General features: G+C 40.6%; 1 protein-coding gene across 1 annotated transcript; it reads left to right on the forward strand.

The window, feature by feature from the left end:
- The first annotated feature begins 30240 nt into the window (after nt 1-30240).
- On the forward strand, nt 30241-32311 carry kcnf1 (potassium channel, voltage gated modifier subfamily F, member 1). Its single transcript, NM_001102926.1, is given in 1 exon segment — nt 30241-32311. A coding segment is annotated over 1 exon segment (1455 nt). The 5' UTR covers nt 30241-30617; the 3' UTR covers nt 32073-32311.
- The last annotated feature ends 39778 nt before the right edge of the window (nt 32312-72089 follow it).

Genomic DNA, 72089 nt, shown 5'->3' on the forward strand with positions numbered 1-72089 from the left:
AGGTTCCATTTAAACATTCGGAAAGGATTTTTTACAGTGAGAGCTGTGAAGTTCTGGAATTCCCTCCCCGAATCAGTCGTGCTGGCTGATACATTATATAGCTTTAAGAAGGGGCTGGATGGATTCTTAGCAAGTGAGGGAATACAGGGGTAGGGGAGATAGCTCTTAGTACTAGTTGCCCCAGGGACTGGTCCGATTGCCATCTTGGAGTCAGGAAGGAATTTTTTCCCCTCTGTGGCAAATTAGAGAGGCTTCAGATGGGGTTTTTTGCCTTCCTCTGGATCAACTAGTAGTTAGGCAGGTTATATATAGGCATTATGGTTGAACTTGATGGACGTATGTCTTTTTTCAACCCAACTTACTATGTTACTATGTTACTAAAACATAGAACTTACTTATCTCCAATATTATGTTATATATGTATGGGGTTACGTAATAAGAGGCACTAAGTTTGCCCTGGAGCAGGGACCCATAGCAACCAATCAGCAGGTAGCATTTACTTTTCACCTGTTATTGGGTCACTGCTCCTGGGCAAACTTAGTGCCTTTTATTACATGTGGGGGTAGCGTAGAGATCTTTTTTCTTACGGGGACTGTATTAATCATGGAAGTCATCTTCTAAATCAAAAATTGATTTGACAATGCCCATTAATTACTACTGTCTATTGTAGGAAACAATATGCACCAATGTAATAAAATGAACAAGCACCATAAACAGAGTGGGGTACAATATGTAGGTCTTAACCCTTATGTTAGGTTTCCCTGTTCCAGACCCTCCTACCCTTACACTAGACAGATGAAAGTATGGTCACATACACCTCATAAGAAAAGAATATTGCTGAAGTCTGTACTTTACTGATATTGTACTTTAACTTTGTATTAGAGGCCATATGATATGATTTTTGAGTGTCTTTATCAGTGCTTAGAAGCAGGTTTTTCTTGAATTTATTCGCACAGTTTTGAGATATTTGCAAAGTAAGAGAACCAAAAATAATCCCTTCCAACCTGCCATTCTGTAGCAACATATGCTTTGTTGGTCTACAAGTTCTGTTTCTGTGTGGGCAGAGAAGTGAAATTCAATTTAGTAAAAAAAAAAAAAAAAAAAATGCCGTTCTATATAGGGCACAGGATGAGACACATTTACTTTTACCCAATGTAATGTTTTCTGCAGCTTTTCTTCTCAGTCCAGCCATTGTACATACACGGGTGGAACGACCATTACATATTCAGGAGTAGAGTGACCATTGATACAGTAGTTACAAGGGCAATGAAGTCCAGACAGTGGCAACACACATACAGTTCTGCAGAATATGTTGGTACTATAAATAAAGAATAATAATTAGTTGAACTAACCAGGTTGCCTGCTTGATGTGGACAACCAAGTTGCCAGTGTAGAGCTCCTCAGTGTCTTTTGAAACATTATCCAATATGTTCTGGGGTGCCAAGCTCCTTGAATTTCTCATTTTCCAATTTTTCATTTCCCACTGTAACCAAAGGCTACAGATTCATAAACAGGCTGGAGTATTATTCACATTTCTACCTATCCCAATCAGTGCTTTAAACCCAGCTCATAGATTTGCAGAGATGTGGAGTTCTGGAAAATGGACACTAAGGGGCTGATTTACTAACCCACGAATCCGACCCGAATTGGAAAAGTTCCGACTTGAAAACGAACATTTTGCGACTTTTTCGTATGTTTTGCGATTTTTTCGGATTCTGTACGAATTTTTCGTTACCAATCCGATTTTTGCGTAAAAACGCGAGTTTTTCGTATCCATTACGAAAGTTGCGTAAAAAGTTGCGCATTTTGCGTAGCGTTAAAACTTACGCGAAAAGTTGCGCATTTTTCGCGTAAGTTTTAACGATACGCAAAATGCGCAACTTTTTACGCAACTTTCGTAATGGATAGGAAAACTCGCGTTTTTACGCAAAAATCGTATTGGATCCGAAAAATTCGTAAAGAATCCGAAAAAATCGCAAAACATACGAAAAAATCGCAAAGTACCGATCACTTGATGGACGTATGTTACCATATAATGTTATCAAAAATATATACCCTTGAGTCTAAATATGAAACAGCCTACCAAATGGGGAGAGGAAAGAGTTTCACCACTGCATTTTTTAAAAGTTAAAGCTTATTCAAGGTTGTCAGGTATTTATAGACTGGCAATGCTGTTTACATGCAGACAGTGCTCGGTTCTCTGAGAATTTCCGTGCCGGTGCTGTTCCCTCAAGCTTATCTCACTCTTTTATCGGTTACGAATTAAGGATCTTTCTCACGTTCCTTTGTGTAAGACAAACTATTTCATTGTGACCTTCACTATATTGCTCTGCTTCTGCCTCAAGGTAGAAGATCATCTTTGCTGCGTTAACTTGGCCTTTTGTTTAAAAATATCAATTATTAATATCATTCATAGCCTTATTCTTAGGCCCAATAGTTGGGAGCCAGTTGATAATATTTCTTGTTAATCTTTCCTTATGGAAGTGAGCTCTGTTGTGTTACATGGATTACAATTATTACTGCATAACATGTTGATCTGGATAATAAACAAGGATAGGGCTAAATATGAGGGTTGCTCCATTATTTCCCAGAATGCAGTTCTTTTAAGTACATTCTGTGATGATTCAATTCAAAGGAAAACTATACCCCCAAACAATGTAGGTCCCTATAAAAATATATTGCATAAACAGTTCATATGTAAAACCCTGCTTCATCTAAATAAACCATTTTCATTAAAATATATATTTTTAGTAGTATGTGCCATTGGGTAATCCTAAATAGAAAACTGCCATTTTAAGAATTAAGGGCCGCCCCCTGGGATCATAGGATTCACAGTGCACACAAACAAGCCAAGGCACACATACATGCTAGGCCCCATCAGCCAATGAATGGACAGAGTTCTGCCTTTTACTCCCACGCTACTTCCTGTTACAGTTAGAGCTGCATTATTTCCTGTCAGCTGATCTCTGAAGGAACACACAGCCCATCACTAAATGGCGGCTCAAGGGAAAGGAAGTAAAAGGGCAATATTTACTGATATATATTTTCCAGTTTGGTGATATTCTGTTTTGGTCACATATTAGGACCTCTCTCTATCTTGAGAAAGTCATTTTTGGTTTTCTATACTTTATAAGGCATTTTTCTGTTTTTCGGAGTGTGCCCTCCCTCTATTATGGTATATTTATAGATAGATAGATAGATAGATAGATTTAGAGATAGACAGATAAATGCACAAGAGCCATGAATATTCTCTAAATTGTATCCGTATAAAGAGCCCTTAGCGATGTCAACAGGTATATTGGGTACTTTGCGGTATGAAAAGTCTAGAAATTCCATGACCTGTATAAATGTACTTGGCCTTTCAGTGCTTCTATATGGACATAGTGGGGCTCATTTATCAACACTGGGCAAATTTGCCCATGGGCAGTAACCCATAGCAACCAATCAATGATTGCCTTTTTTTAGCCAGCTGCATGTAGAACAATGAATGCAACAATTTGATTGGTTGTCATAGGTTATTGCCCATGGGCAAATTTGCCCAGTGTTGATAAATGACCCCCCGTATGTCTTGGTGACTTATAATATTTTATATTTTAAAATAGGGGGTTACATTATTTGTTATATAATTTACAGTTTGGGCTACAGTTGGTAAAAATGTCCCCATACCACTACTTCTTCCTCTCGTGCCCCTGCTGCCACAATCTGCCTCTACTGTGAGATCAACCCCACGGACCAAACCACTTTCCCCCATCAGACCAAACCTCCACCTTCCCCGTCTGGTCACTGCCCCCCACTTGTCATCTGAACCCCAACTGTCTTCAGCCCACCTGCAAAGCATCACAGAGGTTCCATGTTCTCACCAAGCCCCCTCCAAGCTGCTGATTGTAATGAATAATGTACCCTTACTAATATATATATAATAAATCAGAATTCACCTCACTTGGCCACCAGCCTAATGGTCATTCAGCTTCTCTGTGACATAAAAATTACAGTAGTAGGTACATTATGCACAATAGTATTTACTGTAGCTTAGAACACACTTATAATGTTCCCCTTTCTGATTTGAGACATTTAAACTCATAAAAAGATCTTTATTAAGACTCCAAGACACAATGACATTTTATGCTTTGTACTTGGCAGCAGTCTTGTCATCTACAGAAGTCGTATGTAAAGCTGTTAAATACAGTTGTTATTGCCATGGCAAGAGCGCATTTGTGACAAATGTTCTGTGCCAATAGGAATTATAAAGGCCTGTCTTACTCCCATCTCTTCGGGGTCATTATGGTACATGGATTTATTTTGTTCTTTAGCGAGAGCATTGTTCTTTTGTAGCTCATATCCTTTAATCTTATGCAGGTTAATAATAACTGTGTTTCAGGCTTTCAGAATTAATTACAGGTCTCAAGATGCAATTTGCATTTGTACAACAGAAATACATGACTCCAATTTATGTACGGAATAGATCAGAGAGGAAAAAGTAACTGCATTTATTGGGATTTACTGCTTCTTCTACTCACACAGATAGCAGGTATAGTAGGGAGAGATGGTGCCTATAGTAGCAGTGGGGATAATAGCCTCTGGGAAGGGACTGTGGCTGTGGGATAGCAGGTATAGTAGGGAGAGATGGTGCCTATAGTAGCAGTGGGGGGATAATAGCCTCTGGGAAGGGACTGGGGCTGTGGGATAGCAGGTATAGTAGGGAGAGATGGTGCCTATAGTAGCAGTGGGGGGATAATAGCCTCTGGGAAGGGACTGTGGCTGTGGGATAGCAGGTATAGTAGGGAGAGATGGTGCCTATAGTAGCAGTGGGGGGATAATAGCCTCTGGGAAGGGACTGGGGCTGTGGGATAGCAGGTATAGTAGGGAGAGATGGTGCCTATAGTAGCAGTGGGGGATAATAGCCTCTGGGAAGGGACTGGGGCTGTGGGATAGCAGGTATAGTAGGGAGAGATGGTGCCTATAGTAGCAGTGGGATAATAGCCTCTGGGAAGGGACTGTGGCTGTGGGATAGCAGGTATAGTAGGGAGAGATGGTGCCTATAGTAGCAATGGGGGGATAATAGCCTCTGGGAAGGGACTGTGGCTGTGGGATAGCATGTATAGTAGGGAGAGATGGTGCCTATAGTAGCAGTGGGGGGATAATAGCCTCTGGGAAGGGACTGTGGCTGTGGGATAGCAGGTATAGTAGGGAGAGATGGTGCCTATAGTAGCAGTGGGGGGATAATAGCCTCTGGGAAGGGACTGGGGCTGTGGGATAGCAGGTATAGTAGGGAGAGATGGTGCCTATAGTAGCAGTGGGGGGATAATAGCCTCTGGGAAGGGACTGGGGCTGTGGGATAGCAGGTATAGTAGGGAGAGATGGTGCCTAAAGTAGCAGTGGGGGGATAATAGCCTCTGGGAAGGGACTGTGGCTGTGGGATAACAAATAAATGAAAGGTATCTCCTCAACAAAACATACATTTTTTTTCAAAGATCTGATAAAATATAGTATTATGCACAAACCTCTGAGACAATGTGACAGACATCACAGTCTGGATTTTTTATTCCAAATTGCAAAGAGCTACTCAAGAATACAATTACAGTCTTGCTAAGAAGCAGTCAGTCTCATTTTATTTTTATCAGGTGTTTGCAGATTTTGTGGTGTATAGGAAAGTCAGCCTTTAGTGAAACCATCATTGGAGCTCAGCAGATAAAATACCTATATACCCATTCTGGTCGTTTTAATTCTAATTGTTCAAAGAATGGAAATGTCTGTAGGAAAATCAGAGAAATAGCAAAGTAAACTAATGGTATAAGAAATATTGTGTATGGCTTTGTTCTAATAAAGCAAAAATAATATATATATATATATATAGAACATAAGATGGATCTTCATCCTACAATAATATCATCTTCATCCTACTACAATATCAAGTGTGTTGCTGGCTAAAGCTCAGATTTTGTCAGTTAGTTTGGCCTCTTTGAACAATAATGCTTGACAATCTGGGCACAAATGGCCAGTGGGGCGCCATTCAGTCATTATTTGTCCTGTTGGTTGAAGAGGAACCTTTCTGCAGATTCTTTTCATTTGCTTCTCTTCCAGTTCATAGGGCAGAGGGCCTGGACAAGCAAAATAATCCAAAGGTGGCCATAGATGTGTGTGGTCCTTGTATGATATCTGTCTAGGCCCTGACTGGCAATCTGTAGATTCTGGCAAATGCCAGAGGGGCTATAAGATGCCACAGACAGTCACTATTTATTGGGCTGGTGGGGGGGCTGTTAGGGTCTCTTTGTACTTTAAATCCCAGGGCCTATTTTGGGGGGGTGGGACCTGACCCCCGAACTTATGCCACTGAAGTGAAACTAAAAGTTTATTTTGAGACGAAAATCCCCTTTGAAACATACATTTCATGTGTATTCTGCTGCTCTCCCTCCCTTGTAAATTAAACACCTTGGGGTTATAATAGACTCTGTTCTATCCCTTTAGATCCCTATAATGACATAATAAAGACACTTAAAGCTGCTGCTGCTGAGTAAGACAGCAATATCTGAAGTTGTGCGCTAACAAGTGTCATGAAAAATTGACACATAGGACAAGACTGAGATTTATGAGACCATACGGTGACAAATGGGCACTCACTCCTAATGGCAATTACTGGACATCATTCCTTGTGGCTAGATCATATTCCTAAGGGACAGGATAACAGCGCTGCTTGTCATTGTAACCTAAATTAATATGTATGAGAATATAACCAAATTATATCTGTGGATGTTTGTATGTAATCTGTATGTTTTAAGGAAGCACCCTGCTATTGTGCAGCAGTGTGGCATACACAGGGCCATAAGAAGCTTGCCTCAGGCGGCAGTGAGCGGCCAGTTACCAAAAGCTGAAAAAAGCTGTTTTTAAAATGAAAATTTAGCTCTGCTAGTGCAGAGTGCAGCCCCCTCTGGGCCCGCTCAGACATTAAAGTGTTATGCATGGAGTGGGAGAGAGGGGGCAGCATTGGGGCTGCTGGCCCAGAATTGCCACTGGGCATATGTGGGCATTTACATTTACTATTAATAACAATAATAATGAATTTGTTGGATTGGGCTGGTGGGGCACCAGGAAAGAAACCCGGTGGGACCCAGTCCTTTTGGGCCCAATGGCCTCCACCAACCCAGGCCTGATCCCCTCCCCCCTCCCATTGTGACTGCAAGGAGGAAGTTCGGTACAAGGTGGGGAGGAGGGGGTTTATGTTGCGACTGATGTGGGGAGGCCCTAGATGACAGTTTATCCTAAATAGAAAATTGTCATTTTAAGTACTAAGGTCTGCCCCCTGGGATCATAGGATTCACAGAGCACACAAACAAGCCAAGGCACACATACATGCTAGGCCCCATCACCCAATGAATGGACAGAGTTCTGCCTTTTACTCCCACACTACTTCCTGTTACAGTTAGAGCTGCATTATTTCCTGTCAGCTGATCTCTGACGGAGCACACAGCCCATCACTAAATGGCGGCTCAAGGGAAAGGATGTAAAAGGCCAATATTTACTGATACAGTATATACGGTTTGGTAAGATTCTTTAATAGGTCACTTATTATGATGCAAACTGTCTGTTGGTAAAGTATAGTTTTCTTTTAAGGCTGTGTCACACAATGAGAATTGTCACACTCAAGGCTGCTATCAGGTAAACAGAAGCAGAATTGATGTCAAGGGCCGATGAAGTCTAGTGGCTCAGACTTTAGAAAAAAGGGCCAGAGTTTGGGTGGATCTGCCCAGATCAGGGTGGGCAAGGTTAGCATATGTGCCATAGGTTTCAGGCCTATTAAGTAAATATTACCAAAGGATGGGAAAAACTGGTATGTGCCACAAATGAATTCATGAAATATTTTGTATACTCCATGAAGGTTTTTGTCTTTGTCCAGTTTAATTCTTTATGCCCCTAAACATGAATATATGTCGCTTGAGTTCAGCTGAGGCAAAGAATGGAAATCCTTTCACAAAACCGACTGAAACAGCTGTCCGGTTTATTGGAATTCTCTGAGCTCCACTGGAGTGACCTTGCTTGGAATTGCCCTCAGTTTACTTGAAGGCCTTGTTACCTCTTTGTTTCTAGTTCAGTTGAGTATGTTGCTGACAGCCCAGATACATCACTCACATGACCGACAGAGGTAAGCTAATAAATCACCGACGCCTCTCCAAATCTGACTAATTAATAAGTAGATGAATAAGTTATGCCCCATTGTTATTTGGGTAACCTTGGTGCAGAAGTCAAGGTCTGATGAGAAAGTAATGAATCCAGGCTGGTAATTAAACCTGACTTTTACTACAACACGCAACTGTCATTGTATGGATTTCTCGTAAATGAAGCGAAAAAAGATTGGAGTTTATGAGAGAGCTTTATAAGCCCCCTGGAATGGCTAGAAATAGAAACTTCCAGGGAAACAAAACAGCAAATATGTTTCTTCAAGATGTTGCAAAACAGGAGGCGGCATTGTGGCATCACAAACCTTAGCATTGTAATAGAGTATGAATGGGGCAAGGAGAGTTATTGGCATGTAGCTGCAAGCTTTAAAGATGTAGTGAAATGGGAGTTACAATAATGTACCAAACTAAGAGATTTCTGTACAGATCTGTGTGTCTAATATATACAAATATGATATCACTTTGTTTATTGTCACTTTGAGGCAAATCCATGTATTCACCACCTAGGTATTTGAGGTTTTCCATAGAAACAATGCTAGACTTGCACTCTCAAAAACATTTTGGCTTCTACATGGCACTTATTGATGGGCCAATGATTTAGTGTCATGTAGGCACAAAACGCGTTATGCCTCCCTGTTGACTTTTTTTTTAATAAAAGTTTTTTTTGTCCTGTACATTGGAGCTTTGGAAGAGTGCACGTTTGCCTTTATGCACAGGAACCAGACCTGCCATATTGCTTGCTTTAGTAATGGCAAGATATTCAGCATAAATACTATGGGACTGCAACTCTAAGGAGAATAAAGCAGATGGATTTTATAATTGGTACATATGGAGGATTTCACCTGAGGCATTTATATATATACAGTATATATATAGCATACTTTAATGCAAACACAAGGCCCGGAGGCCAAATCCGGCCCACCTGGCTGTTTTATGTGGCCCTTGGTGAGTGTGTCCGACCATCCAGTCTGATCCATTTCCATTTTCCTCACATAGTAACTAAGACTAAGGGGTATATTTATCATGCTGTGTAAAAAGTGGAGTAAAGCATTATCAGTAGTGTTGCCCAAGGCATCCAATCAGTAATCAGATTTCAACAGTAGCAAAGCATCTATTGGCTCCTATGAGCAACATCACCGGTAATGTCTTACTCCACTTTTTACACATTGTGATAAATATACCCCTTAGTATCTTACTAAGTATATTAATAAAAAAATTTGGCCCGTGACTTAGCCTGTGTTTTAGATTTCGGCCCCCTTATGTGATTGAGTTTGACACCCCTGCTTTAAAGTGTGGGTAACACTATTTAGGCATAGGTCCCTGCCTTTTACCAATAATATTTTCTTTTTTCGCATATTGATAGATTCATTGAATCTACAGTCTCAGTATAACAATAAATATACAATTTATAGCCCTACTCTAAATAGTACATTCTGCAAGCCTGCCATTAAACTCATCCTATTTTAAAATGCTGAGAATATGGGTTGAGCTTACCTTTTAGAAATCGTTTATAGAATAGTAATGAACAGGAACAAGGAATAATCATTAGATATGAACTTACAGGTCCATCTTTCCTTCCTAGTTCTTTCAGACATTGTTTATGATTGGACTTAATGCTTGCGTTGTACAGGTATCTATCCTAACCTTCTGATAACTATCACTTTTACCAGCCTACTTCTGGCATCCAGAACATGTCTCTGTCACTCTGCCTTCAAGATTGAATCTCTTAAGAGTAATGTCAAGTCTAATAAAATTTTCAGTTGTAAAGTGAGGTTAACTTACTTAGGGATTCCTTCTGCAACCAGATATCTGACGTGATGCAGATGAACAGAATGCTCAGACACTACCCAGACTAATAAAGCTATATAATGTGGGCTGAAAGGTGCAAGTCCAGGTTTGCCAATAACATGTGCAGTGATCAAAAGTAACTAGAGGTTGTAAGGAAAAGAGGTTTTATATAATCTAAAGCCCAATACAAAATGCTCTGCAATGTAAAATTTGTCCCCAGCACTTTTTGCCAGGGCCCCAGACATTTTTACACCTTCCATGGTCCCTGACACCATTGAACCTCCCATGGTCCCGGAACACAATTACACCTTCCATGGTCCCTGACACCACAGAACCTCCCATGGTCCCGGAACACAATTACACCTTCCATGGTCCCTGACACCATTGAACCTCCCATGGTCCCGGAACACAATTACACCTTCCATGGTCCCTGACACCATTGAACCTCCCATGGTCCCGGAACACAATTACACCTTCCATGGTCCCTGACACCACAGAACCTCCCATGGTCCCGGAACACAATTACACCTTCCATGGTCCCTGACACCATTGAACCTCCCATGGTCCCGGAACACAATTACACCTTCCATGGTCCCTGACACCATTCAACCTCCCATGGTCCCGGAACACAATTACACCTTCCATGGTCCCTGACACCATTGAACCTTCCATGTTCCTGGGGAGCTCTGCCTAAGCTCGGTGAGGTAATTAATAAAAGCTAGCATGGTCAGATGATAACTCAAGTAATACCAATGCCTAGATAGTATTATATACAGGTATGGAACCTCTTATCCAGAATGGGGTCTTTCTGTAATTTAGATACCCATACCTTAAAGGAGAAGGAAAGGTCTAGTTACTGGGGGGGTGCCCTTCTTCTAAGTCCACTAAAAAAATCATTTAAACATTAAACACAATTTAATGTTTTGCCTCCAATAAGGGGTAATTATATCTTAGTTGGGATCAAGTACAGGTACTGTTTTATTATTACAGAGAAAAGGGAATCATTTAACCATTAAATAAACCCAATAGGGCTGTTCTGCCCCAATAAGGGGTAATTATATCTTAGTTGGGATCAAGTACAGGTACTGTTTTATTATTACAGAGAAAAGGGAATCATTTAACCATTAAATAAACCCAATAGGGCTGTTCTGCCCCAATAAGGGGTAATTATATCTTAGTTGGGATCAAGTACAGGTACTGTTTTATTATTACAGAGAAAAGGGAATCATGAAAATTTGAATTGTTCTAGTAAAATGGAGTCTATGGGAGATGGTCTTCGCATAATTCGGAGCTTTCTGGATAACAGGTTTCCAGATGACAGATCCCATACCTGTAAACTATAAATAAATATAGTGATTATTATAATTTTATCAATACCTTTATCCAGTGTGAAAAATTTAATTACAACAAATTTTTCTTCATATTGAAGAACAATACAATAAAATAACCATTGACTATAATGGGTTTACACCAGGTCTAAGAAGAAAATTAGCAAAACTTGATCAGAAAATTCACTCAGTAGAATAGAAACAAGATCAAAATAGACAATTTCAGAGAAAGGTTTGCTTTTCAGATCATTTTGACCTGTGCAGCCCGCAGCTAATACTTCTTATTGTATCTACAACTCAGCATTGTTTCCTCCTCTGTTTGGACCTGATCTCATTTGTCACCTCATTGGGTAATTGAAGTAATGGCATGATGGGATAGTTAAGGGAAAACACAAATGAACCTATTGTAATTACTTGGGATGTCGAAGAATAATGAATTGTTCCTAAATACAGACAGAATTGGCCATCAAATCAATAGGTTTGTGAGATAAAAGCAATAAGAAGTATCAGGAAAACAGATGGGGGAATAGGATAGAAATAAATCAAAAGTAACAGAGGCCCATTTGTCATACTCGCCACGTGCAAAATCAGACTTTTAATGCAACTCACCGTATGCTCATTCCTCCCTAATTCTCTCATGTTTGCTCACCAAACAGTCTACTCTTTGAGCAGAACCAATATAAAAGGAATAGAATGGAATTTAAGCTTATACTTGTACTGCAATTAGACAAAATCATAGTGAAGAAATGTGATCTCAAGTTTAGTTTCGACTTCTGATTTAAATGTTCAATGTAAATAAAAATCTTGAAAATTGGAATGAAAACATTTAGCAGATAAAACCTGGCGAGCTTCTAAATGAATCAATGGAAGGTATATTTTCAACATTCAAGTTTTTTAAGCATTTGATGTCTGTAAAGAATCCTGTACCTGCTACTTGGCCTTTGATGCTGTGGGTCCAGGCAAACGCCCTTTGCAGTCTCACCTAAAATCAGCTGTGGCATCTAATATATGCATAGATATGCAGGCAACTCAGTGATGTGCAATATATGAAGAAATTAGCACAACAATGTCTTCAATGCCTTTGTTAAAATAACTATTTCAGGCAGGACAAAACTTTTAGAAACACAAATAATTTAAAATCATCTTCCACACATTTGTTTACCTATAGTGGGGTCAGACCCAATGGTTGAGATGAGCTGCTGGGATTACCCTGCTCCCTTCTGGCCTGAGTGCATTTGAGGACATCTCATTAACAGAAATCTAAACTCTGAATGCTTTCCCATCAGCAATAATGTAAATCACTGGTGGGAAAACGGTTGTGTCGCTTTAGCTTTCCGAAGTTGCCCTTCACTTAATTGAGATGCATAAGGGGGGGTTTGTGGGTAGCAGACTTTGTAGGCAGTGTCAGTCAGGGTCTTCTAAAGCCAGTAAAGTACACTTGTATACATTGCTGGTAAGGCTACACGTTGAGCCTGTAGTGCAGTTTTGTGGTGTAACAATAGAGGAAGGAGACGCCATGGTCGCAGGGGGGCCAGAGGGACAGGAGGGGGTCTGCTTCCTCCAATGTTGCATTAAAATATTTGCCGGCTCTCTGGTAGGAGTGCGGGTCTGGGGGACGCATTAGTGCGCAGGGAAAGGGGGGAGTTGGGAAGGGGGTCAGGTGGGTCTGCTACAATAGAGGAAGGAGACCCCTTCCGAAGATTTTTTCACAGGAGCAGTTACCCCACTGGTGCATGGATATAGGTAACTAAACTGGTAAATGGAACAAGTGAACACTGAGGAAAGAATACAAAGCTGAGGTTGTTTCCCTGCAGAAAGGAGACATGATTACGTTACATTAGTGGGCATTATAGACAGTGAAGTATATTTTTTTAATATTGTGTGAATTCCTTCTCTCCTTTCCAAATTTGATCATTTATAAAAACATTTTATTATTATTATTATAATTAACATTTATTTATAAAGCACCAACATATCCCGCAGCACTGTACAATAAGTGGGTTTCATACACAGGACATACAGAGTAACATATAAAGCAATCAATAACCGATACAAGAGGTGAAGAGAGCCCTGCCCAAAAGAGCTTACACTCTACAAACATTCCTTGTACTGTAATGTGCTTCTGTGCTGCAGGCAAAGACTATAATTAAAAGCCCACAATTCAGAGGTAACAAACTATTAATAGTAGCTTAGTATGATGTCAATATTTTCCCATTTCTGTGGCACGGTGTAAAGATGAACATGTCACTGTCTAATAAAATCAATTGGAATTTTCATTCCTGTAACAAATTGCTCAGTTCTATAATTTTCTTTCATTTCACATGCAGTCACTTAATATGACAAATTGCCAGATCTACCCCCCCCCCCCCCCTGCCGTGGAGCATAATTCAGCCTGGAATATGTTCTACATTTCCAATTCTAACCATGAAGATGAATACAAGATTGGGAGAATCAAGTCAACACGTCAGAAAAAGTCATTTATCAACGGGACAGAAGTAAGTTGAAGGTCATTCCTCCTTTTATCTCATTCTGTTATACTGTCCAATAAATCTATCGATACTCTGAAGGACAAGGAGTCATGCTGACCTGGGATGTCTAGGTTCCCTAACATGCACTCTAGTAATATTATGTGCTCAATTTATACTACTAAATAACAGCCATGTTTATTTCTTTTAAATAGTTCTAATGTATTCAAATATCTTACCTTTTGCTAATTAGATATATACTATTTTTATTTGTATAATTTTTATTTGTATAATATAGCATAGTTCCTGTGCTTAATTGGGATGTGGATGTAAAAATATGCCCCCACTTATACCCTTAATGGGACTGCACTAGGCAAATCCATAATAAGTCCTTGTAGATAATAAACTTGGCTGTAGCAAGCAATGCCAGGCAGCAGCTGCAAGGGCAAACAAGGTTCTGAGCTGTATTAAAAGGGGTATAGATTCACTGGAGGAGGGGGTTATTCTTCCCCTTTACAGAGCGCTGGTAAGGCCCCATCTAGAATATGCTGTTCAGTTTTGGTCTCCAGTGCTCAAACGGGACATTACTGAGTTAGAGAGGGTGCAAAGGGCATGGAAAGTCTAAGAAAGCTGGAGAAGTGGGGTAAGGGGGATATGATAACTATGTATAAATATTTAATAATCTTTAATCATGCTTTATTTAACAGTAGGTCCTTCCAGTAGATACAAGGGCATTTATTTCAGTTAGTAGAAAAGAAGTTCCATCTAAATATACAGTTGTTTTTACAGTGAGAGCTGTGAAGTTGTGGAATTCCCTCCATGAACCAGTCGTGCTGGCTGATACATTATATAGCTTTAAGAAGGGGTTGGATGACTTTTAGCAAGTGAGGGAATACAGGGGTATTACAAATAGCTCTTAGTACAAGTTGATCCAGTGAATGGTCCAATTGCCATCTTGGAGTCAGGAAGGAATTTTTTTCCCAATCTCAGGCAAATTAGAGAGGCTTCAGGCAAAATTGGCAGTTTTTATTAAGAAATAAAAGGTTGAACTTGATGGCTGTGTGTCTTTTTTTAACCAAACGTACAGTGTTACTATGTATTTATTTAAAACCCCAGTAAAGCTTGAAGTCTAATTTCCTGCCCAGAGCAACTTGATGTGCTACAGACAAAAATAAATCTCTTCAAGATGTGAAATGGCAGACACTATTTGTTGATGTAGAATTCACTTTGAGATCTTAGTCCTGATGTACACAAACCTGGTTACTAACCTTCTGCTTGGCTAAATAACCCTTAACTACATATCGCTCATAGAGAAACCAAACTTTGGATGTTACTTATTACTAGCTAGTTCTTATTCATGGGGTCCCTTCTGTCAGCCTTCCACTGAGCTGTACCGGTCCTACCATTATATAATAACTTTAAACCATTGTCTTCTTTAGCACTGTAATTTGAACACAGGGCTGGTTTTAGGGTTTGCTCTGGGCCTTTAGAAACACAGCAATATGTATGTATGTATGTATATCTTTATTTATAAAGTGCTACTTATGTACGCAGCGCTGTACAGTAGAATAGATTAATACAAACAGGGGGTTATTAAGATAATAATAGATAAATACAAAGTATAACAATAAATACAAGGTACAGTTGCAATAAGTTAAGAGTCAAAGACACAAGAGGAAGGAGGTCCCTGCCCCGTAGAGCTTACAATCTATATGGGAGGGTAACTTACAGACACAAGTAGGCAAATATAAGTGCTGTAGGTCACAGTGGGTGACACTACATTATAAGTGCAATATAAAAGTACAAAAAACATATATTGCTTATATGTCAAAAGGCCTTTGGGGATGCTGGGACTTACTGTTCAATAACAAAGGGCCACATGTTGCACATCTCTTTTTCTCTTTTTAGGCAACCAACAAAAAAATATGAATAAATCAGTGAATTAAAATGAATCAAATCCTCCTCTCTTGGAAAGATACAGATCTGATTATACAGACACTGTCAATATTGCCAGCAGTGCCATTGGTGGGCAAAGATTAGGACGAATAACATAAACAGTAAGTAGGAAACTCTAAAATAAACAAGGACAGATTGTGAGGGAACCACCAACTCATACTGAGGCGGCAGGAACAGATGCATTATATCACACACAGCCGGTGGCATAGAAATGAGCTTGATTTTCCTCAATAAGATATCATGAAAATAGGACAATCGGCTGCTTTCTAAAGCTGGAATTATTGTTGTGCTTGGGGAAACTTTTTGTCAACATGAAACCTATAAAAAATGTTCAGGATTTGACGTTCTTGCAGTAAAAAAATATACGATTGTCACAACAAATACAGGTCACACACACGGGGTGAAATTGTGTTTATCCGCTGATTGCGAAGCAAGGCAGCAGCGCTAACCATTGGCCTACTGTGTAATGGGGAGGGACTTATTATGGAATGAACTAGGGATTCCAGAAGGTATCAAAGTTGATAGCCTTGAGCAGCCAAACACCATCCTCTATAATAGGGTGTTAGAGCTACCCCGCTCAGCAATATCATTCATTAAAATCCTTGTTCCGTGATGCAATGAATTCTTCATACTGGAATAAATTGTTCCAACTGGGATAAACTTGCCCCACAAGTGCCCCCCATTAAATACATTTTTTGGCTATAGAAATAGGAAAAAAATCTGACATTGAACAGGGGGAAAAACACAACATATATATAAGCTTTGAGGTTTATAAACTGTTGGTGATTTAAAAGGAACCCAGAAAATGGTGCAGGACTATGCTGGCCCAAAGCGTCTAAAATTGATGTGTAGTAAAAGGTCAAGTTTTAAAGTCCAGTCATACAAAGGGGGAGGTGTCCTAGTTATAAAATGTTTCCCTTTGACCTTAGTGTTTGCATTTACCTATCACAAGGGAGTGCAGGCGGGGGGCGAGGGACACAGCAACTTCAAACTCTGTTGCTTTCCCAAAATAAGCTGCTGCCCTATAAATACTATTACTGGCCCCACTGAGCACATCCCCTCAATACAACCATTTGGTTGGCTGGCTCTACTTGCTATTAAACAGGTTCGCATAACATGGTCGTCTTAGAATTTTATGAATGAACAACTGGAATCAGTTTATGTTTCATTTTTGGATGTTGAACTTGGAAAGGGCAGTTCCGGGGCTGTCAGACTCGGGATTGTGCATTAACGCAAAAGCTAAATGGCACTGTTAAGTACTGTGAAGCATCGGTATCAGAGAGACAGAAACAAACAAACAATATGACTGTGACATAAACATGTGTGCGCTGGGGGGGGGGGGCGGACGAATGGGGGGTGGCCTCGGGGTGCTCGAGGCTCTGCTTGGGGTAAAACTGTGTCTCTGGGCTTCCAAAACTTGTCTCCAAGCCAGAGATCTAAAAATGGCACCTACTTTGAGGCCACTGGGAGCAACATCAATGGGGGTGATGAGTAACATGTTGCTCACAAACCACTATGATCTCTTATTCTTCATGTTGGTAATGACCATTTAAATCAATATATATATATATATATATATATATCTTAATTAATTCATTCATGCACATTCAATAGGCTATACTGTAACTATAGGTATACATGGAACATGTGGGTAGCAAAGCAACTGAACACTAAGGGGCATATCTATTATAGTGTGTAAGCCAACATTACCGGTGATGTTTCCCATAGTAACCAATCAGTAATTAGATTTGAACAGTCATGTATGAGTTGGCCATAAACGTTGAACTAATGTTCGGATATCGGTCATATGTTTAAATGAAACAATCTAAAACTAACATTCAGATTGAAATTGTAGGATAAAGCCCTTAAAATAAGAAATCAGAAGATGTTCCAAACATGAAATAGTTGGCAGACACTGGTTGTACAAAAGTGACCTCCTGGAAATACATTGTAGGTCCCCCACAAATTTTGTCCTTATCCAACCGAAATTTTCTAACCTGTCAGATTGACTAAATGACCGATCACCATGTTATGAAAATTATCAGGACAATAATTTGGAGCCCACACATGGACTGAAACTACGTTTTGTATGATTATATCTGTGCGTATATGGCCAGCTTTAGAAAACAAAAGCAAAGATCTGATTGGTTGCTATGGGAAACATCAGCAGTGATGTTGGCTTACACACTATAATAAATATGCCAACAGTGATTCTAAGAAACCATTCCTTGCAACAAGCTGAAGGTTAGTATTCTCATTCATAAACAGACAGAGCCATAGTGATAATATCTCAGGTTATCCCATACAATTAGTCATCTATGTATGTATATCTTTATTTATAAAGCGCTACTTATGTACGCATCTATTAAGCTGCATTCCTAGGTGAAGTTGATGAAATATAACCTGCTAAGCTCCATCTGTATTTGAGAATAATGATATCCCATTTCCATGGCTATAATATTAGCTCCTCTCTGTTTAATTGATATAGAACCCAGAAGGCTGGGTGGAGCAGACCTCTAGACAAGGAGGATTCCCCATGTAGAAACTCTGCCCACGCTGCTAAATCAAAATGGTCTCAAATAAAAATTGTGATTTATGCCCTGAATTCTCCTCCGTTCTAAGCCCCACATTGGGTTTGGTAGTCATAATCTGCACTACTTGTTTCATCTGTGAAATGAACTATTGATTTCTACCACTAAGAGTTTCCAACTGGTTACAACCCACGTACGGCTGGGAGCCTAATTTAATTCATTACATTTCTGCCATTTGCTACCATAACTCATCCTGCATCATTCTTCAGACTTTAAATGTCATTAAAACTATTGCTTTAAACCAAAAATTTACAATCAACAGAGAGATGGGAACCAGGGAAAAAATAGTTTTAAACTGATCCAAGAAAAACTTGGATTCCAGAATGCAGGTAAAGGTGTTCTTTACTATACTGTATATCAGTATGCGGAATGGCAATGGGGACTTTATTCTGTGCCATGTTTGCTAGCACCTCACACATTACTTCTATTGGCAGCTTGCTCATTTATCTGCTTGATGAAGGTGATAAACGAGAATGATTCATTAGCTGTCTGGCTGTTTATTGATTCTCATGTTCCCTTAACAAGCTTGTATAGGTCTCAGTGCTGTTTGTGATGCTTTATACTGGGGCTCATTATCAGCTACCTATTAAGACTGGATCAAGATCTGTGAGGAGACTCACTGTCCAAAGAAATGCTGTCCCTGTGTCATACCGGGCCTTCTATGGCCCACTAGGGAACCTAATATCAAGGGCCACATTCACAGCAATTAGATGTAGACAGTGTTAAATGTATCAAGTCTAACATAGGCCTATGGTGGAAATAAGAAAGGAGTAATGGGCACTGTCATTGGCTGGGCCCACTGGGAGATCCTCTGGTACTCTGACAGGCCAGTCCTGCCTGAATGCTGTAAAACTATTGATTTGTTTTTTCTCTTATAGTTACTTATTATGATTTGCCCATGGGAAGCACCCTTGTTCTCTATTGAAATATCTTTACTTTTAATCATAAAAGAGACCTGTGACTGAAGCTCCATCTGCTTTCTTAAAAAGTAAAGTGGCTATACGTGTGCTACTTTATATATTTCCTGGTGTGTGTATGTTGGTCCAACAATCCTGACTAATATATGTGCAGTATGGATATTATTATGCCATGCCTCCTCTGTGGGCCATGATTCTTGACAAATTGGGAACAATTGACAGGTACATAAATTTCAACATGGTATTAACTACCCACATCCTCTATCTGTGGTGCTAACCATAACCATTGTGTCAGCATTTTCCCAGCTATTTAATAACACTGCAAACAGAAGTCAGACAGGGAGAAAAACTGTAGATTCACACTTATAGGCTCCAGAGAAGAGGTGCAGACTTTTTGGGTTTCCCCATTAGGCTCAATCATTGGGTTGAGCCACCTTAGCTCATAACAAGTTGACAGGTACAAAAACATAATTGTAACCCTCACCCTACTGTAGTTCGCCAGGTACCCAAAATAAGCATAATGCAACAAGTCTTTTTCTTCATAAAGGTTTTCATTTTCTATTGATCAGTCACACAGACATGGGATTTAGTCATGGCTGAATACCTTCCCAAAATCTATTGAATGTGCTGCAGCAGATTAGTCCAGAAAAGGGCAACCCCAGGAGATATGCCTGTCTGTGGCATTTAGGGCAGGTGATTTATTTATATTTTTTAACTTTTTTTAAAAACACAATCATCTCAACTAATATTTTTACTAAGAAACTAAAAAGATGTTTCTCATGGGCAGCTCTCTCGGCCTAAAAATACTCTGTCAAACCACTCTACCTCCAGGGCAATCCCTTGAAACCACAAGGGCTGTGGCACAAAGGGTGGTTGGATCAGTATTGGTAATATGAAGGTAATGGTAATATGAAGGCACCGGTAATATGAAGGCACCGGTAATATGAAGGCACCGGTTGGGGTACAACAGTTGCCAACTTATCAACTATGGTATCAATGGTCTCTCATCTTTTTTGCCAGAAAATTCTGTTGCAAGGCAGCGCATGGAGTAATACACAGTAATACACAGTACCAGTGTTGCTCAGGGCAATGTGTAAAGCTCTGTTAATTTGCACATTGATGAGTTCACCTTTAGGGTAATAATTATAATGGTGTCTAAAAAAAGATCAGTGTCAAATTTGGTGTAAAATAAATGGCGTATTTCTAAATATCCTTTGCAGGTAAACGGACAACTTGTATTGCAATTATGGAATCAATGAATTTGAGGTAATTGTTGTATTTTTTTTTTTTTTTTTTTTTTTTTTTTAAATAATCATCAATATTTTATACCACTCTAGGGGGTATATTTATTATGCTGTGTAAAATATAGCAGCCAGTCAGGTGCTTTGGTTTTCGCACTGTTGAAATCTAATTGCTGATTGGCTGCCCTGGGCAACATAAATATACCCCTAGATGTGCTGGAGTTTGTTGAAGACAATAGGTGCCTTTTTCCAAGCTAACAGCTTTTTCCACCAGAATTTTGCACTGGTTACACATTCACAGAAAATCATTACCGCTTTTTAGGTGATTTTACAAAGTACACTGTGCCATTAAGGCGCCAATGTTTGGTATATTTGAACCTCTAAAAATATGCCCCTATTTTTTAATTGAGAATTGAATCTGCACATAGCACCCTCTTCCTTTGCAAATGGCTGCAACTTCATTCCCACAAATAGCTGTGCCCCCAGGTACTTGACTTGCTAAAGCAGGGTTGTACAGCAGGGCTGACCGTCCCCATGTCTGACCACTTTGCTTCCACTCTTTGGCATAGTAATGGCTGCCAGCGTGGGTGTTAGAAACCAATATGTCTCTTTTGGAAATTGCTTTAAAGGACTATAGTAGCAAAGGTGAAGGGACTTAACATGGCGGACCACCATTCTACCTTATGAATACTGGTAAAGGGGAGCTAAGCCATTTTAGGAAGCAAGGTTGCACCAGTTCTATAGGAGGACCTGTGTAGGGGTCCCATGTGTACTACATAGGATTAGTTACCGTATAACCTTCAATGTTCTTCAAAATGGTGATGTTTCAGGGTCACAAAATATTTCATTCTCTGTTTCATGGAAACCATAATAAAGCTGCATCTGACACAGATTACAAATTGAGCACAAATAATGTATCCGATTCTTGGAAGCTAAGAATGAAATGCATTTGTCTAATGAGTGTCTTTATTCATCTGCGCTACGTCATTTAGGAAATATTCACTTGAGATACTTGAGATACAGCGCTGGATACAGGTATACTATTAGCTTACACAGCCATACTCAGATGGTTATTTTTGGGTGTTGCCATATGATATAATCTCCAGCATTGCACATATGACAGAGGAACAGGACAATGCTATTAATCAGCACCCATTACGCTCTTGTGCTCCTCTTCTGGGCAGGTTCCAAAGTGAGCTACTCTGCCGAGGGTATGAGAGACCAGGAGTGAGCAATGCACCATGGGATTATAAGGCACAGAAGTATCAGGACAGGGCTACAACTGCTAGATCGTGTGTACAGTCAGGCAAGGCAGTAGGTGCCATTTACAGAACATTGCAAGCAGCCTTTTTAGTTGATGCGGTCCCCGAACCGACTGCGCCTTTGCCCGCCATTCTAATTAGATTGCTTGGCCCTAGTGCCAAACGACTGAATTAGCATGATATCGCCCACCCGTAAGTGGGAAAGTATTTGTCTGCCTAAGGCATGGAGAGGGGAGGCAATATATGGTTGACATAATAGGTATGGATGTGTAAATAAAAAAAAGAATTTGGATTTCATGTTTAATTTGAAAAGGACTTTTATTATAAAGCTTTTTATGTCTGGGTGACAGGTCCCCTTTAATCGAAGTATAAAGATACTCACTTTAATATTGCTATTCTGTAGGTCCGGTCTACAGACGGTGCTTCATTTACTTCTGTGATCTGAATTGAATGTGAAGCCCAGTTTGTCCATGTTTGATTTCAATGTCTCCATTTGACAAAATGGCCTTTGTTAAAATACAGGGAAAGGCTAGTTGGAATCCTAAAAGTATTAAAATGAAATGCCATAAAGGTCAGTGGCACAGAGGATGCCCCGCTTTTTCTATTTCAGAGGACGGGTGGCAAAATGCTCCCAATTGCCCCTCCATGGACCTGAATGTTAATTGCCTGGAGTCTTGTGCCCTTGTGGGTCTGCACAATGTTTTTGAGTGATAATCACCCATCTGTTGAGTGTACAGCAGGGTCAGTGATATAACTACCATACAGAAGACCCCCGTGGACAAGCACATTTTTTCATCTAATTTTGATTTGTAGTTTTCACCAAAAAAATTGTGTTTTTCGTGAGAAGAAATAGTAATTGACTCCAATGCGTTTATTGCAAGATAAAACCCATTGATTTCACTCCAAAGCATTTTGTGCAAGAGCTTTATGTTTTTTTAGGGGGGGGGGGCATTATTAGTTAAGCCACTGGGCAGGGCAATTATCATTTAGATCAATGCAGTGGCAATTTCAAGCCTTTTGCCACCCATCTTTTGGAAACCACACAAGCAGAAATACACTGCCATTCACCCCCTGTGCCAATGCCCTTCACTTTGCTCACACACTGAGTGTTGCCTTGATCATATAATACATGTAGTAGGTCTAGAATTCAGCTTTTATCCTAACCTTAAAAAATGATTATTCCTTATTCTCTCCACAGGCGCAATTCCTTCTCTATGAGGCTCAGTTACTAAATAAATGCAAAAATAAATAATGGAGCTATTGAGCCATGTACACTTACCTACCAAGAACCCTCCATCATTGTGCCTTCTAGACTCACTACAATGATTTTCCCCAATACTGCACCCATTTCCATGCCCAGCCTGATTCTAGTGATTGTAAATGAGCCCATTCAACACCCTCCATCTGCCAAGTGCTTTTGGTGTCAGTTGGTACTGCCCAGCAGTGCAGGATTCCCCCTTAAGTATTTTTTTACAGTTCCTGAACCCAAAACAGTGTGCCCAGAAGATTCTCTCCAACCTAAAGACCAGTAAGTGTGACCTGCTGATTTTCCAATTGCACGCCCACTGATTACACATGAGAAAAGGAAACAGGTAAATGATCATTTTTGAACTTTACAGACACCTATCATTTTCCAGTCATGTTTACTGTAACACAAACAACTGCCCATACCTTAGAAGCCATGGGTGGATCTTCCAGGAACCGTGCCTTTTTTGCTCCTGGGTGGTATCCAGAAATGACTGGAATAGCTCTAATAATTGGAGATGTATATTTATCTCTGCTATGAGAGTTGGCTTCTCCGTCATTGTGTTTTGATAGATGTCTCGGCATTGCTGGTCCCACTGTCGCCTGAAGTGTACATACATTAAACCAAAGCGCCACACAGACATGGACCTGGAATGCAAAGGTTACTGTATCCAAAACAATGTCTGTTTTGCCTGATCTAATTTTACTCATACATCCATTGTCCGTCACACCCTCTGTTTTACAACATAGGTCAATGCAGCTGTCATTTTTCCTTCATGGGTAGACTGAGAAATTATGAGGTTTCTTCTGCCCAAAGCAAGTTGGCGTGTATCTTGTGGATGAACAAAATTTATTTTAGAGATAAACTTATTTTTTATAGATTCATTTTTTTTTTTTAGATATTCATATTTGACAATGGGATGCTCAGTTTCTAAACAGTATCATTAACAGAATAATGCATTTTGAAATGGTATGATCCATTACCCCAACCTGAAAGCTAGAGAGTGAGCCCAAAGCAAGGCTAGGGTGCCACCAAGGGAAAACAAGCCCATTGGTTTAACTAATCCATATTGAGTAAACATGGCCTTTCTTCTCTGAGAGTCTAGTTAGGTCGGACTTCCCATACTGGGAGCTATTCTTGTTAGATATGTAACCAACACTTCTAAGGGCTGATAATTAGCTGTTCTTATGAATGACTGACAAATAAGAGATTCCATATCACATCTAGCAGGAGTCGCAGATTGAGTTGCACTGTTACTTGGAATAGTACTAAAGTATTGTACTGGTAGTAATTGTACTACAGGTATAGGACCCATTCTCCAGAATGCTCGGGACCAAGGGTATTCCAGATAAGGGGTATTTCCGTAATTTGGATCTCCATACCTAAAGTCTACTAAAAAATCAATAAAAGATTAATTAAACCAAATAGGATTGTTTTGCATCCAATAAGAAATAATTATATTTTAGTTGGGATCAAGTACAGGTACTGCTTTATTATTACAGAGAAAAGGGAATCATTTAACCATTAAATAAACCCAATAGGACTGTTCTGCCCCCAATAAGGGGTAATTATATCTTAGTTGGGATCAAGTACAGGTACTGTTTTATTATTACAGAGAAAAGGGAATCATTTAACCATTAAATAAACCCAATAGGACTGTTCTGCCCCCAATAAGGGGTAATTATATCTTAGTTGGGATCAAGTACAGGTACTGTTTTATTATTACAGAGAAAAGGGAATCATTTAACCATTAAATAAACCCAATAGGACTGTTCTGCCCCCAATAAGGGGTAATTATATCTTAGTTGGGATCAAGTACAGGTACTGTTTTATTATTACAGAGAAAAGGGAATCATTTAACCATTAAATAAACCCAATAGGACTGTTCTGCCCCCAATAAGGGGTAATTATATCTTAGTTGGGATCAAGTACAGGTACTGTTTTATTATTACAGAGAAAAGGGAATCATTTAACCATTAAATAAACCCAATAGGGCTGTTCTGCCCCAATAAGGGGTAATTATATCTTAGTTGGGATCAAGTACGGGTACTGTTTTATTATTACAGAGAAAAGGGAATCATTTAACCATGAAATAAACCCAATAGGGCTGTTCTGCCCCCAATAAGGGGTAATTATATCTTAGTTGGGATCAAGTACAGGTACTGTTTTATTATTACAGAGAAAAGGGAATCATTTAACCATGAAATAAACCCAATAGGGCTGTTCTGCCCCAATAAGGGGTAATTATATCTTAGTTGGGATCAAGTACAGGTACTGTTTTATTATTACAGAGAAAAGGGAATCATTTAACCATGAAATAAACCCAATAGGGCTGTTCTGCCCCAATAAGGGGTAATTATATCTTAGTTGGGATCAAGTACAGGTACTGTTTTATTATTACAGAGAAAAGGGAATCATTTAACCATGAAATAAACCCAATAGGGCTGTTCTGCCCCAATAAGGGGTAATTATATCTTAGTTGGGATCAATTACAAGGTACTGTTTTATTACTACAGAGAAAATGGAAATCAGTTTTAAAATTCTGAAGTATTTTATTAAAATGGAGTCTATGGGAGACGGGCTTTCCGTAATTCAGAGCTTTCTGAATAATGGGTTTCCGGATAAGGGATTCCATACCTGTACTAAGAGGATTAAGGGTCTGTGGTTGATCAAAGAGTTAAAAACAGAGAATTAGAGAAGAGGAGGCATTGGCAATGCAATAATAATCTTCAATAAATACTGAATATATCAAACAACATGATCTACTTTCTCTGTGTATCTATTTTCTGGCCCTGCTAGACCTCCCTGCCCGCTTTGCTTTACCCTTTAAACCAGCCCTGAGTTTGGAGGCTAAATCTATATTGGGGTTGATGTAACTAAAATAAAACGACAGGCGCAGAAAGTGCCCTTGTGGCAAATCCAAAATTGCAGGCGCCAGCTGTGTTGTTGCCTCAGGCAAAAGAATTTACGCACTTTCAAAAGAATTTACAAGAGAACTTTTTCTGAATTGGCAGCTTCTTTTTTTTGGCAAATTAAGGTTGAATGTGCAATTTATATTTATGAAAGCCCTGTATATTCCTTCAGATGTTACTATTCATCCCCCAAGACTTAGTTTCGCTTCTATTACTGCCGGCAATAAAATAACTGCCTGCTTAGCGCATATGCCATTGAGACTCAATTCTTTCATTCTATTTCTTATAAACGGCTTTGGAAATGAAATCTCAGGTTTTCTCTCACACACCAGGAGCAACCAGGACCTTGTCTCTCCATCACACATATAGGAAAGACCCGTCTCCTCCAGACATCCAAGGAAGAGCCCATAGGTGGGAAGCACAGCACTTTTTACCTCTCTAGGCAGCTCCTCTCTTAGCTGCCACTTAATTACCCAACTGAGAGGGAATATTAACCCTATCTGCACTAGGTATCCCCTTACAGTCCACATCATGCACCTCAAATGTACACTTTCCAGTACATTTTCAGTCACAACATTTACACCAGAAATTACACTTCTGACCTTCACTGACCATTATGATAAGAACCTATACTGAAGATAGAACAGGGATCCCCAACCTTTCTTACTCGTGAGCCACAGTCAAATGTAAAAAGACTTGGAGAGAAACAATAGCATCATAAACGGTCATGGAGGAGCCAAATAAGGGCTAAGATTGGCTATTAGGCAGCCTCTATGCACCCTATCAGCTTACAGGGGGCTTTATTTGGTAGGAAATCTGTTTTTATTCAACCAAAACTTGCCCCCAAGTCAGGAATTCAAAAATAACTCCCTGGTTTGGGGGCACTGAGAGCAACATCCAAGGGTTTGGTGAGCAACATGTTGCCCCCGAGCCACTGGTTGGGTATCACTGTTATAGAAGCACCCATAATATAGTAAATATGCTTAATATATTTACTAATTGATTTATAAATGCCCCATTGGAACAAGAAGCACATGAAAGACTTTACCTCTATAGTTATACCCCTTGGGTGGAAGCTAGAGAAGAAGATCTGAATTGTTGAGTCAGAGACTCTTGAGGCTCCATGGTTTGATATATATAGCGTAATAAAGAATGAGTGAATGGGTCTGCTAAAAACAATTACTAGTGTACTGAAAGTATATGGCCACCCTCCCACACACACAGAGACAGGGCCGCCATCAGAAATCACGGGGCCTTCACAACAAAATTTTCTGGGCCCCCCTCCTCCCACACCCTGCCCCCCAATGGCCCCTCCCATCAGTAGAAAGGACACACAGACATTGGTAGCCAGGGCCCCCTAAAACAGTGGTAGCCTGTGCTCCCTAAAACATTAGTAGCCAGCATCTCCCCAGCATCCTCCAGTTAACCCCCCTCCCTTGTCCTCCAGCTCTTCCCCCTCAGCATCCTCCAGCTCCCCCCAGCATCCTTCCCACTATCCTCCAGCTCCCACCCCCCCCAAGCATCCTCTGGTTCCCCCCTGCTCCCACCAGCATCCTCCATCTCCTCCCCCAGTGACTTCCTACGGTTCCCCCCTCTTGATATGTGCCCCAGCATCTGCACAGCTCCTCCAGCCCCCCCCCCACCAGCCACTTCCTGCAGCCCCCCCAGCAACTTCCTCCAGCCCCCCCACCCAGCGACTCCCTCTGGCTCCCCTGTGGCTTCCTCCAGCTCCACCCCCAGTAACTTCCTCCAGCTCCCCCCCCCCAGCTACTTCCTCCAGCGACTCCCTCTGGCTCCCCTGCAGCTTCCTCCAGCTCCCCCCGCAGCGACTTCCTCCAGCTACTTCCTCCAGTCCCCCCCACCCACCAACTCCCTCTGGCTCCCCTGCGGCTTCCTCCAGCTCCCCCCCCAGCGACTCCCTCCGGCTCCCCTGCGGCTTCCTCCAGCTCCACCCCCAGCGACTTCCTCCAGCTCCCCACCCCCCAGCGACTTCCTCCAGCCCCCCACCAACCAATCAAATTTCCCACTGGCCACTAATGACAGGGCCCATAGTTCTTTAAAGGGGGCCGAGCTAAAAAAAAACTGTATCACGGCCGGGCCCCCTTTAAAGCAAAGATATCTTCCAGGCCCGGGACAACAGTCCCCCCTGTGCCCCCCTGATGGTAGCCCTGCACACAGACAGACACAAACATACACAGACACACAGCAGGGGCGCCCTAGGCAACCTGGTCGGCCACCTCGCGGGGGGGGGTTTGCGATGGATCATTGGCCCCACTGCGTAATGACAAGCGTGGGGGCAATAATTAAAGAGAGCGGACTAGGGGTAGGCAGGAGAGGCTGCTGCCTGGCGCCCCCCAATCCTTGCCCCCTAGGCAGCTGCCTCTTCTGCCTACCCCTAGTCCCGGCCCTGACACACAGACACATAGGCACAGATACAAGCATTGAACTCTGACGGCACGGAAGTGGACACCTTTGTAACAGAGCATTGCTGCGGCTGTCTCAGTATGGTTAGGTGAGTGATTCAACACAACAGGCTGCTACAGTGACATTCAAATCCACATTTCATGTTTTAAAGGCAGAAGGAATGTTATTGAAGGACTTTCTTTATGGTAAAACAGAATCAAAATGACTGAGGCAGAAAGTATTATAAATGTGCAAGTTGTAAAAGGCCAAGGAAGATTACGCTTTCATGCACATATTTTATAACAAGTGAGTATATAAATCTCTTATGGAACCTGTTTCCATTTGTAACCTCCAATTCCAGCCGAGAATTCAATATTTTATACTGTGGAAAATGCACAACAAGAAGGTGCCATGGAATGAGTTCTGGCAAGCACATCATCTGCCTCTGTGGATTTGAACCCAGAACCCGTCTCAAATACGTCCTGTCTGACAGGGGGGTGGCAGTAGGTGAGCAAACTGCCGGGTGAGTAATCACCACGTGCGACGTTAATCCAGGGGGGACCTGGAGCTTTGGCTGGGGGGGTTCAGCCTGAAGGCCAGTTAGGGTGAAATATGGGGAATATACTGTTTGTTCTCCCAGGTATTCATAGAAACCCAGCTACACATCTAATTAAGTGGGGTAAAAACTTGATTTCCCAGCTATTACTGGAGTTAGGACTGAATGGCTGATAGAATAGTGTTTTCATATATATTTAACCTAGTTATAAGCTAAGGGGAGTCCTTAAGAGCAGTGGCACACGGGGAGATTAGTTGCCCGCGATAAATCTTCGCTACCGCACTGGCAGGAATGTATATCACCTGTGGGAAGGCAAACGCGTCGCTTCAGTTTTCCCCAAGTTGCCCGAAGTTTTATTTGAGAGGCGACTTTGGGAAACTGAAGCGACGCGTATGCCTTCCCTACAGCGATTTATATTCTTGCCGGTGGGATGGCATTTCAGGGAGATTAGTCGGCCGCAATATGGAAGATTTATCGTGGGCGACTAATATCCATGTGTGCCATTGCTCTAACGTTGTGCAGCTGCAGAGATATTCACCTCGGAATCTTCCCTCTGCTGATCCTTCACTTCTGCACAGACCCTGTCTTATCTTAGGGTGAGACACACAGAGCTACTAGTAGCAGCTACTTGTTGTGGCTACCAAAATGGTCAATGCTGATCATTTACTGATAACTGTCTCTAGGTGTGTTTTAGCAGAGGCAATTCTCAGTATAGTCTATGGCAGGGGATTTTCTGGCTTAACCCTAAATGCCTGACTGCAAAGTGAAGTTGAAGCCAAAAGTCTGACTGTCTCTTCTCCAAACATAATTAGACTCACTAGTGAAATGATGCTCTGTGTGGGTTCCACTGGGGCAACATAACAGAAAGGTGCCTATCTATGTACCACCTTAATATATATATATGTATATATAGGCTATATATATATTAAGGTGGTACATAGATAGGTGGTACATAGATAGGCACCCCAAAACTCTTTCCCAAAACATACTTGCAGTGCAGGAGAAATCTTAGTATTAAACCATGGATTTAATAAATCAAACAAATTAATATAAAAGAAGTCATTTAATCAACAGAGCCTTACAATGCCCAGCAATAAAGCCCGGTAAGGGCACAGGGAGCTGTAGCGCAGAGGGATATCTGGGATACTAACACAACAGGTACCTCCCCTGTGTTACAGACTTGGGGCACTGCAGCTACAGAAACAGCTCCCCTGTAGTTCAGCAACACCCTGAGAGGCGCAGATCCCCTTGCCCATGTACTATCCCTCACTGTGGCTCCGCAGACGCCGCTAATAGCGCTCAGCCCCGGGCGGGGGAATCTCATTAAAGGGCCGTGACGTCAGCCTGGAATTCCTCTTTAAACGCGGCGGCTGGCCGCATGAAACCCACAGTCAGTCGCAACTGCGATTCGCTTGCTACTAAGTTTCAGCCGATCTCCGCTGGTTGGATAACTCCATAAAATCGCTTTGTATCGGTCAGAGGGAGAGAAAGCAGAGGGGCAGCAGGCTGGGGGTGAATGATGTACCGGGAGAGAGAGAGGAGCCGGGGGCGCAGCGGGCAGAGCCCAGAGGAATGAACTATGAGCGCAAAGGGCTCAGGGATTCGGAGTAAGGCGCAGCGGTGCCAGGGCTGGAGGCGCAATCGCACCCATTGTATGCCCTGATCTGCCTGCACTTTGCACCCTGAAATCTTCTATCTTTCCTACAGTCCTTGCCTTTGCGCCATTCTGCAGCCAACTAACTTACTAACGGTGCGCCCCTGAGCCTTCTCCTGTGGGCATCATGGTACCGGCTAGCAGCCTGGAAGAGCTCAGCGGGGATGGGTCCGACTGCAGCGAAGAAGTGGAAATCACAGTGAATGTTGGAGGAATAAGGCAGGTTCTCTATGGAGATGTCCTGAACCGGTACCCAGAGACCAGGCTGGCCGAGTTGGTCAACTGCATGGCCGGGGGGTATGATGCCATCTTCTCCCTGTGCGATGATTACGACCCCGGCAAGAAGGAGTTTTACTTTGACCGCGACCCCGACGCCTTCAAGTGTATCATAGAGGTCTACCTGTATGGGGAGGTCCACATGAAGAAAGGTATTTGCCCCATATGTTTTAAGAACGAAATGGACTTCTGGAGAGTGGACTTGGACTTGCTGGATGACTGTTGCAAGAGCCACCTGAACGAGAAGAACCTGGAGTTGGAGGAGATAGCCAAGAGAGTGCAAACCATACTGGATGATCTAGGAGGGGACACATCGGAAAGTAAATGGAAAAGGTTCCAGAAATGTCTCTGGAAGTTCATGGAGAAGCCAGAATCCTCCTTCCCAGCCAGAATAACTGCTATTCTCTCTTTTCTTTTCATCTTAATCTCCTCCACTGTAATGTGCATAGGGACCATACCAGAGATGCAAGTTGAGGACCTGCAGGGCAACCATGTGGAGCACCCTACTCTGGATAGCATTGAGACTGTCTGTATTGGGTGGTTCACCTTGGAGTACCTACTGAGGCTGATCTCATCACCCAACAGGCTACATTTTGCCCTCTCATTCATGAACATCATTGATGTCCTGGCTATTCTCCCCTTCTATGTCAGCATTATCTTGACTAACCTAGGGGCCACCATTATGGGACTCACTAATGTCCAGCAGGCTATCCAGGCTCTCAGAATTATGAGAATTGCCAGGATTTTCAAGCTAGCGCGCCATTCCTCAGGGCTGCAGACACTAACCTATGCCCTTAAGAGTAGTTTTAAGGAGCTTGGACTACTATTAATGTATTTAGCCGTGGGGATATTTGTCTTCTCAGCCTTGGGATACACTATGGAACAGAGTCATCCTGACACTCTGTTTAAAAGCATACCCCAGTCATTCTGGTGGGCAATCATCACTATGACCACTGTTGGCTATGGAGACATCTACCCTAAAACCACCCTGGGAAAACTCAATGCCGCCACAAGTTTTCTCTGTGGGGTTATTGCCATTGCCCTCCCAATCCACCCCATCATCAACAATTTTGTGAAGTACTACAACAAGCAGAGAGTACTGGAGACAGCTACCAAACATGAACTGGAACTTATGGAGCTTCATTCCAACGGTGGGTATTTGGGAGCCAATGGAAGTTCTAAGGAGCTGTCTGAAGGCAGAGGTCTGTCGGTCGGAGCTCACATGAAGGTTTCTCACAGCGATACATTCATCCAGGCTCTGACAGAGGAGAAACACCACAGAACGAGGCTTCAGAGCTGCAAATAAAACTTATCAGCTTACTCGAACGCTAAAGAAGCAGCAGTGGTTAAAAAACCCTCCTCAAGGGTTCCGGGGACTATTGGGTCACATTTCTTATACAGCAGCAAATAATATCAGATGCAATTCTTTTCCAGAACCAATGAAAACATCCAGATTGTCCCGTGTAAAGACCTACCTAAGTGTCAGTTTTGTGGTATGTACAGCTATTTATGTATGTGACTTAAATAAAAGAAAATGTGTTATTAGTTTGGTTGTCAGAGATTCTTCAGTTATGTCGGGTTTAAACCAAATAATAACTAGGTACCTGCACTGCATTGTTACACTATTACTGTACGTACTGTATACTGTATAATTCTATATAGATATATATATAGAATTAAGTGACTAGGGGCCAATTAGGGAGGGTATTGTTACCGTATCAGAAAAGAAACACTATACTGAAAAGAAGGATATTAAAGGTTTCTGTGGGATTTGGAGAGTTGCAGTTCAACTGCTGCAGGTAGGCAAGTTGGACATCCCTGATGTGTATAGTAAAAATAAAACAGTTTTTTTTTTTATGTAGTCTATATTTTGCTCATTAAGGGACCTGTATGATGCTGGGGGTCAGGACAATTCCCCCTTTTCAACTTGTTTAAAACCATCCCATATAATATATTGCAATATATTAGTATCACAATAGCCTTGGATACTATGCTTGAGTTCTTGAACAAGCAGAATATCCAAGGCTATTGTGATACTAATATCTACAGTTAGTATTACTGGTTGTATATATAGTTTATGTATGTGAGTGTATAGATTGGTAAGTATAGGTTGTGGGTGCTGGGTTTACTTGGAAGGGTTGAACTTGATGGACTCTGGTCTTTTTTCAACCCTATGTAACTATGTAATATTGTAACTAAAAAACACCTGCTTCTTAAACTGAACTACAATTCCCAGGATTCCTTGATACCCTTGATTATAGGGACCCAAGGTTAAGGAACAGGATCTGAATGACATGCAAGTTAGGGGATAGGTAGGTGGTGGGAGGGGGATACTGCATGCCTCCCTACAACTGCACCTCGTGAATACAGTGCTGCCAAATGCAGTCAGTGTTGTATTCATGGTGGTGGCCACAGGTCTTAGCAATTCAATTAGGCTGGAAGGCAGGGTGCAGAGTGCAAACTTATGGCAGATTGCTTCTGTTATTGTGCATTTTGCACCCTGTCTTCCAGGTTGTAAGTGGCCACTTGTGTGTTTGCTTCACAAGTTCTAATATTGTTTATATAAATTAGCTACATGGGTCCTCCCATAGGACTGTAGGGCCCACATTAGGAGAACAGAAAGTGGAGATTAACAGGGCTTTTCATACCTTTAGGAAACACATGACTAACGTAACACAGGGCAGCTGCTGTTTAGAAATATTTTGTTTGCAACAAGTATGTGTAACCTTTATTGTATTAGTGGCCTTACCAGCCCTTTAACAACAAAAGGCAGAATAATCCATGAGCAGAAACAGAGCCATGATTTTTGGCACCTGTTAAAAATAGATGTTTAGACCCTGCTGTTTATGCTGCAACGCTGTTTGTATCAAATATTGCAGTTGCTATGGGGAACAAACACAAGGTATTACTGACGGCTGGAGTTGAAGGCATCGAGACACTCATGGAACTGAAATCCGGCACACGCTTTGTGCCAAGGAGATGGGAACAGCAGCCGGGCATTCAAGTAACTCCCTAATTAGCCCACAAATTACATTTCGCATTAAAAGTTCTGCTTTGTTAATTTGTTTTACTCCTGTTTCTGTACTTCAGTGAGGCTGCAGTATTAAAAGGCAGTACAGTATTTTTTGTGGTGTCTAGAACCTTAAAGAGGGCTATAATGCATATGGAAATCTAATCTAAGGTTCATCACTTGAAAATGAAAAAATAATCAATTAAAAATTCAGCACCATTTCTTAAATAATCAAGTTACCTTTAATCCTCCCCTTCTCAGCAGTCTGTCTCTCTACACCCAGCTCTGTGTCAGTATTCTTGAAAGAGAGTTAGCTGACTCCGACTCCTGCATATAGAGACACAGATTGTTCAGAGGGGAATAGTGAAGAGTAACTTGATTATTTTAGAAGTGGTACAGTTTTTTTTTTTACAGGGGGTCACCCTACTGAAATTTGTTAGAAGTGACAGTGGAACTGCACATGTTCAGTGTGCTCTGAGCAGGGCCAGAACTAGGGGTAAGCAGGAGAGGCACTTGCCCAGGGTGCCTTGCTGCCGCTAGGCAGGTACCTCCCCTGTCCACCCCTAGTCTGCACTCCCCGTAACTCCATTGTGCATACACGTGGGCACACACACGCAGGGGGGAGGTAGGAATGTATGTATGTATGTATAACTTTATTTATAAAGTGCCACAAGGGTACGCAGCGCTGTACAATCTTACAATATACACAGTTACACAATACAAAATTAGGACAAGTGTTATAATAAATAAATACAATAAATAAGTATAAATACACGGGGAATAAGTGCCATGGGGTATGAGACACAGTAGGAAGGAGGTCCCTGCCCTGTAGAGCTTACAATCTAAGTGGTTGGGTAACATACAGGCACAAATTGGAAGGTAAGAGTGCACCAGGTATGGGCATTTTCCCTTAAGCGCAGGACTGGGCAAAATAATGTTTTAGTGCTCCAGAAGGTAACAGCTGAGTTTTTTCTTAAAGAGAGTGGGTGAGTGTTCCCTACGGAGGGATTCAGGGATAGAGTTCCAGAGGTAAGGAGCAGCGAGATAGAAAGGTTTAAGACGAGAGAGCGCAGTGGGTGTGGATGGTGTAAAAAGACGGAGGCTCTGAGAGGAGCAGAGGAGACGACCAGGAACATGTAGGGAGACCAGTGAGGGAATGTAGTGAGGAGCAGAGGAGTGAAGGGCTTCCCTGCTCCTTTAGTTAGGCTTTAGTTTTCCTTTGGTGTTTAATTTCACTGGCTAATTTATAATAACTATACCTCCGTCTGTGCGCATACCTTGGAACACACTGTGTACATTTCTAGTAAAAAAGGAATTAATACATTACAATACAATACAATATCTATAGATCCCCTTTATAGTTCATTTAAGAAGGAGTGTTGCTCATATAAGATCCCCATGCACAGTCCTTGGCGCTAAAATGGGCTCAGAATTCCACCAATAAAATCAAAAAGACCTTGTTGCTCTTCTCTATACTATAGCCATGCACCATACTGGCTGTTGGATAAGGGAGGCCTGTAGGACAAATCTCCCCTGTATGTTGTGCTGATAGCAATGCTTCTGGGGCAGATAAATCACACGCAGTTAAAGGGGATGTTAATTATCGCTCAGTTTCCTCCCATTGCCGTCCCCTTCCCTGGCAAGTTGCACTTTACTATCTATGGCAGTGTGGTAACTCCCACAGCCTTAGGAAAAACAAATAAAAAAAAAGCACAAAATAAACTGTTCTATCATTATCCATGATGTGACAATTAACGTAATGGGTGTAATACAAGCTGTTCCAGTTTGGTGTTTTTTGTGGATTTTGATTTTTTTCCATTTATATTCTACCTGTAACCAGGAATTTTAAGTGTCAGTAACTATGGCAACCAGAAAGCTGCTGCCCCTAGCAATGAGTTAGCAATTGTCATGCCTAATTGGCGAGCTGCAGAACAAAAAGGGAAAATAATTTAAGGGGATATAAATGGCAGATTTATGTTTCCTTTGATCCACCGGTTGGCTCCTGCGAGTGTTGTTTCACATGGACAGAATATGAAAGAAATAGTTTTTCCATTGTAATCTTCTTTAGAAAGGCAGAGATACCCTAGAGCAGCACCCCCAACCTAGTTTTACTCAGGAGCAACACTCAGATGTAAAAAGTGTTGGGGAGCCACACAAGGATAAAAAAAACTATTTGGGGATGCCAAATTAAGCACTGGGATTGGCTATTTGGTAGCCCCATGGGGACTGTTTGGCCTGCAGGAGACTCTGATTGGAGTAAAACTGTGTCTTTGTGCTTCCAAAACTTGTCTCCAATGAATAAATATAAAAATGGGCACCTACTTTGAGGCCACTGGGAGCAACATGTTGCCCCTGAGTCACTGGTTGGGGGTCCCTGCCCTAGAACAATGCATAAGGGACACATTTTGAAATATTTTGACAGCAAAATACATAATTGCTCTGAGCATGGGCATCAAAGCCATCTACATTACATTAACATTTATTTATAAAGCGCCAACATATTCCACAGCGCTGTACAATAAGTGGGTTTCATACATTGGACATACAGAGTAACATATAAAGCAATCAATAACCGATACAAGAGGTAAAGAGGGCCCTGCCCAAAAGAGCTTACAATCTACAAGGAGACATACAGAGTAACATATAAAGCAACCAATAACCGATACAAGAGGTGAAGAGAGCCCTGCCCAAAAGAGCTTACACTCTACAAGGAGACATACAGAGTAACATATAAAGCAACCAATAACCGATACAAGAGGTAAAGAGGGCCCTGCCCAAAAGAGCTTACAATCTACAAGGAGACATACAGAGTAACATATAAAGCAACCAATAACCGATACAAGAGGTGAAGAGAGCCCTGCCCAAAAGAGCTTACAATCTACAAGGAGACATACAGAGTAACATATAAAGCAACCAATAACCGATACAAGAGGTAAAGAGGGCCCTGCCCAAAAGAGCTTACAATCTACAAGGAGACATACAGAGTAACATATAAAGCAACCAATAACCGATACAAGAGGTGAAGAGAGCCCTGCCCAAAAGAGCTTACAATCTACAAGGAGAAAGGGTTGAGACACAAGGTGTGGGAATGGGCATGACCAGAGTTGTGAGAGGTACAGGGTATTGCTAAACTAGATTAGGGGAAGCTTCTCTGAATAAATGTGTTTTTAGAGATCTCTTGAAGGCAGAGAGATTGGGAGAAAGTCTGACAGTTTGTGGGAGCGAATTCCAGAGAAGGGGGGGCAGCCCTTGCAAAGTCTTGAATGCAAGTGTGTGAGGAGGGAATGAGAGAGGAGTTGAGGAGCAGGTCAGTAGAGGAGCGTAACAAGAGGCTTGGATGGTACCTAGAGATAAGTTCAGAGATGTAGGGTGGGGCAGAGTTATGGACTGCTTTAAATGTGAGAGTCATTAGTTTGAATTTTATCCTGGATGGTAGGGGAAGCCAGTGCAGGGATTGGCAGAGTGGCACGGCAGGGGAGGAGAGGTTGGAGAGGTGTATGAGCCTGGCAGCAGTATTCATTATGGACTGGAGAGGGGACAGTCTTTGGAGGGGAAGGCCAATTAATAGGGAGTTACAGTAGTCCAGGCGAGGTATTATAAGAGAGTGAATAAGAATTTTGGCAGCATCTTGGGTGATAAATGATCGGATTTTGGAGATATTTCTTAGGTGAAAGTGACATGATTTGATAAGTGATTGGATATGAGGGGTGAAGGACAGGGCAGAATCAAGGATAACCCCAAGGCACCGGACCTGGGAAGATGGGGTGATGGTAGAATTGTTAACTGTTATAGATATCTCTGGAACAATGTGGGCGTTGGATGGGGGAAAGAGAACCAATTCAGTTTTAGAGAGGTTTAATTTAAGGTAACGTTGGGACATCCAAGTGGAGATAGCGGACAGGCAGGAAGAGACGCGAGTTAGAAGCTCTGGGTTGAGATCAGGAGAGGAAAGATAGATCTGAGTATCGTCAGCATAGAGGTGGTACTGAAAGCCAAAAGAACTGATTAGTTTCCCAAGTGAGGAGGTATAGAGAGAAAATAGTAAGGGGCCCAGGACAGAGCCTTGAGGAACCCCGACAGAAAGAGGCAGGGGAGAAGATGATTCCCCATTGTAAGAGACACTGAAGGATCGATCTGAGAGATAAGATGAAAACCAGGATAAGGCAGTGTCACGAAGGCCAAGAGAGCGGAGAGTCTGGAGGAGAAGAGGGTGATCCACAGTGTCAAAAGCAGCAGAGAGATCGAGAAGTATTAGTAGCGAATAGTGTTTTTTGGCTTTAGCCGAAAGGAGGTCATTTGTTAGTCGGGTAAATCTATTCATTTCAATAGAAATTGCTGGACTCCATGGTATGAGTCTCACTCAGGGATGCTGCCATGGGTCCAAGCAACTGCCTTTGAAATGAATAGGTTCCAGCCATTTTATTGCCTGCCTGGGAAGCTAACAATGTTTGGTTGCCTTCTGTTCTTACAGTGGCATTGTATAGTTGTAAGAGTCAATTACTTGCCCTACCTACCTTACCTCCTACTGTAGATGTCCTCTAGCATCAATTAAAAAGGTGCCATTGTCCAGCTGCTTGGGGTGAGAGATGATGCCACTGATGGAGCTGACAGCCAAGGACACCTCCTTCCTGGTTCAAACTCTCATCGAGATATAAGGACTGGTCACTTTCAACCGTGGTCCTTCGCCTTTTTGCTGAGCATAAACCACTCCTACCCTTCTGGTTAAGGAATACAGGTCTGCCTTCACCTTCTGCATTTTCACCTTGACTCTACTTTGTTCTCTGTCTTACCTTCTCTGCACCATCATGCCTTTTCCTTTCCTACTGGGTTTCCCATCTTTAATTAACAGTAGGTAAATCATTGAAAAAAATATCAATGCCTCATCTGGAGCTCTGTAATATTTATATGGGATTGGCGGTTGTGCCTGGGTGGTTGATTCACAAGATCTTATTTTCCACTAAGCTTACATTAGACCAATCATCGCAGTACCAACTCTTTGTGGCTAAACCCCAGGGGAAGCCTCTATTATCCCCAGAACTCAATGCCCTTTGTGTGCTTTTTTTTAGCGCTGAAATTTTTGTCGCCACTTTGATTTTTACACTCAGAGTTGCCTTTTCTTGCTCTTTGTTCCTTTCCTTAGCTTTCGGCTAGGCCACTTATAAGTCAACTCGTTTTCTTGCTGAACAATGCAGTAAATATAAAAGACATGTTTTGTCTGCATGTTGAATAGATGTTAGCATGATATATTATGTGTAAAGTTCTACCTTTCCATCTATCTGTCTTATGACTAATTTATGTGCTTATGCATCTTTTATACTCTGCTTCAACCCATTTCTATCATAAAGATACGCACCATCCTTTCTATTTACCCTATTTAGTCCTAAGCAGTGTATAAGGGCAGTTCTAGCCATTAGCCATACAGCAAGGCAACCATGTTTCAGCATTGCCAGTGCCATCCGATTTTACCTGAAAAAGAGCTCAGGCTCTGCTTGTGTTTCTCATTTGCGCGGCTTTATAAGCAACAAAGAATTAAGCTCTGCCTCTCCTACTGAATCGTGCACCTATTGGAGCTGGGGATCCCTGGAGCTACTGCCACTCTAAGTCTAGCAGTAACTCCAGGGTTCCCACAGCCAGAGCCACCATCATTAATCATGGGTGCTTTATACTACTGGACTACATACTATTACTAGCAGGGCCCTCCTCACTGGGGACCCCAATTATTAGCCCAATAGTAACAAGTAAAATGGGGAACCAATACAAAAGCCCCTTACATGCACAGCCACACCCTCTAAATATCCCATACCCCACCCCGTGATCCTGCCCAGTGACACCATATTTATTCCGATCTCCAAACCTTCTTAAACCTTGCCCACTCACCACAAGCCTCACCCCATTTTGCAACCCACAAATCAAGCATTTCCATCTTGAGGCTCATATTCACCGCAGAACCCCTGACTACATTATGCCCCCTGGCATGGGGTTCATAGCAGACATAATCATACACTAATGCCATTTTAACACCACACACTAGAAATGAAGCAGTCCCCCCATTAGCTGGAATTTGCACCTGATTTGTAACTATATGTATAGTTTACCTTACCCTAGAATTCAGGGAAAAAATGCTGCATTTTGGATTAAAAAATGCATGGTCATTGGTATCCAAAAACTGCACTTTGAACAGAACAAAGTCTTGCAATAATTTTATATACCTTTCAGCATGACTGTGCTCTGTAGGGTTGCACCCCACTTACCTGCTCCCCTGCTAATACAGAGCAAAGTGAGTAATTGGTACACACCCCACCTTGGTATCTGGGAATCATAATAATCCCATCTACAGCAGCAATATGGGGCTAGGTGTCTAGCAACCACACTCCTATAACATTTATGTAACAGCTACTACTTTCTTTATTCAGGTGCTAGAGCAAGGGGTGCAACGGCTTGCCTCTTATTGTTCACATAGCCAGCACTTGTGTCTGGGGCATAGATGTGCTTTACACTTTGTGCCACATTAACCTTGTGCCTGAATGCCCAGCATCCCCCTCATGAATACAGTGCTACAGAACTCTATTTATGGGGAAGGCTCAGGTCTTGGTGCCCCAGTCCTGTGCCTGTGGGTGGTCATGGTGAATGCAAAGTGAGAAAAACATGGTGGTTGGCACCTGTTTTGTTCACTGTGTACTTTGTCCTGCTGTCTGCAAATGACCTGACTTCATACCAGGTCAGGCCTTAATGTAAAACTATAATTCATAAAACATAATATTAAGAAGACAATAACAACATAGATGCACATTTCACATTCAAATGAGAAGAAATGGTGTAATTACTGGCAGTGCCAAAATATTAGCCAAGCCCTAGTGATTACATTTAGATATTAGAGTGAGCCTCTGGTCTCAAGTTCCAGGTGCAGCTGCTTTTTGGGAATATATAGTGATTAGGGCCCGGAGCTCCAGCTTGCCAAAAAGTGCATTGGGCTGGGCATCCCAGGAGTAGAAGAAGATTGCAATGTGGTGCTCCTATAGAGGTGCTTCAGGTGAACAGGAGCACCAGCCTGGTTTCAGGTAACCGCTTCAGCCAGTATACCTTTCCTTCTCCTTTAAAATAAATGTTTGTACTGTAGGCAAAGGTGTGATCCACTGGGGTCACCAATGTGAGGGTGTTCAGCCATTAAAGAGGTTGCTCACCTTTGAATTTACTTTTAGTATGATGTAGAGAGTAATATTCTGAAACAATTTGCAATTGGTCTTCATTTTTCATTGCTTGTAGTCTTTTAGTTATTTTATTTTCAGTTCAGCAGCTCTCCTGATTGGAGTTTCAGCTGCTATTTGGTTGCTAGGGCCTAATTTACCTTAGGAACCATGGATGAAAGACTGCTGTCTGAAAAGGAGAGGGCCTAAATAGGAAAAAAAGTTACAAAAAGTAATAACAATAGAACTGTAGCCTCACAGAGCAATAGTTTTTTAGCTGCCTGGGTCAGTGACCCCCATTTAAAAACTGCAAAGAGTTGGGCGAAGAAGGCAAATAATTAAAAAACGATAACAAATAAGTAAGGAAGACCAATTGAAAAGTTGCTTAGAACTGGCCATTCTATTACTGTAGAAGTTGTAGTTTGACAATAGCTGGGGGGTGGGGGGGACAATGTATGTGACACTATGAGAGAGTGACAGCGCTGAGCCCGGGGCAAACACAGAGCATTCCGTGGGCAACTGATGCCTGAGACGACTGGTATGCTGCTGTGTATGCGAGCAGAATAAAACAGAATATAGCAGAGTAAAGCCGGAAGCTGCCGGGGAAACGGCTGATGTTAGACTTTGCTTGGAGCACAACAGGAACAGTTTAGATCTCAGATAAATCTGCCAAGTAATGATATAAGCAGAGAACATCTTACGGAATAGAAACCAGAAACTGCCAACACTTTATCTGAAGATCCCATTAGGAAGCCTGGGACTCTTTCTTTGAAAATCACATATTAATGAGAAGAAAATATGCTTTAAAAAGCTCCCTTATTTTATTTAATATTCTTTATATCCATATATGGCAATGTGACTTTTTCTTTACAGATAGCCCTATTTTTCTTTTTAATATGTGCTTTATATTGAGATTCAGATAGAAAGAAGGTAGCCAATTTCTCCCTTTTGACTTTTTTTAGTATAAACGTGCTACAACTGTTAACAATCAGCAGCAACTGTAGTTTTATAGTTAATGGTGATCTATTAGAGTGCATTTCCACTATTCCTTTCCTTTCAGTGCATTCCAATAGGCTGAAATTAAATAACCGAATAACAGGTAGAAGACAAAGGAGGCGCCAACATGCACCCCCATCCACTCCTTATGAATACAGTGATGCCAAACCCACGCAGTGCTGTATTCATGGGAGAAGGACAGGCCCTTATGCCCCATTTTGTATCTCAAGGACTTGCGCCAGAGGAGCTGAACCCTGGGAAGGGGGCAAAGTGGGAACATGGTGGTGGTCTGCTCCTGTTTTCTGCCCCACCATCAGAATTCGCCCATGTTGCCTTTTACTTGAGGTTAAACAAATCGATATAATTCATTACTGGTGGAAAAACAATCCTCTTGGGTTTTTTAAGGTTAAAATGCTCTTGGTAGCTTAAGGTTTGGTGCTCCATCTGGAAAAGCCAAAGTCCCATGCATTATATACATATTTTTTACGATACCCATATTATACAGAAAGAAGATGGCCATTTCTAAATAAAACAAATAATTTTATTATTACTACCACTACTACTACTAATTGAATTATAATAGCAATGGAGGACGGGTGGAGCATGTAGAGTAAAGAAGGATCCTGTGCAGCGATAAGAGTAACTTTTTGGGGAATATTTATTTTTAAGGTGCTGATATAGTGAGCACTTTTAAGTACAGGTATGGGATCTGTTACCTGGAAACCATAAACTTCAGTCACACTTTACTGCTGCGCTGCAAGTTGGAGTGATATCCCCCCTCCCAGCAGCCGATCAGCAGAACAATGGGAAGGGAGCAAGATAGCAGCTCCCAGTAGGTATCAGAATAGCACTCAATAGTAAGAAATCCAAGTCCGGCTTGGGACTCCTCCAGTTACATGGCAGTAGGAGAAACAATAGGTTACCTGAAAGCAGTTCTAATGTGTAGCGCTGGCTGAAAGCTCAGACTCAGGCACAATGCACTGAGATGGCGCCTACACACCAATATTACAGCTAAAAAAAATACATTTGTTGGTTCAAAAATAACATTTTAAATGGTAGAGTGAATTATTTGCTATGTAAACAGTGTAATTTAGAAATAAAAAAGTATCCCATAAAAATCATTACAGAATCCCTCTAAGCCTCAGCCTCAGAGCATGCAAAAGTGATAATAAATGTCAGACTAATAACAGCAAGTTGAATCCTAAATTTAGAAGGACTTTTTTTATTCAAAATTTACATTTTGAAGGGAAGGAGGGCAGCCTTGTAGCCAAATAGGGTAAAATGTGAGGGCTAATGCTTGTTTAATGTGTTCAATATCTTTGCAACTACAGGAGAGGGAATGTTATATCACCGTTCCATATATCTATTATGAGCTAACGGGGCAAGCAGATTCTAAACCCCAAAGAGTCATAAGACTTCTGTGTCGAAAATAAAATGTCCATGTTGTTGGCTTTCCACTGCCTTTCTGAGACATCTGGGCACCCTACAGCAGAACCTAATCTCATATGTACATTTATTTGAAGAGGAAATAACCCCAAGTAATGAAGAGAACCATGTATAAGAAGAAGCCACATGAAACACCCTAATTGCATTACAGGTATGGGATCCCTTATCCAGAAAGTTCTGAATTACGGAAAGGTCATCTCACATAGACTGCATTATAAGCAAATAATTCTAATTTTTAAAAATGATTTCCTTTTTCTCTGTAATAATAAAACAGTACCTTGTACTTGATCCCAACTAAGATATAATTACCCCTTATTGGGGGCAGAACAGTCCTATTGGGTTTATTTAATGGTTAAATGATTCCCTTTTCTCTGTAATAATAAAACAGTACCTGTACTTGATCCCAACTAAGATATAATTACCCCTTATTGGGGACGGAACAGCCTTATTGGGTTTATTTAATGGTTAAATGATTCCCTTTTCTCTGTAATAATAAAACAGTACCTGTACTTGATCCCAACTAAGATATAATTACCCCTTATTGGGGCAGAACAGCCCTATTGGGTTTATTTAATGGTTAAATGATTCCCTTTTCTCTGTAATAATAAAACAGTACCTGTACTTGATCCCAACTAAGATATAATTACCCCTTATTGGGGACGGAACAGCCCTATTGGGTTTATTTCATGGTTAAATGATTCCCTTTTCTCTGTAATAATAAAACAGTACCTGTACTTGATCCCAACTAAGATATAATTACCCCTTATTGGGGGCAGAACAGTCCTATTGGGTTTATTTAATGGTTAAATGATTCCCTTTTCTCTGTAATAATAAAACAGTACCTGTACTTGATCCCAACTAAGATATAATTACCCCTTATTGGGGGTAGAACAGTCCTATTGGGTTTATTCAATATTTGAATTATTTTTAGCAGACTTAAGTTATGGAGATCCAAATTATGGAACAATCCCTTATCTGGAAAACCCCAGGTCCCAAGCATTCTGGATAACAGGTCCCATGCCTGTACCAGTATGCATATCTAAAATATACCGGCCTACCTATGCTTGTCCTTTCCTATTAGATTGGCCCAAGCCATACTTGGCAACACCAATGACATATATGGGGAAGAACCTTAAAGTGATCCTGACACAACTGACTACTTTTCAAAATATTAATATACATAAAAGTTCCCTATAGATCATGTTCATCATTTTTCATCAATAGGGCTACTTTTGTAAGCAATTCTTACCTGAAGTCCCTAAACCTGACTGTTTTGCCAACCTGACTGTCCCTTCTCAGCCTGTCAGTCACAGCTTCGGCCTATGCTAACGGCCTCCTGCTGCACAAATATGGAACATGGGGATCAAATGGTTAATGTAAAAACATTAGGAAGTACTTTTATGGCAACATTATAACGTTCATGCAAAGACAATATTTTGATATTTTTAAAAACAGTTTAATTTTAGGTGTCAGTATCCCTTTAAGGGTGTATATGCTATTATTGCTGGAATAGGTATTCATTTTGATACAGCAGTGGAAGTCCATTCAGTACATTGACATGAAACTTTGCACTCCCAGTTGTCCAACTTTCCATTATTCCCAGAACAAGAGTTATCACTGGAGCTGCAGCTGTTATGGACATTATTTCTTCCAGGCATGGAAATATATGGGTACAGTGACTGCAATTTGAGTTATGTAGACAATGTGTCCTGCGCTTGGGGGTTTATAACCTTGAGATAACAGGAGGCCTCTCTCTGCGTTCCCGTTGTGTGGCCCTCATTCTGTTATAGTGCAGCTAATGATAGCTCCATAAACCCTACTGATGCCTCTGATCAAAGCCCTCGGATTCTGATAAACAGACAGCTACAAACCTCAGGGCTTATGTAACATTCCATTTCATGCAAACTCTCCTGACCCTACAGACATAATTGCCATGAACTGTTGCTTCGCACTGCGATTGAGCTGTACTCAGCACAAACGAGATATTCCTTTTTAAGTAAGTGATGCTAATCAGACCAAAAATGGCCCTGGCATGTACTGTTCTTTTTATTCCTCATATATTAACATTCAGAAGAATTTTTCATTTACATTTATCAAAATGTATACATCTTGCTAGTGATCTAAAGTTCAAGGCACCTACTCAATAGCAATTCTAAGCTTCTAAAACAACGTGCAATTCAACTTCATTTTGTTGTATTACTTGTGCGTTTTATAAATATTATTTTTGTATAGTTGTCCAGACTGGCAATCTGTGGATTCTGGCAAATGCCAGAGGGGCTGCTCTCGTAGCCATAGGAGGTCACTATTTATATGGCTGGTGGGGCAAAGTTTGAGCCAGGGTCCAAACCGTAATTCCAAGGCCTAATTTGAATCCCAGTGTGCACAGTATGCAGCATTCTCTACCTGCCACAGGTTACTGCACACAGGGCTGTTCTAGGCACATTAAGTGCCATGCTTTGTACCCAAAAAATACGGCATTTAAGCACCAAAAACAGCTTTTACAGACTAACACTGCAATTTCCCGACAGGATAGCACAGTAGTGGCACTTTATAATGTTCCTGGCTTGTTTTCCGACTGGTCTCTTTACATGCAAGGATGGTCAGCCAACCTATCTTTCCTTTAGCTTTTTCTCAACCAACTGATCAGCCTTACTTTTGCCTTTTAAACAAGGGTGTACGGCCAGCTTTAGACTGCACTGGGCTATGAGAGTGGCCGGGTTCCCAATAAACAAGACTCGTAACATGTGAGAATTGTATTAGACAGAAATCCAGAGAACTGAAACTTCATGCCCAAAAAAAATTGGGGCTTTTCAAGGAGGTGCTCTGATATATCTGTCAGCCAGTTCTTATGCTCTGTATATTGCATATGTCTTCTTCTTTGAGAATGTTTTTCAAATGCGAGCAGCAATTTAATGCATTATCTGTCTGGTTAGCAGGCTGTGCCGGGCGCATCTGGGACGATCTGACAGAACTAAATGGCACATTGAGGTCATGTTCAACTCTCAATAAAGAATGTGCTGATTATTAGATACCTGTCTAGGTGCTAATTGCATCTTTGTGATGTAAAACGCTGACAGAGCCTGGAGATCTGAATAACTGCTCTGTGAATAACTGTTACGCTGGTTCATCCATTACTGATGTGCTGTAAAGACATTTAGCCTCAAAAACATGTTTTTATTCTAGGTACTTTTCCCAAAAGAGTAGAAGAACAGTAAAACTAAACTTCCTTGTGCAGATACATTTTATTAACACGCCATATACACAGTAAGCAGGCCATTTTCATGAGCTTGGAACCACATGCTATTGTCCCTATGGGCTAGACTCGATGGCCACTGCAGAAAGAACCTGCAAACTGACCAAAGGATATTATAATAATAGTTAGCAGGGGTTGATAAGATACCCTGAGCAATGCATCTGTTTTATACTGTTGGATAAAGTGTTTGAAGTGAGATTGTATTAATACAATGATGTCACATTTAGAAGATTATGATGAACTTGGACAGGCGGGGTCCATGACCAGTACATCCAGATGATGGGTCTCTATATGACAATTCCCATGCCCTAAAGAAAGGGGCCCCAAACATTTTTACACATGAGCCACATTTAAATGGAAAAATAGTTTTGGGCACCAAAGTGGTTAATGAAGAAGAGAACCCTGGGAGCTGGTATGTGGGAGTACTGGATTGGCTGGATGTTATATGGGAGGGATGGTAGATAAAAGAGGGGGGACTTACCCGCCTTTTCCTTCACATCACGGGCAACTGGCAGCGTGTCTGGCACCCAAAAATGGTGACCAATTAACCTACCCACCCCCTTTTTCTTTTTTGTGTTTCTAGTTGAAGGGTACATGTATATTGTTTCTTACACAATGGTAAAAAAAAATAATCTTGTTCTTTTATTCTACAGGTATGGGATCTGTTATCCGAAAACCCATTATCCATAGAGTTCTGAATTACGGGAAGGCCATCTTCCATAGACTCCATTATTAGAAAACAATTCTAATTTTAAAAAATTATTTCCTTTTTCTCTGCAGTAATAAAATAGTTCCTTGTACTTGATCCCAACTAAGATATAATTACCCCTTATTGGGGGCAGAACAGCCCTATTGGGTTTATTTCATGGTTAAATGATTCCCTTTTCTCTGTAATAATAAAACAGTACCTGTACTTGATCCCAACTAAGATATAATTACCCCTTATTGGGGGCAGAACAGCCCTATTGGGTTTATTTCATGGTTAAATGATTCCCTTTTCTCTGTAATAATAAAACAGTACCTGTACTTGATCCCAACTAAGATATAATTACCCCTTATTGGGGGCAGAACAGCCCTATTGGGTTTATTTCATGGTTAAATGATTCCCTTTTCTCTGTAATAATAAAACAGTACCTGTACTTGATCCCAACTAAGATATAATTACCCCTTATTGGGGGCAGAACAATCCTATTGGGTTTATTTAATGGTTAAATGATTCCCTTTTCTCTGTAATAATAAAACAGTACCTGTACTTGATCCCAACTAAGATATAATTACCCCCTATTGGGGGCAGAACAGTCCTATTGGGTTTATTTCATGGTTAAATGATTCCCTTTTCTCTGTAATAATAAAACAGTACCTGTACTTGATCCCAACTAAGATATAATTACCCCTTATTGGGGGCAGAACAGCCCTATTGGGTACTTTGTTTACATTGTCACAGCTGCGGGTGGGTATTTTTGAATGTGGCCCTTGCACTTTCAAGTATGTTTTAATAGAATGTACTTTATGAAGGAGAGTATTCAAAGCATAATACAGTTGCATTTGAACAAAAACAATATTTTTAGTTGATGTGGTCTCAGTAGGGTTGCCTTCCATCATTTAGAAGCCTTTTTAATCCATGTCTTAATTACTGTATGTATTTATTGCTATTACTGTGTATACAAAAGATCATTCAGACAACAAGATAAATGTACTACACTAAAAATAAGGCCTCGGGATTTTTTTTCATGTAATTGGGCTTTTACTTGGCTTCCTGTTTCACTGTTAACCACTCAAGTCCATTGTGGATCCTACTAACAGACTCTTACATTTCAACTGCTCATCTTTAAAGGAACACTGTCATGGGAAAACATGTTTTTTTAAAAACCCATCAGTTAATAGAGCTTCTCCAGCAGAATCTGTTTTTCCCATGGGGCTAGCCCTGGGGTGCCACAGCCATGTGACCTGTGCTCTGATAAACGTCAGTCACACTTTACTGCTGCGCTGCAAATTGGAGTGATATCCCCCCCCCAGCAGCCAATCAGCAGAACAATGGGAAGGGAGCAAGATAGCAGCTCCCAGTAGGTATCAGAATAGCACTCAATAGTAAGAAATCCAAGTCCGGCTTGGGACTCCTCCAGTTACATGGGAGTAGGAGAAACAATAGGTTAGCTGAAAGCAGTTCTAATGGGTAGCGCTGGCTGAAAGCTCAGACTTAGGCACAAGGCACTGAGATGGCACCTACACACCAATATTACAGCTACAAATACATTTATTGGTTCAAGAATAAAATTTTAAATGGCAGAGTGAATTATTTGCTATGTAAACAGTGTAATTTAGAAATAAAATGTACACCATAAATATAATGACAGAATCATTGCTTCCTGTAAAAGGTGCAAGCTTCTGTCATTGAACTCAACACACAGGTTTAAAACAAAGTGTTAACCACCTGAAACTACCAAGGGGTTGTTTACCTTTAATTTAACTTTTAGTACAATGTAGAGAGTAATATATTGCAACAATTTGCAGTTGCTCTTCATTTATATTATTTGTGTGTTTTTTTTTTATTATTTCACTTTTTGTTCAGTAATTCTCCAGCAGTTATGCAGTTGTCATTGTTTGAATTACCTTAGCAACCAGGGAGTGGTTTAAATGACTGGAGAGGACCTGAATAGAAAAACAAGTAATAACAAGTAACAATAAAACTGTAGCCTCATGGAGCAATAGTTTTTTGGCTGCTGGGGTCAGTGACCCCCCCATTTGAAAACTGGAAAAAGGCAGAAGAAGAAGACAAATAATTAAAAAATTATAATAAATATAATAAATAATAATAAGACCAATTGAAAACTTGCATAGAATTAGCCATTCTATAACATACTAAGAGTTATCTAAAAGGTGAACCACCCCTTTAAAGGCAAATGCGACGCCGATCAAAAAGTCGGCGACGAAAAAGTTGCGGAACATACGAAAAAGTCGCAAAAATACCGATCATTACGGAAAAAACACATTCGCCCGCCTTCGGACCGTTCGTGGATTAGTAAATCTGCCCCCTAAAGTAGCTGGCTTTCTGAATTGAATTATTGATACTTAATAGCCCCATGCCCCAAATACCATATGATCATGAATGAAATACTGCCATTTTCTTTTGATGTGTGTCCAAAACTGCAGATTCATTAGCACCCCTAGGGGGAGATTTACTAATCCACGAATCTGAATCCCGAATTGTAAACAGGGGAAAAACCAATCCGATTTTTTTGCGACGGCGACGGAAAAGTCCTGGGACATACGAAAAAGTTGTGACAGCGACGAAAAAGTTGCAAAAATACCGATCATTACGAAAAAAATGCATTCGCCCGCCTTCGGACCGTTCGTGGATTAGTAAATCTCCCCCCTAGTGTTCCTATGAGTGGCTCTTTTGAGTTTGCTACCTACAGTATAACAAAGTGCTCAGTAAAGGTTAACTAAACATTGGTTCCTATTCATGTATCAAATAAATATGTTTAGAGTGAATAATCTACTTATAATAAGCTCTCACAACTGATCTACTAAAGCATTTATGTCTCTAAGAGTCATGAGGAATATTTTTGTGGCCTTCAGCAGATCCGCCAACAATAGTATATGTTGAACTTACAGGATTTTCACTGATAAAGGATAAAGCAAGGTACTATTTTTTATTGTTAAAAGCCCAATTACGATACATGGCCACACACCATGTGATGCCCATAACCCGGCCCCACTTGTGGCGATTAATAAAGCAAGTGGCTGCCGACGTGTTGCGCTAATGCCCGCGCCCTGGCATCTATTCCTTTCCATGATGCAGAGCGTTTTCCTCTGCAGCAGGCATTGCCGTAATTTCCATTTGAATAAACTCTTTCACACTGGTACACAGGCCAGATAATTCCATAATAGCTTAGTGCTCCATCAGCGTGGTGTTCTCTCAGCGCTGAACTCTTAAGAAATAATTATGTGTCAACTTTTGGCTTCCAGAAAGCAGCAGGCTGCTGTGAGCACTTCCACCCCCTTCTTTATCCTTCACAACAACATTCTCCCTCCTTTTCTCTTCATGTCCTTCACTGATGTCCAGAAAAGATTTCCTCCCCATGGGTATATATGGGGATCTATTGGTGGCTATTTTCTGCCAACCAAAGCTGGTTTTGGGGAGGGGGTACTAATGGCAGACGCGGCGGGGCGATTTCGGGAAATCGCCGAAAAAGCCTTGCGAGTCTTTTTCGGCGATTTGCGCGAAATCGCGCTGCCGCGTCTGCCATCCCGCCGGCGACTTACATGTTCGCCGGTGGGATGGCAGAGGGAACGCAACTCGGGGAGATTAGTCGCCCGCGAGCAGGGAGTTTTGCCGCAGGCGACTAATCTCCCCGTGTACCAGAGCCCTTATACTTAGCTACCCCCACCCATTAATAAAAGAGCAAATGATTTAATCAAGCTGCAAATGCTTTTATCATGCATTCATTATAATGGCATTAATTAGTGAACGGCAAGGATCTTAAATGCACTGTATGAGCTGTGGCGCTTTGACTCTAACAAGGGAAAATCAATTAAACCAAACACTAGGGCATCTTAATAGATTGGGCCACAGTAGGTTAAGGGATCCTGACAAGGGAGCAAGGAGTGGAGAACACAACTACCTACCTTAACCTGTGTATAGGGACAATAATATAATAAACCCAAAGGAAAAGGTTTATCTACGTAGAAATACTCCAAGGCACAAGGCAACATCAGAGAACTTACTAGCTCTGATCCTGGAGAAGCAGACACGGAATATAATAATACGTATCTGTAATAAAAGGTACTGGGGGGTCATTTATAAACACTGGGCAATTTTGCACCTGTGCAGTTACATATGGCAACCAATCAGATGTTTGCTTTCATTGTTCTACTTGCAGCTGGTGAAGAAAGCTCATCACTGATTGGCTGCTATAAGTTACTGACCATTTGCAAATTTGCCCAGTCCCACAGGTGACCAATAAATGCTTCCTGCTGATTGGTTGCAATAAGTTAGTGCTACTGGGCAAACTTAGTGCCTTTTGTTACATAACCCCCTAGGTTTGCCCAGTAGCAGTAACCCATAGCAACCAATAAGATACTTGCTTTTTATACAGGTGACCAGTAAATTCTACCTGCAATGGGTTACTGCATCTGGGCAAACTTAGGGGGTTATGTAACAAAAGGCACTAAGTTTGCCCAGTAGCACTAACTTATAGCAACCAATCAGCAGGAAGCATTTACTGGTCACCTGTTCAAATGCAAAGATCTTACTGGTTGCTATGGGTTATTTATGAATGATATGAAAATATGATCGTTTATATTAAACCTTGTGTGTGTATTGGTATGTTTTAACACTGAAACAGCTAGTATTCCTAGTTTTGCGTGACCATGTAATTGTTATCTGAAATGCGATACAGCTGCTATAGCAGATATGAGAGAGAGAATGATAATACATCCATGGAACACACTGATGGAAATGTTAATATATGCCTTCTGTAAAAAGTGACCTTCAGTGTGCCTTGTCGGTGTAGGTTATCACCATGCATGGGCGGATATATATATCCATTGTGTCGTCAGGTACTGATATGGCCGATAAGTCCAATCTGCAGAGAGCGATTCCACTGTAAATAATCGAAATGTGATTAAACTATGGAGAAGATAGCACTGCGGGATATATGAAATATCAGTTAATTTATATGTCCGACCAATAATGTCACAGCTAATAATGTCACAGTGTCTGTTAGGCCGGCTTTGGCCTGTGTTTCAGGCAGCGGTAGATCACGGGAACATTGTCAGATAAACCTAACGTCAAATGAGGTTTCTCTACTGGTGTATTTCCAGCAGCTGAACTATCTTTGCTGGTTCCTACTGGGTATAGTGGAAACTGGGTGTCACTGCTCATTCTAGGGCCCAAAAATTCTCTAGAGCCACCTTTACAGCAGCGACAGGTGGTTTATATTATACTGAGGGAAAGCTGGATGGCTACTTAGCTATCAGTAGAGACTAAGGCTATCTAACTGGAGGCCAATAGGCCTTATGGAGGGCCGCTATCAGGGGGATAGAGGGGGAATGAATGTACAAGGGCCCCATGAAATCTTCTTTCTTAGGGGCGCCCGGTCCGGTATGTAATTTATGCATAAAGTTACGCCGAAACTTACGCAATTCCACGAAAACTGTTTAGAAAGCTCCGTAACTTGTTTAGAACTTTAGTAACTTGCGTATTAAGCAGACAATGCAGAGAAGCTTTGCAGGGACAAACTCCACTGACCCCCAATCAACTGACTGAAATATTAGCACATTAATCAATGGAACACTTTATATGAACTGCTTATTAAAAAGTAACATTAGCTTGCACACACAAGGGGCGTGGGCAATATTTTGGTGCTGTGCACTTGTGTTCATGTGGGGCCCCCTATAAATAAATTGTGCGGGGCACCAACGTTTCTGATGGCGGCCCTGGCCATATGTGACAATTTATGGTAGTTTTACTGATCCCAGTCTCCATTGTCTTGGTTGTATGAAAACAATCCTGCCCTTGAGCAAATGGCACAGCAAACAATCGGCATTAAACAGTTAATTTAATTGGCCTCGCATTTTTTGGCAGAATGCCACTAAACTCATTTGCTAAACGTCCATGAAGGATGTGGGATTAGAATGTATGCAGTTTAAAATGGCAGCCTTTAGGGCAATTTGGGTTACCATTTAGTGCAGTATAAGCCATTGCATTCCACAAGGCAGAATCCTATGCAGTAAATGGTTCAATTCAGTTGTAGGTCAATATGAACTTTCTTTTAACATTGCCAATCTTCATCCCTGTTTGTACAGACCTGCACAAACCCAACCATTATACACCAGCATCACAGATGTCCTATAATATATCCCATAACCTTCTTTAGTGGGGGTGCATATATGAGCTATTGCTGAACCTAAATCCAGGATTCCTTTTAAAAATACATGGTCATTTTTCTTTAATGCTATAGATATAAGTAATAAGGATCAGATTTATAAAATACTACATATATAGATTTATTTCAATAATTCATGAACATATAAGCAAAATTATCCTTGATTTTGCTCTCTAGGAAACTTTTCTTTCCTTTTCTTTTTATAGTTTTTCCACTGGGCATAGTTAGTTAATTTGTTTTTGTTTTTCTCTATTTAAATTACTTATTTTGTTTCTCTGTAAGCATTCTATTTTCTTCATTTCTTATCTTTTTGAAGGACAAACTATCGAATGTGACTATTGTTGTACAACCTATGTTTAAATAATTTGTCATTATTCATCCTACATGTTTATTGCAAAACTTCAATAAAATGTTTTAAAAGCATGAGCTATTGCTTTTGGCTCTGTAGGCCCCCAGAGCAGCAAAACTATAACCCTAAACAATTTTGTTCTCTATAAAAAATATATACCATTAAACAGCTCATATGTAAAACCCTGCTTCATCTAAATAAACCATTTTCATAAAAATATACTTTGTTAGTAGTATGTGCCATTGGGTAATCCTAAATAGAAAATTGCCACATTAATTACTAAGGGCCGCCCCCTGGGATCATAGGATTCACAGACCATCACAAAATGGTGGCCCAAGGAAAAAGATGTAAAAGAGCAATATTTACTAATATATAAATTCCAATTTAGCAAGATTAATTAATGCTTAATATGATGGTTAAGTATTCATTCTGGGGTTATAGTATGCACCCTGGGAGCTGTAGATAAACAGCAGTTGAAAGCACATACAACAGATAAATGAACATTAAATAAGCACAAGCTGCTTTGCCCCTGCCCAACAATAGGCGACCCTGTCCTGGGCAATAATATAACAGCAGAGAATGAGGAGCCGCTCACTGCCCAGCTGGAGCCATATGCAGCAGAGTAATTATTGCTCAACGTGTAGACAGGACGGACCATTTAGATAATTTAAACTGACATTCTTCTAAAGGTGAAAAATTCAAGGATTTCTGTTCAGCAAGCTGTGCTATTGACATTAATTGGCAACACGTCTGCCGTGTATTGATTGTACAGTAAACACTGTTAGATTTTGCGTTCATAGGCCTGGCAATTTGCTAATTTGGTTCTTTAATCACATTTATGGGCTGCATACTAACATCTCAGTTAGAACAAAATCCTCGGCACGGTTCTCGGTATCCTTAGGGACAGGGGCACAACGGCATACATGCTCCTTCAGAACACAAGAACATATGCTCCATATTAAACTGACGGTTGAGTTAATTACAATGCACACTGTGAATCCCACCCCCCCCCTCCCGTCATAAAGAGAATATCTGGAGAATGACTGAAGCACATACCTTGGCAGGTTTGGAGAGCAATACAAAGCTTCTGAGTAGGAAACAATCTTTACCAGATGCTACATTTGGATTTCTGCCTTTATTAATGTAATGCCCCATGCATGGATACTTTGCAGATAAACATCTTGGGAACATCACAAAAAGCTGACAAGAAGCAACTATTGGTACAATGAAAACAAGCAGGAGGCATCTGGACTTTATCTCTCCAAAGATGGCCACACACAATTCAAATTCTGACCTATTGGCCAATGAATATATGCTATGATCACACCTAAGTGGGTTTTTTAAGATGCAAAAATAAACTAACCGAAATCTTATGCAGCACATTTGCTTGGTCTTTGATGGGTCCAAAATTACACAACCCACTGAGGTTACACCACATAAGTATACTGTCTGCCTTGGGTGTATCCTAGTGGCAACATGGGTCTGAACATGTGTCCAGCAGGCCCAGACTGGCAATCTGTCCCAGCTGCTGTGGCATCTTTATGGATATAGTACAATGGTACAATACGTAAGGCATTAATAAATACTCACAGAGATATCTCAGATACAGAGTCTAGGTATTTCAGCTTGAAACAGAGCACTACTGTAGAGGCTGCAATTTCAAGAGCTTCCAAATGGTGTACATCAACCCAATCTTCTGGCTCAATCTACAGAAGATCTGCACATTCATATAATAGTGTGCTTCTTATTTGTTCTGGCCATCATCAATGATAGTTTTTAAAAAAAAATATTTATATAGAACCCTTAGAACAATTTTTCGAAGGACCAATAATGGACATTGTGAGAATCAATGATGGTCTATTTACAAGCACAGTCCAACTGCATTACAACAGACTACTGCATGCCACCTCTATTTGCTGCTCTTGGGCTTGGGAATAAGTCCACATGGGCCCTGATCTGTCCATGAAGGCACCTATTGATTTAGAGGTTTCTCTCTGATTTTCTACAAGCCAAACATGGTCAGCTATGAAAATACACGTTAGCTTGGAATTAAAATGAAACGTCCACAATTACTTGGTGATTGGAGACGTTCCCGAGCCACAAACATTCTGTAATGATTTTTATTTCCTACTGTTTTTTTCCTCATTTAGTTTCCTTCATTTGTATCAGGATGTTCTCCTGACCTTTTATATTTATTATTCTTATATTACTTTTGGAATGTTGCAGAATCCATAGATTTGGTGATTGGTAGCACAACTGCCTTTAGCTCTGTTTCACGTTCAATGAAGTCACTTGGATTTTGGCTAAATGAAATTTAGTATGGCTCTTATATAATCATGGTTTTCAGATTAATTAAAGGAGAAGGAAAGGTAAAAACTAAGTAAGCTTTATCAGAAAGGTCTATGTAAATACAGCCATAAGCACTCACAGAAACACTGCACTGAGTTCTCTATCAAAAGAAACATAGGATTTCTTGTCTCCTTTTTTGTAAACATGTTCTTAAGCTATCTGACTTCCCCCCTCAGAAAAATCCTTTATTCCTGTGGCCAGAGTCTGCACAGTTCTCTTTTCTCTCCCTTCTCCTGCTCCCCCATCCCATAAGAATTCATTAAACTCACTCCTCCCTCCCTTAGGAATGTATGATCTGAGCTACTAACAGCTAGAGCTGCAGCAGGAAGCTGCATAACATGGCAGCTGCTATCTTAAACAGACAGACTCAGGTAAGTTAAAGTATTATGCAGAATAAATATAATGTTCTAGGTGGCACTAAAGTGGCAAATCTATTGGCAGTAAAATGGCAAAATGACTTTCAGAGACCAGGGATCCAAGAAACAGACAACACTTCATACTGAAATGTTTTTGTCCATAATGTGTCCTTTGTAGTCAATAGAGATATTAACAGCAATTTGTTCCTAAATAATGCTGAGTAACATTCACTACCATGAATCCATAGACTCACCTACCAAAATACTTTCTTTGCTAGTCTTCCCTTAGCTGCCCTCACAACACTATTGTATACTTTATATCCATAGCCTGTGGTAAACATAATTTCTGAGTCATGTATTGGGCACATATTCTTTTTGAGATGTGTATTCGCTCAGGTCCTGAGGGGTGTGAAAAGCTCCCATTTCCCCTAATGCCCAAGTTACATGCAGCTAGCGGAGGAGATTCAAGGGTCCATAGGCTGGTTGGTCAGCCATTCCCTGTACCTTAGTAGGTCACATTCTGTAAAGCTGTTACTGGTTATATCTGCCATGATCCTGGCACCAGTCAAGCAGCATTAATAATAGTGCCATGTCTGTGAGATGAAGGAATGGACCATAGCTGAACAACATACCAGGAAAGAGGGGTCTAAACAAAACACTGTTATGGAATAAGAGACGGTGTCATTCATTTTGGGTGTTTTTATCTCCTAAAAATAAAATTACAGCATTGTTTTCCATCAACAAACCAACAGCTGCCATGGCACAACGTTAGTGCAGGCATGTCCTGTGTTTCTCTATTAGACATCTTTGTCTTTCATTCCTCTTACAGTTTCTTGTGAAGTGATATTCCATCTGACAGCATATGTCAACTTAATAATACAGATCTATCATCAGCCAGTCATAAGGTAATTACCCTTGTCAGTGCCTGTGGTGGAGCTGGCATCAAGGAAACAGGCAACAAACAGAAGGTTTATTTGGGAACACATACAGTTTAGTACAAAGCTGGCATCAATTATCCTCCAATAATATGTAACCCAGTAGGCAACTGTTGACTAGGACATCTGACTGCTGTGGGGCTAAAGGTAAACTTGGGCTTTCATTAGTTTAAACTTTCATATTCATTCAGATTCATGTTACATAGTACCCCTTGGTAGCTTGTTTGAGGTTTTAAATAGTCCCGGTACATCTGTAAAGTCTTTATTAAGGATTCTAAACCTCTCAGAGAAGCTGAAGTAATAAACAACAGTTTATTGGTGAATCTAAGGAGTGAGCACTTCTATTTAATGCTATAAATAAATTACTGGTAACTACACACACGGACTGTAAACTCACAGGAACTCTTCCATCAAATGTTTCCCTTATTGAATCAAAGTTTCTATGCTTGACTGGGGCAACTCAACCGTATCAAGATACAATATAATGAGTGTTATGTTGCATACCAAGCAGTTATTGCCCCCAGTCATCTCTTTTTAACATGTACTGTATACTGAAACTGGGCACTAGTCAGGTCCCCCATAGGAGTCTATTCTACTGGGTCACCCAGCAGCTACACACTAGTAGGGGGTCAGCTGCAGGTTGCACAACAAAATCAAACACTTGATTGGCCCAGTGTATATATAAATGAGCCCTATTGACACTACTAAGCTCTTTAATAATAGTTTTGTAACTAAGTTGTAACATATTATCCTACAATCTTGTGCAATAAAGGCAAAAAAAAAGTCTGCACCCAATAAGTCCTAATACTTTACTTATTTAATAGAAAACATTTGCCTGGTAAATACTATGTATTTTCATAATATTTAAACTCTAATCTAGTTTAAGTTTTCATAGTATTTAAACACTAATCTACAGTAGTTTAACATAACCTCAGAGTGCTGCTAAAAGCAATACCCTGTGCCACACCTCACAACTCTGGTCATGCCCATTCCCACACCTTGTGTCTCATCCCTTTCTACTTGTAGATTGTAAGCTCTTTTGGGCAGGGCTCTCTTTACCTCTTGTATCGGTTATTGATTGCTTTATATGTTACTCTGTATGTCTCCTTGTAGATTGTAAGCTCTTTTGGGCAGGGCTCTCTTCCCCTCTTGTATCGGTTATTGGTTGCTTTATATGTTACTCTGTATGTCTCCTTGTAGATTGTAAGCTCTTTTGGGCAGGGCTCCCTTCACCTCTTGTATCGGTTATTGATTGCTTTATATGTTACTCTGTATGTCTCCTTGTAGATTGTAAGCTCTTTTGGGCAGGGCCCTCTTCACCTCTTGTATCGGTTATTGGTTGCTTTATATGTTACTCTGTATGTCCAATGTATGAAACCCACTTATTGTACAGCGCTGAGGAATATGTTGGCGCTTTATAAATAAATGTTAATAATAATAATAATAATGTGGGAATAGAGTCAGTAGAGGACTGGGGACTATGGGTCAGATAAACAAGCTACTAAATACAATTGTTTTGTTTATGTTGTTGGCTCCAGGTGTCTTAGGCACAGTTTTGGTCGAGGGTAAATTTAGATATGAGCAAAGATCTTGGCTTTTAATATGTATGGGAGTATATCTGCGGCTGTACCAGAGAACAGAGCAAGGCTTATACCTAATCCTTAAAAGTCATTCTTAATACACTGCGTCATTCAGTTTCAGTCCCAAGCAATCTGCCATCATGGCTCCCGCAGAACAGCCTTTAGGTCTGGATAATGAGATCTAGCATGTTAATAAATCCCAATATAGTTTGTTAAAATTCGCCAAAAAACATCAGTTTACTGAACGTAGAATACAAGTGTATTGGAGCTGGGGAGCTTGATAAAGATGGTTTTAAAACTAAAGTTGTTTTGATTCATACAAAATTAATAATGTAGAAAACTCCAGAGGGAACATCGGCGATGCTGTAAACAGACGTGTCGCTTGTTCTCTGTTTTGGTCGGAATAAAGGGATTTGTTTGATGTGTACATCAAAGACCTAAAGATAAAAATGTGTTCCCAACATTCACTATAGGACACATTCTCTGACCGAGCAAAATCATAACATGAAAGTAGATGGAACTGATCAAATGTACATTAGGGGTATGTCAAAGAGTTGAGTTTTCCCAAATGGCTAAGCACAGATCAAAATCAGACCAAAATGGGGTAAAACAAAATGCCTGTGCAGCACGGCACATCAAGGTATGGAAAGAGACAGTGCTGGGAACTTACCAATGTGTCCTTCCAAATGTTTGGGAAATGCAAAGACATTGGTTCTTATGTATCATCTGCTGCTTTTAAGGAGAGGGCACATATTTAACCCCCCTTTTCCCCCATACTGAACAACTGTACATCTGTAGTCTGCATTGGATCTTGGATTTATGTGCCAGAATTAGGAGACAAGGGCAGGAATCGACTTAAAGCTTATGTCCCACGGGGAGATTTAGTTGCTGCGAGTTTCAGCGACAAGTCGCTCGTTTTGTCTCTACATAGAGAAGAATATATATATATATATATATAAATCACCAGTAACTAAACCAACGATACTACTTCAAACTGCTTATCACTCCAAATCGCTATGAGATCCTTTTTCTCAATATAAAGGGAGATTTGTACATTTATATAAAAAAGGAAAATACACTGAACAGACACAAAGGGGCACATTTACTAATCCACGAATCCGAATCCCGAAAGGGAAAAAATCGTATTGGAAACGAAAATTTTGCGACTTTTGCGTTGCCGGCGCAATTTTTCGTATTTGTCGCAACTTTTTCGTCGCCATTGCGACTTAATCATATTTTGCACGACTATTTTGTCGCCGTCGCAATTTTTTCGTATTGAGCAATAGTAAACGGCGGAAAAACCATCCGATTTTTTCGCGACTGCAACAAAAAAGTTGCAGAATATATCCGAAAAAGTCCCAACGACGACAAAAAAGTCGCAAAAATACCGATCATTACGAAAAAACGCATTCGGATGCCTTCGGACCGTTCGTGGATTAGTAAATCTCCCCCAAAGTGTTGTTTAAGGGCCTGTGTATTGTTTCAACTTTCCCTTTCATTCGTATACAAACAAGGAATTACTGGCAATCCTTTCACAGACAATGGAATCCAGACAGTCCCCATCTGTTCAGATACAGTCAAAGTAATATTTGAATTTAAAATTGTAAATGAGCCAAAGCAAAACACAAAAACACAAAGCAAGCAAAAAAAAAAAAAATAATTTCCGAAGATGAAAAGCATTTGCATCTTTATAGGAAAATAATTAGCAATTAGTAAGCGGTGGAGAGAGTGACTGATGAAACATGTACGGTAATTAACTGAGTTCATGAATGGATTTCCTTAATGTGACGCCTTTTCTCCATAAGATATTCTATTGCTATACAGGGCTATATGATCTACGGGTCATGGGTTCCAAAAAAAAGTGTATATAGACTTTGCCTTTATTATTAATTGTATGTTAGAAAATATAGGTTCTAGAAGCTGTTAGGCTTTACATGGTTATTAAAAGGTTTTAGTGGGCTTAAAAACTCAGTTAAATGGTCTGTTGGTCTTAGAAGCTTAATTAGCCTGAAAGTGGGTGCTAGAAGCTCTATTGGGCTTAATATAGCAGGTATAAACTCAATTATGTTTAATGTGGGTGGTAGAAGTTCCATTAGGCTTGATCAAAGATTCAGTTCTTATAACAATAAAAATAATGTAGATATAAACATAGGGTCAAATTTAATCATACGAATGCCTTCCTATAAAAATAATGAACTTTTTCAACTAAAAAAAAGGCACTGTACGTATACTGAAGATGAGCAATATTGGTACCACCAATATTGAGCCAATAAAAGAGCCTAAATAAAATATATCGGAATCAGTGCCCAGTAATGTCACATTTGTGAAATGACTCATTGCAACTTGTGTATTGTAACAAACAATATACCCCCTGTCTATAACATATGCATGTTAGAAGTCATCTAGGAGTTTTAGGACCATAACCAAAGCTGTAGAGCTATGGCCTTGTACCTTCATACAGTCGGGATGAACTCCTTGGTGGCTTCTAACGTGCCTTGGCGTGCAGCTGCATCTGTAGTTTGTGTGCTTTGGAGGAATCCATTATAAAAATAGCTAAAGGTCAACAACTAAGTCATTTAAGTGGTTATTATGTAATATAAAGGAGCCTGGATTGCTATAGTAAGATAACACCAGTATTCTTAAAGAGATATATGAATATCAGTTCAGTTCAGATCCTTAATTGTCATCTCAACCACATAAGAAACTTAAACAGTGGCACCAAATTGTTAAATACATCATGCTCACCTGGGGTGCAAGCCTTGTGCAACTTTACTCCAGGTCAAAATCTCTGCTCACACATTGTAGCAGTCACCAATATGGCAATCTGGTCTTGGCACCTTAATGCGGCCCAGCCTTGGCACCCTCTTCTGTCTATTATCTTTGATTTTTGGGTGAGGTTCTTAGAATGACAAGCTAGGTTATCTGCTATAAATATGAAGAGTAGGGTTAAAAGAAAACAACAGCTAAATCAGGGAACAGGAGAATGTAAGTAGGTATATATATGTATATCTTTATTTATAAAGCACTGTACAGTAGAATACATTAATACAAATGGGGGGTTAGTAAGATAATAATAGATAAATACAAAGTATAACAATAAATACAAATAAATACCAGATACAGTTGCAATAAGTTGAGTCAAAGACACAAGAGGATGGAGGTCCCTGCTCCATAGAGCTTACAATCTATATAGAATGGACAAGAACAGGCATGAGTCAGGGCAGGCAGAAGAGGTTCAGCATCAGGAAATAGGGCCACGCTCAGTCAAGAGAATGAAGACAGGGGGTTGGTTAAAGAAATGAAGAAGAACATGGGCAGGAAAAGAACTCTGGGGGCAACACATGAGCTGGTGAAGACAACACACCCAGAAACCAGAGAAACCACAGCTTCATACATTCACAAAACATTCAGTTATTCATTTTAGTGACAATTACTGATCATGAAATTAGATAACAGACAACTGCATACTAGAATGTGTCAGGTATCCCCATGTGTGTGCACTAGGCTTGGATATTACAGGATATATTACAGTAGGGAGAAGAATTCATTGCTGTTTGGCTCTAGAATCCCTGGGTTCCCCGACACCACTCGCTTCCCCGTAAGTATTTGGTCCCATGATATTCTTTTCTCTCCACCCATGCATTGTACCCCACCCCATATTTGCTCCTTTACACCCCCTTGGCACTGCCTGCTAAGAAACAATACAGGGATAGATTTGGTCCCATGATATTCTTTTCTCTCCACCCATGCATTGTACCCCACCCCATATTTGCTCCTTTACACCCCCCTTGGCACTGCCTGCTAAGAAACAATACAGGGATAGATTGGCTCTGAGGGGAAAAGGGGGCTCTGCTGGAAGATATATTGGCAAAGAATGGCTTCATCATTTCTTCTTGGTTTGGAATCACAGCCTTCTCTATAGCTCCTGTCTTTTGGGGCTGCCGTTATAAAATTAGCTGAATATCAACTGTGAAAGTAATGTACTATGAGAGAACCGCATTACTATAATGAGATATCACCAGCATCCCCTTTAAGTAGATAATAGAACATCTTGCTCAGTGGCAATAATCCCAAATGCTACCGTTAAAGGCAGCCCGGGATAGTACGGCCATTAATTGCACTGACCCGCAGCATTATTAAACGAACCATGATATGATTGGCTTGGCATGTTGAACATTACTTTTAAGCTAACACCATCTTATCTTTTGCCTTCAGCTGCTTTCTATATGTAAAGGTTACCATTTTAATTGAGGTCACTTTAAAGCATCAGATATTCCATCTGAGATTCTTTCGATAATAAGTCTAATGAAAGCAACTCGGGAATGTAAGATTTATGTTTAATGAATACGTCTGAACAAACGCTAGGTATTAACCATTTCCCTCACAGGCCGGCCCGATTCAGTGAGATGGTTGGGCTCCCTCATAATTTATGGGCCATTTGCATTTCCTTCCACAGTTGTCTTGGTGATGGTTTATTCCTCTGTCATTAACTCGCTCTCGTCAAGGTGACCTTCGGCGCAGACTGATGTTGCCTCTCCTTCCTTTACCTGTTTTAGTCGTCTCATATTTTCATTAAAGTCTACAGAGTTATGAGGCTCCTCTAATTGCATCTTAAGGCAGAGATAGAATAGGAAGGTGAAAGACCTCGCTTCCATTTACTTCAAGTCATAAAGAAAGATTAAGAGAAAAGCTTGTGAAAAATTAATATTGGTTTTAAGAAAAGTCATGTTAGCTATTTTAGTTCCCATGTGTCAAAATTTTTTAAGGTAATAACTACATCTAGTATTAGCAAGGGCTTCTCGGGGTGAATAAGACTTGATTTTGCAGAGCATTCATATATTATTACAGGTATTGAATCCTTCCTCTGGCATCTAGATATTGGGGATATTTCTACTATTACTAACTGAGACACCAGTAATGGTTTGTAACCTGTGAAAAAAGCTTGGATTTTGCCATATTTTGAAATGGGTTACCTGACAATAGATGTTAGCTTAGTGTTCCCAAAGAGGTCACAATATGAGTGGACCTTTCCCCCGATATGCCCAACTAAGGTGGGAGATTTTGGAATAATCGGATTGTTTGGCGCTATGGGACCTTTATCCGACAGGAAAATCAACCCTGCTCAATTGACATTTGGCCGATTTTCAGCCAGATAGCATTCTAGTATTTTATTACAGGTATCGGACCCCTTATCCAGAAAGTTTCGAATTACGGAAAGCTCATCTCCCATAGACTCCATTTTAATCAAATAGCCAATTCCAATTTTAAAAATGATTTCCTTTCTCTCTGTAATAATAAAACAGAACCTTGTACTTGATCCCAACTAAGATATAATTACCCCTTATTGGGGGCAGAACAGCCCTATTGGGTTTATTTCATGGTTAAATGATTCCCTTTTCTCTGTAATAATAAAACAGTACCTGTACTTGATCCCAACTAAGATATAATTACCCCTTATTGGGGCAGAACAGCCCTATTGGGTTTATTTAATGGTTAAATGATTCCCTTTTCTCTGTAATAATAAAACAGTACCTGTACTTGATCCCAACTAAGATATAATTACCCCTTATTGGGGGCAGAACAGCCCTATTGGGTTTATTTAATGGTTAAATGATTCCCTTTTCTCTGTAATAATAAAACAGTACCTGTACTTGATCCCAACTAAGATATAATTACCCCTTATTGGGGGCAGAACAGCCCTATTGGGTTTATTTAATGGTTAAATGATTCCCTTTTCTCTGTAATAATAAAACAGTACCTGTACTTGATCCCAACTAAGATATAATTACCCCTTATTGGAGCCAAAACAATCCTGTTGCGTTTAATTACTGTTTAAATATTTTTTTTAGCATATTTAAGGTAGGAGATACAAATTACGGAAATATCCCATACCTGGAAAACCCAAGGTCCTGAGCATTCTGGATAACAGGTCCCATACCTGTATTAACATGCATTTATAAAAGTGCCACCATATTCCACAGCGCTATACAATAAGTGGGTTTATATATAGGACAGGCCCGTCAGGGGGCACCATACACAGGCAGATAAGCTGCCCAATTGGTCTGAAGGAGCTGAATGGGCAGCTTTATTCCGCCCACATACATTAAATAACTGACACATCATTAAATAACCAAGATCAGTGACGTAGCTGAACTGATTGTGAACTATTTTCCCTGAAACAATCATATTTCTTGTGGGATCTCGATTCCTCTGCTTTACTTGTTCCACTTGGATATTTGTGCTCAGCACCTGTAATGTAAGTCTTTTGCTTGTCACAAGTGGAGGCCACGTACTTGGTGCAATGGAGTGTAAGTGCAATGTGATGCAGCCATTTCTCCTGTGATTTGCAGCAGGGACCAAATTCCAGAAATTTATAATTGACTAAAACAGGAATTACCAACAAAAGCCACAGGCTGGCAATAATCTTCTCCCATGGGCTTTTTTTGGTTGATTACTAATTGAATCAATGGCAAGCACTTTGCTGGAAATCCTTGTTCTTTGGGGTCAGTACACTACCTGATACAAGTTTAGTACTGGAGACAAAGAGATTCTACTTAGTGGGAACCATTTCAGTAAATGTAGGGGACATATGGCAAGTATAATAGTGGGTGACCTACTCACTCGTGATTTCAGAATTATTGGGCATCATTACTAAAACTGGGCATGGAAAACTGAAAAGTAACCAATACTGTGCAGATGTATGTAATGACTCGGTTAGCAGGGCATGAGGTGAGGCAATGATATTACACTTGGCCACAATGTCTTTATGTGTTTAACAAACATGGTTATTATGCATATTACCTTTTGGGGAAGACCAGAGGTCTTGAGATCTGCTTTTAGCCTTTAAGAGACCTTATACTGAGGCATAATCCTGACCAATGAAACAAGCATGTCATGATTTTGTTGGCTTTTATGCTGGATACAACAACTGTATCCTAATGTTTGATATATGTTGATTTAAACAGTTGTTTGCTAAAGCCAAGTGTGCATTCTACCATATTTGATTAAGAACTGACCACAGAAGACTATTTATTACAGTCTATAGACATGGGCGCCTGCATGGGGTCACCACCGACCTTTCAAGTTCACCCACCGCATTGGTTGAACTATATATAATGTAATAAGCTTTCGGCTGGGTGGGAGTCCAGTTGTAGCCAAGGCACTCGCACATTGCGGTACACATGCACTCATGCGCATTACTGCTGAAATGGAAGAAACTGCGTATCAACTTGCACAGATGTGTGGAAGATCAGTTGCCTTCCATCTTGTCCTGGGTTGTACTGTCATGGCAGCTCCAGAATTATGGGAAAACAATCATGGCACTTAGCTTCACTATGGTATTAGCTGGACTGTTAACCAATTACAAAAAAAGGTCCACTTTTAGCATATAAAACATTGAAAATTCCAAAATCTCCTCATGGAGCTGAGCTGGTGTTGTAAGAAAAAAATAAATGGGGATATTCCTATAATCCATAATCTATAATACTGGAATCCATGTTAATGTCTAACGTAAGGGCTGCATGGCCATGGCTTTTCCAGACGTGTGTGTGCTGGGAACATGTAACACGTATATCTAGATAGATTCTCATCTATACCTTGATGTGTTTTGGAGTTAGTAATGGGGTAATCATTGAGTGTGTTGCAGTCACAAGGAAAAATGTAAACTTAAATGCAAAGTTTGCTCCAGGACTAATATCCTACAGCGCCCAATCAGCAGGTGGCATTTACAGATCTGAGGTTTCAAATTAAATATCTAATTGGTCCGTATACTAAATCTGAAGTATTGCTGCACCTCCTTCTACATTGCCCCCTACCTTTACTTTGCATATGAAACTCCATAGTTTTTGGAAGACTTGAGAACACAGTTAGTTATTATAATTATAAATTTAGACCAGGTGGTTTGTGTGGAGGTACTTGAATGTATTTACTGTACTTTATCTATACAGCACTACTACAGGGCTGAAACTATTACAGTAGACTGTACAAATAATGGAAAGATTTGTGCTTTTTCCTTTTGATTCCGAAACAGGAACCCCTTTCATTTTGGCTGGACTAACGTAGCAATTATGAACCACTGTTTTTATAAAAGCATATGAGACGGAAGGCTGATAGCTTCATGGGCTAAACACAACTATTTTTAGTATTCCAAATCAAAGTGAGTGGGCTGAGATATCTGATAATAATAATCACTCATTAAGTATATATCTATTTATACATATAATTAGCTTGAATTAACATTACATTAAATGTGAAATGAGTTCTTGAGAAACTGATTGGCTTGAGTGGCCCTAAGGGTAAAAGAACTTGTAAAGGATAAATACTTTTTAGGAATGTGTTATCTGTCTGTGGATTACTGAATAAATAGATTGGTTTATGCCCCACAAGATCTTATCCCTTCAGGTATACCCTGGGGAATCCAAAAATAATATCAGTTTTAAGACATAGTGGACGACACAGAAAAATCTTATTAGGGTCCTGAACACTTCTGGAATATGACCTGCTGAATACTGAAATTACATATCAGTCTGGAACTCACTGGACCCTCTATATTCCTGGCCTCCCTAAAGACTCACAAGGTCTGCTTTTCCTATGGTGAGTCCATGCTCATTGGCGGATTATGGATTAGTTGAAACGTATCTACAATTCAATCTTTCATTTCAGCGTTTCAGCGTTTACTATTCCCTCTATCCATGCTCCATTATGGCAAGAATTTGTGCTAAGCCTATGTCTGTAAGGGTCTCTTCAGTACTGCTTTTCCGATGACCAAGGCTGTATTTAGGTCTGGTGCCACCTTTGGCACTGGACTGGACATTACTCTACATGTGATGGTACGGATATGATGTCACTTCTGCTGCTGGTGTTATATGTTATATGATATAATATAAATTATATATAATATTATGTAAATAAATATTTATATTATATAATCTGTTATATAGGCACCCTAGGCCTCAGACCTAAAGCCGCCGCCCCAGACACAGACCCTCGAGTGCCTATATATAAATACGGCCCTGACCATGACCTCTACTTCTAACAACACACCATGCTATAAATAAGAACTCATAAAGGGGAATAGTTATTCCCAATACAATTTCTTCACCAGTATTCTCTCACTTTCCCTGTTTTTCAAGAACTTTGACATTCAAGTTGACCAAGATATCAGGGAAACGTGTTCACCAGCTCAAACTGTGTAAAATCCCATTATTTCCTCACAAAGAAGAAAAGTCATCAATATTTTACTAGGCAGAAATAAGTTACTACCAGTCAATTACCATTGAAATATTAAGATTTTCATTGCATTTATATAAGCACCAAGACTTTAGAAGGTAGTCTTGGGTTTGCTATTATTGTTCTTATTATTACAGTTTTAGTCAGGTTTCGGTTGGTGATCATTTTGGGCTCCGCCAAGGCTGTTGTGATTGCTTGCTTGTGGCCCAGTTTCTGGTTGGTAGGAAGGTAATAACTTAGAAGATGGTGGTGTTCTTTTCCACTGCTCCTGTAGAACATGAGATCTCCTTGAAGTGTTTTATAAATATTGTTTTATATATATAAACATACTCTGCTGGTGGCTAGAGTTATACTTATTACTTATTATACATTGAAAAAGGCGGATGTTTTAATTTTGCTAAGTGTTCATACAAAATGCTTAATGGGAAGGAAACGTTAAATCACTATGGGGTTGCCAAATGTTAGGCATGCAGATGCGTGTGTGCAGTGGAGCGATGAGCTGAAGTTGGAACAAAAAGCCGACTATCACTACAGCGCAGGAACAGTGAAGAGCACAGACTGGAAGAAGATGAGCTCCATGGTGCTCGCCAGAGAGTTCCCCAGGCCGGTGCAGTTTTCTGCTAACAGGAGCACTGACCTGGGGTATCAGCAGCGGCATTTCTATACCTAACACCGCCTGAGGCAGCTTTCCTAGTGCCACCCCCCTTCTACCTCCCATGTTTACCTTTATTACGCGTTTTTTTGCCACCCAGGGTAACTTTCGGGGTGCCGCCACCTGAGGCAAGTTTCTCAACTCACAAACGAAAAGAGCTCCAAACACTCCGGACTCGCTAAAAGCAGGTCTGTTTTGGAGTATTTGGAGCTCTTTTTTCGTTTGTGTGCAGATTCTTCCCCTTCAGCTACGGGTTCGGGGCCCTGAGCACCTGGACCACATTGGGACCTTGGTAAGCTGATTTCAATTTGATTTTGATTGATTTTCCTGGGTTTCTGCTTGTATGTTGCACTGGCGGTAGGTTCGGGGTTTATACACCCGGACCCGAATGACTGATTTGGTACCAACTGTATTCTATAATCAAAGCCCTTTAATTGAACATTTGTTCTTTTGATTTAACTTAATTTAACTTAAATTTACAGTATTTTTCGTTTTCTGTTTTGTAAGTTTCTCAACTCCCCTTATGGCAGCAGCGCCCCTGGGTATCAGGTAAGTAAGTAACATTTGGCAGCAACATTTACCGTCAGCTAATCTTAAAAAATATACTGTATATATAGAATGTAAATATATTAAATATAAAAACAATATACAAATACAATCCTGATAGACCATGGCTAATCAGAAACTTGGGCAGTAAGCATCAGAATTTAATAATCATCCCTGTAGCATCAGTTTCTGTGATAGACAAAGCTCATTTTTTGGTTGATGATTTCAGATGACCCCTAAGTTTAGCTTCTCAACAGCTGCCCAGGGCTCACTGAGCATGTGCAGTGCCACTGACACTTATAACAAAATCCAAGATGGTGACCCCCTGTGCACAACTTTAAAGGCTTGGATCATTACTGTTATAGAGACACTGAACCTTTAAACTCATACAGTAAGTTCAGTGTATAAAATACAACATTACTACCCATATTATTAAGGAGTTAACCTACTGTAACCATTTGTAGTCAAACTAAAAGTTATCCTGGGACATGAATTCCTCACCTTCAGTCACAGAAAGATTTGACTTGCAAAGCAGATGCCCAAGAGGGCAGAGAGAATCCTTTAAAAACATTTCAAGCAGATGTACCAAACAATCACTGAAGTGTTAATCAGTCTAAATTCTACTTCATCATTGTTGAATCTTGTAAAACATGCTGCGTGATTAAAAATAATAGCCGTAAAGAAAATGCATCTTAATCACTTGAAAGCGCTCAGAGTTGAAATCAGTGCATGGATGGAGTTTCTCAGGCGTCCAGCAATGTCCGTCCAACACAACTGTACAATACAAAAGCTATGGGGAGCTCCTGTGACACCTTTGTAGGCCTGTATCATGGCTGCTATAAAGATGCTAAACATTTAGGCTGGTGCAGTGAGTTCACTATATAAAATATGGCATTACTGTTATTATTACTATTACTACCTTTGTTCATTTTCAGGCTTTAATTGGCTCTTTATAGCACTGAAGGGTCATAATCCAACCAAGATCCATCAGTTCTTCCAATCATCTTCCAGGTTTTGATCTGCATCTTCCCTCTGCTCCTACATCAATGTATGTTTTATACACCCTTGGCCCTCAGCATCAAAGATCAGATAGATGTAGAAAGGGCATATTGTATTGTACCATCATTTATTGATATTTGCAGTATAATTCAGGCACCTCCATACTGCGTCAGGGTGCCACTTGTAGAACTGAAAGACCCATTGTCATGGGGGGGGGGGGGGGGGGAGGATTCTTGGAGTTGTAATTTAATAACAGCTGAAGTTCTGCAGGTTGGACATTCCCATGTTTGCTCAGCGCCCAGGCTGAGGCACCTGCTTTCTTGCAATGCCATTTATTACCTATCTTCTAACTTGCACTCTGTATACTGTGTATTGTACATAATAGAGTGGCAGAATATCTCATTAAAGGAATACTGTTATGGGAAAACATGTATTTTTTTCAAAACCCATCAGTTCATAGAGCTTCTGCAGCAGAATCCTGCATTGTAATCTGTTTTTCAAAAACACAGATTTTTCTATATTTAATTTTGAAATTTCACATGGGGCTAGTCATATTCTTCATTTCCCAGGGTGCCATGTGACTTGTGCTCTCATAGACTTCAGTCACACTTTACTGCTGCGCTGCAAGTTGGAGTGATCCCCCCCCACAGCAGCCGATCAGCAGAACAATGGGAAGATAGCAGCTCCCAGCAGGTATCAGAATAGCACTCAATAGTAAGAAATCCAAGTCCGGCTTGGGACTCCTCCAGTTACATGGGAGTAGGAGAAACAATAGGTTAGCTGAAAGCAGTTCTAATGTGTAGCGCTGGCTGAAAGCTCAGACTCAGGCACAATGCACTGAGATGGCCCCTACACACCAATATTACAGCTAAAAAATACATTTGTTGGTTCAAGAATACATTTTTAAATGGTAGAGTAAATTAAAAAAGTGGAATAAAAAGTATCCTACAAAAAATCACAACAGTATCCTTTTAACTTTTTTTTTTTTTTATATAAATGCTAGCGCTCTATGGAAGCTCACATAACAACGTTCAACATCTATAATTATTTTCTGTTACAGCAAGATTAAAAGAAATCTAGAAAAAAAACCCTAATGTGCTTCACTTCAGTGCTTAAGTCTTACAGCCTTATTATAAGGCATTTGCTTTTTAAAACAATGTGTTCTTTGTAATAAAAATGCCTGTTTCCCACAATCTTTACTGATTGCCAGCTGAGCGCCTAACCGATCACCAGCTGGGAGTTAGACGTCTTTGTGAATAATCAACGAATAGATTCCAAAGGCATCCGACTAGTTATTATCCATAATATGTCATAAAGCTCTGTGGTTTTCACTTATTTCTCTATATTGGGAGAATGGATGCCGAAGGCACCAAAGACAATGAGGAAATGTATAGATCTGGCACTGTGCTATTTATGCACAAAGAGAGGAAAGTAGTCCCCTAAGAGCGCACTTACAGCCCACGGAGACCCCATAAAATAAATGGGTTTCAGTGTAGAGAAGAGCAAAGTGTTGAACAGTTAAAAAACAAGGGAAGTATAAGATGAAGAAG

This window comes from Xenopus tropicalis, chromosome 5 (genome assembly GCF_000004195.4).
Source record: "Xenopus tropicalis strain Nigerian chromosome 5, UCB_Xtro_10.0, whole genome shotgun sequence".
Taxonomy (NCBI): domain Eukaryota; kingdom Metazoa; phylum Chordata; class Amphibia; order Anura; family Pipidae; genus Xenopus; species Xenopus tropicalis.